The sequence below is a fragment of the Phaethon aethereus genome (genome assembly GCF_964289735.1).
Source record: "Phaethon aethereus genome assembly, chromosome: 1".
Taxonomy (NCBI): Eukaryota; Metazoa; Chordata; class Aves; order Phaethontiformes; family Phaethontidae; genus Phaethon; species Phaethon aethereus.
Window position 1 is genome coordinate 192,530,819 of NC_138575.1, and position 71,265 is coordinate 192,602,083.

A 71,265-nucleotide genomic window follows, 5' to 3' on the forward strand; every position below is an offset into this window, starting at 1 on the left:
AGTTATGCTAAAGGCCAGGGCACCTGTCGCAATCTTTTTTTTTTTTTTTTTTTAAAATGAAACCTGCTTTTTCTTCCCTGGACCACTTTGATTCTTTGTTTCGATTAACCGATTAATGATCAATAACACTATGTGAAAAGAATGATGTCCCCGACGCGATGCTGCGCCTGATGCCGGTAGCCGGGGGCAGTTACGGAGCGGCCGCCCGGGGAGGCAGACTGGCTCTCCACCACCCCCTGCTCTATCCCGCCCCTGTCTCGAGGCATAAGGTTTGTCTTCCTGTAATTTACGGCATATCAAGTAAAATTGTGGGTGGTGGCGGTATCACTGTCCCTATCTAATTCTTTCTGGAGCCTTGTCAAGTTTGTGGGCCGGATGATGATTATTCCCTTCAGATATGTACAGCTATTATTGTAATGGGCTTTTACTGAGCAAAGCCATGCTGTTAGTCTTTTCTTAGAAATTATTCTCTCCAGCCACTTGGCACAGAGAACAGTTTAAAAAGCTTTCTTTTTAAAGAAAGAGACATGTCTTCTCTCTCTTAGTTCAACCAGTCTAGCAATGTAATTGTTGAAATATCTCATTTGTGATTCCAAAAGACGTACCTGATCTTTGCTGTACCTGGTTCCTACATTTTACCTTTATGCTCTGCAGTTTTGTTCTCTCCTACCTTACGCCTGCTCCAGCGCCAGATTTCTCTCATAAAATTAGGTTGTAAACTTTAAGGAACAAGAACTTTCTTGCATGTTTGCATGACGGTGAGCACAGAAAGACTGACTTGCTGGTGCTCCTATGCAGTACAAAAGAGCAATTCTTGTGTTTTGAGAATGGTTCCCTTGAGCTAGATCTTCTCTTTTTAGATTCCCCCTAATCCTGTTTCTGAAGCAAAGTGTTGATTTTGCTGCTATCATTGTGCTTCCAACATGTTTTATGTGATTGTTACAAGACTCATAAACACTGGTCTAAAGCACATGGACATAAAATTGTGAAACTTTCCAAAAGGAACTCTTATTTTTGTTGACTTAACCAAAGCTGCAGAGAATGTAAACTTAAAAAATGATGAAGGAAAAAGTGGAAGGTGGAACCTTCTCCATCTGATTAGTCTGAATGACATAAAAGGCAGTTACAGATCTTTTATAAATCTAGTAAGATAACTAAATATATTACTAGACCTGAATCACAGGGCAGTTTGAGGGCCAAAATAGTTGTTTTCTACTGAGTCTCTTTCACGCTTGAAAGCAGTTGACAATAAGCGTTATGAATTGTGTAGCAGCAATAAATCTCCAATATCCATATGTGCTGAGGTCAGAGCTAGATTTTGTATAAAATACTTGTTATTTCGCTATCATGAGTCTTGATCTTAATGTAAGACAGGCACAGCAGCAGTTACTGCAGTGCGAAGGTAAATTGTGAACTGTCTTTGTTGTTCTGGCTCAGGAGCTGACATTTCAGGAGGGAAAATTTATTGTACAGTGAACTGTAGTTGTGCTTATTCAGACCCATTGATATAGTAACTGTTAAGTAAATGGGAGAAAAGTGTTGATTAATAGTGTAATTTTTTTTACTTATTAGTGGGATGTATTCGTCCTCGTATTTTATGAAGCAAAGTCAACACATCTGTAATGTTTTTAACTTTCAGGTGTTTTTGGAAAAAAGTGCCTGCACTTTGGAGCTGAAGAGGGACATGAGGAGTAAAAGGACCTGGGATCTCACCGGTCAGAATGAAACAGATGTTGAAAGATTTTTCAAATCTATTGTTAGTAGTGCTCTGTGACTATGGTGAGTATTAGAGCTGTCAAGGGAAAACTGTGAGGTGTGTTCCCAAGGTGGTTTTGGATTGGGCTGTTTCCAGGTGATCTGTTGAAATTAAATGCCACAAAGCCACCGCTGCTATGCATGGAATATAGTCTAGATCTTATTCAGGTGGAATATGCAACTTGCATAAACTGTCCCTTTAGATCAGAGTGGCAGATCAGCAGCAATTCCTGCTCTAAATTTGCACAGAGAAATAAACAAAGTAAATGAACAGATTTCCGTGGGCATCATCGAGGGACTGGCTGTGTCAGAAGCAGTAACGAACTCTGTTCTCTTGTAAGACTCGTATTTCATAATATCTAATGAACGTCATGGAAGCTAGACCTATTGCAGGTATCCATGCCAGGATGGATGGAGCTGCACCATACAACTACCTGTTTCTCTCCATTAAGTATAAAAGGAACCTATGGTGGTTGACTGAGATGTAAGCATCAGTACAGTATGTAAGCATAGTAGGCACATACAGGTGTAAGCATACAGTACAGGCAACCTCCTATGAATGAGTGAGCCCCCGTCCAATGGACCTAAGCTGCCACTTAGAGAATATTTGAGAACAACGGAAGTGTTTTTTCCTCTGACCATATAATAAGCCAAAGGATGGTATTCATACTCATTCAATTTTAATAATGTAAAATTAGACAGCTAGTCAGAGGCAATCAGTCTCGTTTGAGTAGTCCACGCACAAATCAGCATATATTGAAAGCAACTCCAACCATCTGCAATCTGAGATGTGTGGAATGAGAAAGCACCTCCTTCTCACCATCGGCTGCCAAAGAGAGAGGTTAGACATCTAAGTTCAAGTTAGACAACTGAAAGATATCTACAAACTGAGGGACATCCTATACATGGCATCTTATCTTTTCCAAGAATGTACTAAGTAGGAAGTAGATTTAGGGAATTAATTCCTTATTGCACAGTGAATTAGAAATTTTGTAAAGGGGACTCTTAATTCCTAAATAATACATATGTTTAAAAAAATTACATTCCTAATTTAAAAGCAGGTGTTGTTCTGACAGATTCAGTACATTGTCAAACCTTGCTAAAGGATTAAGCCACACACAGCTGAAATGTCTACAGCATGGAAAAAATGGAAAAAGGATTTGTTAGTCCCTGCTTATGGAATGAGCTTGTGGTAGCAGGTAGTTCATACACCAAATGACTGAAGATGTCTTACAAAGGAGAGAAATGGACAAAAAATGTATGCAGTTTGCTCTCCTTGTACAAGTGAGAAAAATCTGGTTATAGGTAATGACTGAATGCTAAGTATGCTCAGCTACTCATGCCTCTGTGCTTGCTACATCTCTGCTCTAGAACAAGGGATCACTAGAAGGTGTAAAGAACCTAGAATTGTCATCTTTTAGATGAACTTAATTCCACTAGAACGGGAGACACTTGTCTATGTCTTGTAGTACCATTTCTTCTTTTAATAAGATGAAGTTAAGTAGCCAAGTCAGGAACACTGCACTGAGTGGGGAACAAAGTGGAGGTAAGTATTAAATTCACTTAACCCAAGAAGTGAGTGGAATGATTGCAATATCCACTGGTTCTTGGTGAGCCAGTCCTGTAGGCATTCACAACTAGTTGACTCAGAGGTAAAAGCTATTATTCCTGAACTTTACAGAGCGTGGCACAGTAAGTAATTACAAGGTGCAATTAAAGAGCTAAATCTCTGCTGCAAACTTTAGGTGCATCATTTTTTGCCTTATTTCCAGTTAAAGGGTAGTCCATAATTCAGAAAATTATTTCCAAACAGTTCTGCATATATACATCTTTGAGTATCACATGTGTACATAGTTTTTAGATAACTATTCCACTCATATTTCTCTGTTTCAGTCCAAGACTGTTTTTTAAATGATCTAGTATGCTCTGGAAAATCACTGCAATGCTAAAAAAGGCCTAACACACAACAAAACAGTATTCTCATTTCTTATCAGTTTTTCTGATGTGTTTGTTTTTCTCAGCTCAGCGCTACTGGTGGCTGACAAACCAACAGCACAACCCAAGTTAGCTTAAACACAATTAAAAATAAATAAAATCAGAGTAGCACCCTCAAGTAATTCTTCTTGCTCTCAGTGAAAATAAAGATTTTCCTTTTGATCTTTCTAAGCGTGAGTTCTTGCAAAGACTCCTCTGGCAGGTTGTTGGTGCCACAGCCAGGCTCCATTCAGTGGGAGACCATTGTAATGACAACCAAAAATATACAAATGCATTGAAAGCTGCCCCTGACGGGCTGTCCAAACAACTGAGACCAAGTTTCGGCATGTGACACAAGTGTGCACAGTAGGCTGGAGGGCAGCTGAAGGAGCTTGCAGTGGAAGCTGGTTACTTCTGACTGGTGCCTTTTGGAGCGTTGTGAAAAACTGCTATGATGTGGGCTGTCCGAGAGTACAAAGTTCTTGTGTTATTAACCAAAGATGGGGGAAAGGATGCTGTGGACTGGGGTGCACCAGCCAGAGCTGTGCAATGCTCTAATGGCATCTTCCGGTAAGGCTTACCTTCCTCACCTCCCAAGTGATCTGCATTAGGGTTGATGGAGCTACATGGCAGTCCCCTGGCCTCTGTCCAGTCCTCCCACACACATACACAGTGATCTTAATTCTTCTTGTATGAGCCATTCCAAATAAAAAATAGTGCAAGAGTCAAGACAGTTGTAAAAGAGAGTAAGGACAGTAGAGCAGTAGGTACAAACATCAGTGCTTTTCATTACTATCACTTGAATGTTTTTGCTCTAAGTTTAAAGCTTGAAGCTGAAATTTTTCATGCTGGGTTATTGCCATGGTCTAATTTCTTTTTCCATTCTAATGTTTCAGCTAAGTTGAATCTAGCCAATTTCTTTGTAGAGAAATGCATCTTTTTGCCCATATTCAAAGAAACAGAATCCCAGCAGCTCGCAACCATTTCACTGGGGAAACTAACACAGCTGTGGGAACTTCATGTTTGTTAGAGTGCTCATGGTAGCCTGGGACGTGCTTTCTGCTGTCCTTATGAAGATTTGCTCAGTCTTGGTCCAGATCTAAGTCCTTGCAGATGAGTTAGTGATGAAGCTCTCTGAAGGGTTGAGTGTGCCCCAACTCCCACTGGCTCCTCTTGCCAGCCCCACGCAATACAGTGCGTGCTCCAGCCCAGGGCAGCAGAGTTCCCCCCCATTTGTAAATATTGGGCACTAGAGTTGCCTGTCCTTTGCTGTCTGCTGTCATGCTAGCAGTGAGCAAGGAATGTGGGTACTTGCTGGAGTTAATTGCAGGCCCAAAGAACAGGTAGAAGAGCTATAAGGCAAAGAGATGTGGACAGGACTGGTACTGTGGTAATGGAGTTAGGGTAGTACCCAAGAGCTATTGACAGTAGGTGACGGTAGAAACAGGACTGGAAAATATGGGCAGGCACAGATGACAGAACCAAAACATGAAGAGCAAGGAGAATGTGTTGCTGGGCAATTCATAGAGAGCCATTTTACAGAGGCATTCAGGATCTGTTTCCTACTCTCTTAGTGTCCAAGTTGAGATCAGGTTTGTTAGGGTCCCATGTTCTCACCACAGCTGGGATCAATGGGGTCTTGCTTTGGATGTCTGAAGGACCATCGTATTTAAAATCAGGTCATGGGTTTCTTAGGACATCCACAATTAGTTGATACTTAACAGTTTTCACCTTTGTGCCTGTGCCTTGGTTCCTAACACACTAAACAAGAATAGTAACATCCTCTCATCTTTCAGGGATATTGGAAGGATAAACTCATTAATATTTCTAATGTACTAATATACTATGATAAGAGCACAATAGAAGAATCCATGGGGGAAATTAATAATTCTATGTTATAAGGATGAATTTTGGATGGCGTGCAGTCAATAATACATGGGACCACCCATGGAAGAATGAGAAAAAAAGAGCCCTCTGGTAATGAGTACTATCCATCTGCCAATGAAGCAGTGTCTTGTGGCAAAAATAGTACTGAGTCATGCAAACTAAAGACTGAGTTATAGTACATATATGTAAGAGTTTATGCATGATTTATATGTATAAGTCTGTGCATGCCACCTTCATTCGGACTTTATGAATGTGGTTGGAGCTGGTTATTTTAAGAACATGTTATAGCTGGTGGAGAGTAATAGGCTCTTCTAGTGCATACTGCACCTCACCCTGATGTAAATGTCTATAGCTGGTCAGATTAATTTCTTCCTGAAAGTTTTCCCTGGTGACAAGAAAGTGAATCCAAGGTGACTAACTGAAATTGAAGCTTAGAGTGGTAGGCGTCTAATATTATGTGAGATGAGTCCTGCTATTCCTGACGGCTCAATGCTTGCCTTGGCAGTTGCAGTGTTTTTCCAGCAAAGCTTTCTTTGAGGTAATCTTAAGACATGTGTAACAGATTTAACAACTGAAAGTATTGTTAGTTGATACTACTTACAAAAAGATCGTTTCAACTGACGTTTTACACTTCCGTAGCACCTTCCATCCAAGACTTAGAAGCCTTTTCCCAGACAATTAATTAAAGATGTCTCACGGCACATTCTGTATCTGGAACAGATGTATGCAGTTCCCATTTTTCAGATAACCTTTCTGTGTCTGAAATCCTTACGTTTCAAGCAACGCAGAAAAGCTAGCTGAGCTGAGAACGGAAATGTGATCTTCCCAATCCATTGCTTTAGATATCATCTATCCCCACTAGTTAGAGCACGTCTCAGGATAATCTGGTAACTTGCACAAACATGGTCATGCAAGAAGTGCATTTAAAAAGACTGCGCCATTTATAATGAAATGATGTCATTTAGACATGTTGCACCACATCTGAGACAAGAAAAGTGCTGCAGTCACCATCACTGTTATTTTCAGCTCTTTCACTCAAGTGTCTGTGTGATGCAAATGAGCAAAATGAAAGATTCATCAGACAGAGCAAGAGAAGAGGCTTCAAAAAGCATCATGCAGACTCCCTATTTCATTTAATTTGATGGACATTTTTCATGTTTCTGAATGAAGAAACTACTGTCCTTTTTTTGCTAAATTATAGTTAAAGTAAGTGGAAAAACAGCTGGCCACTGTGAAGTGGACTTTAAGAATCTGTAAATGAAAGCAGTTGAGAAGTTTGAGAATCTATTCTGATAAATAAAGTTTTCTGTGAATCTTTTAACCTTCCTGAACATGTTACTGCAGTGGACTTTGAGCTTCTCCAAACCATGTCCCTGCACAAAGGAGAAGTGGGAGCTTTAATTGCTATAGCTAGGACCCTTTTTTTGTGTGGACTGATTCACTTTAAAAAATTTGAGAACCACTTCTTAAATATCCACTTTATAAAACTTTGTTTTCATCTATAAGGTAGATGAAAAGTCAGTTGTCTCTTTAGTTCTAAGTACTGTTGTGAAACTGTTTTCCTTTCAGTTCTTGGTGAAGTGGAATATCTCCTGTTGGAGCGCCCAGGTCATGTAGCCTTCAGCAACGACACAGTGTCTGTGGAGTATCAGTACTATCGTGATGGTAATGTGACAGCAGAGCGTCTGTCCATCCTATTGCTGGATGCCAGCACCAACGAGATAATTGCAAGAAAACAGCTTCCAGCAAATCAGTCCCAGGGGATGGTGGAGTTCGAGTGTTTCCATTTCACGAGTGCTGGGGACTTCTTGTTCAGAATGGTCTCTCCCAGCAACAATGGCAGTGCTGCCCAGTGGAGCAGAAGCAGCATGCCCACCCTCCATGTGGAATGGCCTGTATTTCACATTGATTTGAACAAGAGTTCAGGGGTGCTTGGGAGCTCCCTTCAGGTTGGACTTTTTACAAATGAGCAGTTGTGTGCCATGAATGAGACAGTGGTTTCACTGGATGTGGTATTCACTAGCACCCTTTATGAATTTGGAAGAGTAAGCTCTGATGAGACTCTGGGCATTAGAACTAGCAAAGGAATTCCGCTCTCTAGGTCCCAGTGGATAGAGTTTGATTGCCCACGTGTTGGTCAAGAAACATACGTTACTGTGCTACTGAAATCATTAGAGACACATTCCATCATTGCCTCTATAGGACCCATAGATCTCCTCCACAAATTTGGATACAGACTGGTGGTGGCACCAGAAGCAACATGCAAAACTTTGGTTCAGGTCTTTGTAGTATCTCCACCATGTACTTCTATCAGTGGAAAAATTGTCGTCTATAAAGAGGCTCTCAAGCATCCTAGTCAAAGAACAACTTGGCTGTATGAAAACACCCTTCACCCAGGAGACAACAGGACAGAATTTAACTGCACTTTGTTTGATGTGGGGAAGAACAAATACTGCTTTGACCTCTTCAATTTCTCAAACCGAAGCCACTTCCCAGCAAGAGTTAAGGAGTGTATGATGATCCAAAGGAATATAGGTTTGTACTGATGTTTGTCTTCTTTTAGCCAAAATGAGCAGTCTTCCCAGCCAACATGGGTAATGATAAATAGGTTTGATTGTGGTGTCCCCTGTTGAATAGTTACTTTTTAGGTCTCCTACACCAGACAAAATAGTTGTAATGTCATACATAGATGGGAACAAGGTAGAGTAAACTGTTATGTAGAGGCATACAGAAGGACATTTGGTAGGAAACGCCACTGTGGTAGCTTAAAACTGCACTAAGTTAACACTAAGTACCACCCAAAACCATGAGTGTATCTATGGAAGTATCTATGAATTGTATCTATGGTGTCAAGACCGGGTAAAACTGAAACTTGTCCCTCTTAGTGAGGTAAGCAGCTACTGCAGTAGATCTGGCCCATTGGAGACACTAAAAGTAGGATTAGTCTTGCCTACATTTAAGTGTCTAAAAGCAGAGGGTCCAACATTAAGTAGTTGTCTAGCTTTTTAGTCAAGAGAGACAGGCATCTCACAAGGGTGATTCATGGGTATAGAAGATACAAGGGCTGAATCCTCAGTTGGGTGTCTTTTTCTCTAGTCCATTTGCTGTAGGAGTTTAGAATCCTACCTGTTAGATACACAAATTTTGGTGACATAAATCAGGTTTTGGCCATAGCAAAAGACACTGTCACTTGGACAGCTTGCAAGTTTTTCAAGCAGCCTTTCAAGACATGTCTCTGCTGATGCTTAAAACAGACCAGGGTGAATTTTCTGACCCATGAGGCCACCTGGCAGATCACGGGTCACATTTGTATAGCTAAACTTTTCCTCCCAGAAAAGCTTAGAGTCATACGAACTGCCAACTAGGGACAGTCTGTCATCCATTATAGTCCTTTGTGCCATGACTGGGCACAGTCTAGGAGAGTGCTGGTTGGCAGAGGTCAAAACCATGTCCAGGAGTATGAATGATCATGATTAAGGAGTCATCACAATTAAGTATGATCACAAGACAGAGCTTGAACCCATTCCTTGTCCCTGTTAAGGAATATCTGTACAATCTATTTATATCTTATGCAGATGTAGCTTCAGAGGTGGCTGAGTCCAAACCAAGTCCACGGTTTGACAGAGTCTGCAAATCACAGTAGCATGGCAGAGGAAACAGATAAGCCAAATGTCCTTATCCCTCATTTGTAGAACCACAGTGAGGGATGGGTTGTATGTGCACGAGGGCATTAGGGTTGGGTTGGGTTGCCTACACCCTGGAATGGAAAAGTAAGTGTTCTCATTCAGAGAAGGCCTGTGTCCATATGTAATGAATTAGTCTTTCCCATGTAAACACTTCAAAGGGTTTGGGTTGAAATGTTTGAGATGTACACCATTTTCTACACCTTCCCACCCTGGTGTCCCTGAGAAGGAAATGCAGGAACTCGAGCCAAAAAAATGGTCATTGCGCTTCATGGGCAGGTCCCTGAGCAAGGTCATCAGGAGACCAGGAGTGTAGGACATGCTCCATAGCACACAGTCCAGACATAGCCTACCTTAATTAGGCTCCTAGTGTCATGTGGTCTTACTTTGTACTATTTAATAAATTCTAAAACTGTTAGCTCTTTAATTAACACTCTGTACAAAAAATGACCTCTATTTTCACCATATGCCAAACTTGGTACCTAGATCTTCTCTTCATCTTAACTTCCCATCTGCATGCTCTGTTGGCACTGTCTCTCTTCTTTTGGCATAAGAAAGTCTATCTAAAAATAAAAGCATATTACTTTCTTAATGGAGATAATTCTCAAGGAAAAAGGAAGAGAGAATTCTAATTCTTTCTCTGTGCTTGGGTGGTGTGTTACACTGATGCGATCTAGATAATTACCCTGACAGATGAATACCAAGCATATGACATAGATATGTTTCTGTGCCCAATATTTGACTATTTTAATTGATGAAATCCACCTTAAGCAATGACTCCCTGCAATCTGCTTTGTTTCCTTGGGTTCCCTGATAGCACCATCCTTAAAACTGCAGTCGAAAGAATCAGGCTATGCCTGTGAAGAACAGAGTTAAGTCAATAGCTGCCAAGTTAGAAGTGTCAAATCTACAATGAAAAGCGAAACCACACCGTGTAGCCGTAAATAAAATGTCAACCTGAAATTAATTAGACTGCAGCGCTGCAGCACATCTGACTTCATGCCTGTATCTGCGATACTTCAAAGCCCGCAGGCAGCGTTTGAAAGGAGCGGGGTGTTCTGGGAGGGGTGCATCAGCCTGAAGCCACGACAGGCAGAGTGAACCTGCACTGCCTGTGATGGCCATCTGCCTCCTGGCTATTTCGGAAAGCCCTCTCCAGGGCTCAGGAGTGTCTCTCACCCTGCTGCTGGCACTGTGCATAGATCCAGATCCCCAATAACTGTTCATGTAAAACATGCGGCTGCTGCACAACAGGAGAATCTCCACAAGTCAGTGATTTTCTGCTTTGGACTTCCTGAACTCACTCAGTTTAAGGCAAGGAGAAGTGACAAATCCTCTCGTCTGGGCTCCTGTGCAGCATGGGCCATCACTTTTCATCCAGTTGCCCTGGTTTTGAGTCCCACAACTAGACTTTGCATTTGACTGCCTCTGCATTTATCCTCCAGAGAGTTATCCAGTCTTTTGTTGAAGGCAAAACAGAGACCTTTCTGGTAATTTCTTTCAATACTCTGCTCTGATTTTTTTTTTTTTTTTAAGGGAAACTGTGTGTTTCATAACTAAAGCTCATATAGCTTCATCCTCTAGTGACTGGCACTTACTCTGCTGCTCTCTGCTAGAGGAGACAGCTGTTTCCTATCCACTGTCTTCCCCCCATGAAGGCGTTCGCACATCCAGATCATCTCGGTCCTTGCAGATAATCTCAGTGTTCTTTTTAATAAACTGAAAAGATTAAGTCTTTAGTTGGAAGGTATTTTCTTCAGGATTTGATTAATTTTCTGGCTCTTTTTGGCTCCATTTCTATTTAAACAGTCCTTTTATTTGATGACAGGGTTAGCAGCTTTGGGTGCTGTGTTCTGATGTCTTCCTCATCGATGCCCGTTGAACAGCTACTTACTGCTCCTCTGCTTTAATTTCCACTGATTGCATTAGCTAATTTTGCCATAACTTTTATCCTGTAAACTCCTCTTGAGGTGTTCTTGCATATGACCTTTCAATATGTAGCCTACCATCCTGCAGGTACAATTCGTATTCCTTCTTCCTACATTTTACATTTCCCTGATTTACAATCTACTTTGCCTGAGTTATCCTAACTTATCAAGTAGCCTGTGTTGCTCCATACAACTGCACTATCTACTTATGTCATCACAGGAGTGACATATTTTCTCAGTAATGGTTTTATATTTATTTTCGTGTCAAGTAGGCAAGCATTGTACAGTGCTGAGCCTTATGCTAATCCATTTGGAATCTCTCCAAATACATTCCCACTCGCTGATGGTTTTCTGTTGACAATAGCATATCAAATCTGTCACTCAGCCAGTTCTTGCTTCATTTAGCGTATGCTCTATTATTATGAAGCAGAGATATCATCTTGTAAAAGTTCAAAGCTCCTAAATCACTAAAATTATCTTCATCCAAACTACAGAGGATGAGATAAAAGATTATTTTGCCACACCCATTATCCATAGATTGAGCATCAGTTATACTCCTGACCCTTTGTCAGTCCTGCTCTTTAGTCCTCATCCCAGCCAGGTTTAGTCCAGCCTGTGGAACAGGATTCTGGATTGTGTCTGGAGTAGGAAGGACAATGCTCCCCGTGGCCCAGAGGGGGCCAGGACAGCAGCTCTTCCAGCCCAAGCCAGCAGCCTCTGAATGAGTGTTGCAAAAAACCTTGAGCTATCTAAGACTGTGAATATATCTATTAAAGGTGGGGAATACATCTATTAAATGTGAGCCAGCACTTGTTCAGCTTTCTGTAGACTCCAGCTGGAGGACCTGTGAAAAAATAAAAGCAAGATGTGAGTCACTTCATCCATCTCAGAGGGGTGTTAACTGTTTCACACAGGTGACTTAGAGAGAGTCATGCAGCGAATTTTTTCCCTGTGTTTGACAGGATTTTTGAATGTCTGAGGTAGGAAACTCTGTTAGATCATCTTACCCAGCAACAGATGCATTGTAGGCTCATTCTTTTCAACACTTTATCCTGTGCTTTGCTCATCCGGGATTTAAGTGTCCCCAGCAGTAAGACTTCTGCACTCCTTAGGAGAATGTTCCATGTCCTAGCCTGTATCCCACTTGAAACATTTGGGATGAGACTGATAAAATCAATCAGTAATGCTACAGCATAGAAATGGGTTTATTTTCTTCATATTTCTGGTATCAATTAACTTTCTTTTACTGTTCTTAGCTATGCTCTGGAGACTGGTTTCAACTGTGGTGTGACTCCCAATGAAGTCTATTGCACTTGCCGACAGCAGAGATGAATTTTGTTCATCTGACTTTTGCTAGCTATCAAAAAAAAGCTGTCAGGAGGTCAGCAGGGCATAAAAAGTGCAGCTGTTGCCAGCAAAGGGAAAGAGGAAGGTAGGGGAAGACCTTCTGAAGGGAAAAGTGGTCAGTGAGGGAGGAGAGGAGTTAAGTGGCGTATCTAGGGCTCAGGCAGGGGTATAAAACTTCCATCAAATTCTTGCTCCCTGAATAAGACTCTATGAACTAGACCTGGCTATTATCTGTAGGAAAACCTGGGAACCAATTAGCTCTATTGCCTGAATCTGTACCTGGCTTGCATTTATTTAGAAATAGGCAGATGCAGTGGATCCAGGTATGCCAGGGCTGGTTTGTGTGCTGTCTGTTTTTATTCTGTCAGTGAATGCTTCATCTCCACACCCCCAGGATTTTAGGTGTAAATCAGGTGTTACAGACTCACTGGGATAGCTCTTAGCTTCTGAAAAAAAATTTTTTAGGCTGTGCCTCCGCAATTCTTAAAGATGCCTGTTTGTGGGGAAAAGACTGTAATTTGCCCAGGCAGAGTCTATGCTTTCTTCCTTTGAAGGAATCCTCATCCTTTCGTTGTCCAAATTAGTAACCTGTTGGAGCATGCCACCATTTCAGTGCACCCAGGCTTCATTTCCATGGAAATAGAGAAACATGGAATGGGTGAGAAGGATGTTTTCCTAGGTCTTATCCAAACACCAATACAATGTGTGTACATCTGGTCTCAGGAACCTAAAACCTGCTCTCAACTTCCACAAATACCCTGCAATCCCCCCAGGCCAGCATAGGCGTTTACATGAGCCTGCAAATGATTAGTGATTTTGTCCCCTATCACTGGTCTTGTTGAAGTGCTTAGGACTATCACATGCATCAAGCTGGAAGGATGATGCTGAGCATCCCTCGCTGACTGCACCATCGGATAGCACTGCATGCTCAAAATCTTATGAACACAGAAATTTGTGGAGAGAGATTTCAGCAGAGCAACAATTAAGACAGTTAATTGCATTTATCTTCTATGTTGGCAGATCTACCAACTGTCAGCTATTTCAGACTAACTCATCACTTAGATGTCTTCACATTGATAATTGATTCCTCAATTGTATGTGAAAAAATTCACACTTATTAGAGCTAGTTTGCAGTGCATACCTTCTGGTTTTTCCTCTGGCGCTTTGGATCTGTTCGTCTTAAATGAAGCTTAATAATTTCATTTCCTTGGGGGAGAATAAACTATGCTTCATTTTTCTTTTACATGCTGGTAATTGCAGGAGGTTGCAGAGCAAGTTGCAGGAGTTTAAATCTCCCGTCTTTCATGGGAGCTGGAACATTTCCTGCTCTCCTGCTGCTTAGGGCACATATTCTTAGCCCCAAAGCTATGGATGCCATGTGTTTTTGCTAAGGAACTCTGTGCCCTCAGCTGAAGCCGAAGTCAGTGAAAAGTGCCCCGGAGCAAGAAGCACATCATAGATTTGATGTCAAAGTTAGGAAATTACTCATCCTAAATGTTCTTGTATGTTGAAGCCCACAGGCATCAATGTGGAGGCTGCTGAGCACCTTCCACTATCACCAGTGTTGGCACTGGAGGCAACCAGAACCTTTCTGGGTCTGGCTCTTTATCTGACTGTAATTAACAGAAGTTTAAATGAGCAGGGAATGTGGAAAGAGGGAAATGAGCTAGCTCATGCACTGGAACTTGCGTCAGGAACTCACCAAGCTGCGCACATAAAGTAGTCCATGAGGACATGGGTGCTTCTCCAGCCTACCTCCCTCTGCCAGTGATGAGGGACAGTGGTGGAGTCTTTAATGATACTGATATGAAGAAAAGTGTTGTGAGATCCCCAAATACTGTGATCCCATGAAGTCTTTTGGAGGAGGGATCAATAGGCCCTTGACTGACTGTTGATTATGGCCATTTTCTTGCTGCCCTCACTAATAGCTCTGCCCGCTAGCTGATGTGAATTTGCAGCTGTACTGGGTCTGTACCTTTGAGGGACTCCTTGTCCCAGTGAACTGCCTCAGTTTCCTCCTCCTTGGCATCTCTGACTCCCTTTCCTCCCGATGCCACACACCATCCGGTCTTGCTCCGTTTCGCACTTTACTGGGAACTGACACAGCTGCAAACTGGAGGAGTGCGAAAGCTCAGCCTGCCTCTGGGCTCCTCTCCCCTGCTCCAGCTCCAAAGACAGAGGGGTGAAAGCAGAGAGGTGCACAAAGAGCACAAAGTGAAAGACAGCCTAGGATCACGGATATCGCAATATTGTGGTAGAGTCAGTGGCAAATAGCCGGGGAGGTCACTTGGTGTTGTGTGGGCTTAAAACCGCAGCACCGCCGGGCTGCCTCGCCATGCCCGTCTCTACTCTGCATTAGGTGAGGCAGACGTACTCGAACATGCATGCACAGGGGTGTGCGTGCGTATGTGCCCACACACGCTTTGCAGCCTTGGCTGACAGCACAAGTGTAAGCTCAAAACCTCCGGGCCTCATCCCGCAGTGCAGGTGAGTGCCTGCACACCGGAGAGCAGCCCCGCTGGTTCTGTTACGCTGCTCGCATTAACGTCATTCACACTGGCGTGCTTACAGAAATTTGTAGGATAGGGCCCAAAGCAGTTAAAATTTCATGTTTATTAAAACACAGCTGTATTTATTTTTGTTCGAGATTTTTAAAAATAATAACACGCTGTGAACAATACAGCAACCGATATAACAAGCCATTTCCAGTCATGCAACACTGTCTACTCCTTTAACATCATAAATTGTTCACTGATCAGGAGCTCGGTGGCATGCTAGCAGCAAAGCAACAGTGTAAGAAAATGAAAGATCATGACCTGTGTTGGCAGTAGCAGCACCATAAATTATTTAAAAGAGCAAACTTTAGCAAATCTAATCTACATTTTGTGATTTAGCTGATATTCCACTTAATTTATGAGTAGTGAAATGGAGTAAGTGATCTGTGTTTTTTCTTTCTGGCGCATTTCAAAGCGAGGTCACTGAGTCAGCTGACCCATAGGAGCGTCCCCAGGGTATCTGTCCTTAAAGGTTTCACCTGGACTTGTGCATTGGTTTGGAATATAAAGTTATGGCCCTGTTTCAGTGTCACAGCTGTCAGATATGAGCAGCAACGGTCTCTTTTTCTTTCTGGGTTCTCACTGCTGTAAAGTGTGAGTGTTGAACACCGGATGAGGATGTTGTCTAAGCAAAAGAGCGATTTCATTACATATTAAAAAATGATAACATTTGAAGTAGCATTAGAAACGGAGTCTGCCTCTACTTAAAATAAATAAATGAACCTGGCAAAATTTCATCTTGAGTTAATTGCCTAACCATAAGCAATAAAACAATAGGGACCTGTAAGCTGTCAAATGAATGATGCAATAACATGTTTGTGTGCTGAGAAGATAATAAAGAGAAAAACCAATATTGCCGTTTCATTAGGCCTTGTAGGCTTATCCTCCTTTCACAATCATATAAATCAGAAGTAACTACACTTAAGTCAATGAAGTTATCCTGCTGTGAAAGCACTATTTGTCAGGCAGGAATTGGATTAATATATAAATTACAGACTCATTCCAAAGATTTGTGTATTAATTTCCATTTGCTGTTGTTCCAGGCAGGTCCTGCCAACCTCAGTTAACTGACTACTGTGTCACTGCCTGGCACTGGAGTGAAAAAGCAAAGAAAGGCAGTGGGAGCGTTGCCCCAGACTCTGATGGGAACACAAGCAGGTCCCTGGAAGCTTCTTGCTCTTTTGGTGTTGCCATTTGCATTGTTTGGTTATTTATTGCTCGTTTTCTTAAATAAGAGAAGACATACGCTTGCGCCTGTAAAGGTAAGGAGGCAGATGCATTCCTCATTGCTGTGAGCTTGTGTATTTGCAGAAACGTGGAGCCCATGGCAGCCCTGGAGCCCCTGCAGCGTCACTTGTGGGGACGGCGTCCGGGAGCGCTTCCGAGAGTGTCTCACCTCCTCGCCGGCAAAACCAGGCTGTACTGGATCACCGAGGGAGACTTCCTTGTGTTCGCTGGAGGAGTGTTTGTGTACGTAGCTCTGCTGTCCTCTTCCCTGCGGTCGCGTGTCTGCCCTGGCAAAAACAAAGGGCCTGTTATTAGGAGGGCTTTGTAAAGTGGAAGCATCCGATCTCTCCTTCAGTCATGTTGATTTTGGGGGGGTGTCACATTCCTGCGGTTGATGGAGTAGGGCAGGAGCCTACATGCGTTTGTGGGACAGCTGGAGATAGGGCTCCAAGGCTTATGATTTCTGCATGCTGTGAGTGCTATGGAAGGGCTTTAACGTCTCCAACATGGCCATGGGGTGGGGAAGGGCTGGAAGAGAGCAGTGAGACATACTCAGTACTGAAGGCCAAAGACTCTGGGCAATGAAATCCTATTAAAAAGTGGAGACCTGTTAAAAGAAGAATGTTTCCAGCTGGGGCCTGCAGTGTGGGGTTCCCATTCTGGGAGTTTTTTGAGGTGGCAGTGCCAGGTCTCCCCCTGCTCCAGCCTGCCACTGCTGTTGGCCAGCAACAGGGCAGGCTGGCTGGTGCTGGCATGCGGCCAGTGGGTGCAGATACAGGAGACCTGAGCCTCCTGCAAGGCAAGAGGGGGTTACAGCAGCCGTATGGCCGCCACTGAGGCTGGATGAGGCTGTGCCAGCACCATAATCAGGTGTTTGCAGCCAGTGTGAGGGGCAGGAGAAGTGGCCTCTTTTAACGGGGCGGTGGTGCTCAGGACATGCAAAACTTTTGCTTCTTGCAAACTCTCTCCTGAAAAAGAGGGTGCTGATGCCAAGAGGCTCTGGAAGTCCATCTGCTCAGAAAATGGCTGTTCTACAAGCTGCAATGCCTTTGTGTCCCACAGGTGCCACAGGTGGCAGGGATGGGGAAGGGAGGTGCACAGGGACTGTGCAGGCTCCTAGGCTCTCAGGCTGTAATTTAACAGATGTTTTAAGCTATTACAAAGTCAGCAATATCTTACCCCTTGCTTTAGCTGCTTCCATGCACTTCCTTGTGCTGGCAAAAGTGGAGTGTGGAGAACTGGAATGGAGCCAGCTAAAAAATGGACTGTTTGGGGATGTGGGGAAGTTGCTTATCCCAAGGCCCTTACAATGCTTGTGCCACTGAAAAGGGAAGGGCAGCAGAAGGAGGCAAATGTGTAGCTGGAACAGGAAGAGGGCAGGACTACATTTTTGGTGGAGGTGGTGGCTTGAACCAGCTTCAAGGTGTTTGTTGAATGAAGGCCTCAGAAATATACAGGCAGGACTGAAATGTATCATGGAGCACTGTAAGAAATGGGCTGGTATTGAACAAAAAGTCGGGTCAAGGGAAAAAAAAATTCAAATTATATTTCATCAAGCCAGGTATCGCATTTTGTCAGCGTTAGGGCAGCGCTTGGGATATTTTAATTATTTGTTGTTAAGGTGTCTGATGTTTTTAATGACGGGAAAGTGCTGGCCCTGCGGGTTTGCTTATTTCGTAAAGCTGGGAGTGTAAGCAGAGAGGAACAAGTCAGATGTTTAGGGGCCCAGCTTAGAGCTAATGCCCTGCTCTAGGACTAGTTATCTTCTCTTGGCAACTTCTCAGAGTTGCCAAACTCTTGTCAGACTGCTGCAGGCAGCAATGCCACCAGCAAAACGCAGTGAGGTAGTTGGTGTTCTTCTAAAACTGATGCTGAGCTCTGCTATTCTGTGTCCCTTGTTACCTGCTGGAGAGGTATATCTGTAAGCACAGTGTTTGGCTTGGCTCCTCGCCGGCCAGTTTCACCCCACTCCTCTGGAGCTCAGAGAGCAGTCCCGGAGCACAGAGCTCCCTGGAGAGGGGTCCGTGGATGTGGAGCATGTGCTGGATACGTGATTTGGGTGTGCACCTTGCTTTACATGCACAGAAATGCCTGTAAGACAGGCCTCTGGTACTTCCCAGAGGTGTCACTCTTTCCATGCAGGTGTGCAACTGTATAAGGCTTATGATGGTTTCCAGGGGGGTCAGCTGTCCTGTGCATACACAGTGCACATGGCCGTGGCCAACCATTCCGTCTGGTTGGAATTACTGTCTGACAGCACTCAGCAGGTCTGGAGAAGCCTCAGATTCCAGCAGGGTCTCTGGGTCAATAAAGAGCGTTTATATATAGAAAACCCAGATGTACAGGTCTGCATCTGCACCCATTGCCGTGGGATCATCTGGAGTAATTACCTTCCTTCTCTCACACATGGTTTCTAATCCTCCTGCTCCCACATCGGGCAGCTTGCTTTACAGAATCACCTATGTGATTTCATTTCATTGAATCTTAGGTTGCTCAAGAAGTGATTTGACATTGTGATCTTACAGTGTTCATCTGATGCTTGATCGCAGGCTAGGAGCGTCACCCTTCCCACCCTCTCCGACTGTCTGCAGCTTTCTGAAGCAGGAAAGCTTTTTGTCAGCATCACTATGTTTGCAATCATTAGTCCAGCAGATGGAGCAAATAGCTGAGTAAATGAAACCAGCACACAGTCTAGGGGCAGAGGTAGACGAGATGGAGAGAAGCAAACCTAAGTGACTTAGTCCTGTTTCGAACCTCGCTGTTTGCCCTTAGCTTTCTACTCCAAATGATACAGCACAGTGTGCATTACAGATAGAAAATGGAGTCTTTAAGAAAATAGCTATGAGACTGAGAGAAGGATGAGCAATGAATGAATTGCTGTGCTGCAGCAGTACTGGGCAAATGCTGGTCCTGCCTTCTCCCCTGAGGTCAGCGTGTTCACTCCCTGGCTCAGGCCCATGCTCCGGGCATGGGGGCATTGTGCTGAACGCAAGTCTTAGGGATCCTCCAAAAAAGATTCGGCAGGCAGTGGTCTTGTTCTTTATGCTGATGTCAAGCCCTCAGAGTGACATGGAGATCAAGGTTAATCCCATGGCAGGATTTTTCAAAGGTTTTGGGGGTGTCAGGTAGCCCTGGGTAAAAGAAATGGGTCTCCTCCCCACCCAGCACATCTGTTATCATACCAGCCTGAGACCTTCTGGTCTGTGTTCATCAGTGGATTTGTGCATCTTGCACACCTAATAGCTGTGCTACCAGATAGCTGTTGAATGAGTGTTTTTCTGGATTATGAGAAGTACATGGTGTCTGCTTCTCATTATTCTGCAGACACGTTTCCTATGGCTGGATAGTCACTGTGGTGCAGGCAGGAGCACCTGGCAAGTTTTACAGCAAACTGTCTATCATTCTGATGGAAAGCTTTGGGTTCTGGATAAAACTAGAAACTGGACCAGGGTTGTTAATTCGTTCAGTTTGAGCTCACAGCTTCATGGCCAGCTCTTGTCAACTTACAACTGAGCAGCCTTGTCCTCCAACAGCATTTTTATGGCCTTACGGAGCTGATGTTTAGGCAGAAGAAGTTGGGGAGTGCTCACACACTCTAAAATCAGCTGCTGGACCAATTAATCCAGTTTTGACCATGCTGTATTCTGCTCAGGGCTGCCCCTGAAATGCCAGAGACCTTGTCCAAAAAAAGAATTATTAATCTCTCATTGGTTCAGCCATCTGTAATGTGGTGCTATGGGCAGGTGAGAGGTTTAAATAGGGCTGTGGAAAGCTCCGAGATGTTCACATTACAGGGACCCATAAGGATCATCGAGTCCAACTCCCTGCTCCTCACAGGACTACCTAAAACTAAACCATATGACTAAGAGTGATGTGCAGACACTCCTTGAACTCTGACAGGCTTGGTGCTGCCACCACTTTCCTGGGGAGCCTGTTCCAGTGACTGGCCACCCTCTCAGCAAAGAAGGGTTTGCAGAGTATTCTTCCCTGGTGGAAAGCCCATCTCCAGTCTGCAACAGAAAAGAGTGTCAATACTAGAATACCAGGGGCACCAGAGCAGTGGCCTTCTCAGTTGGGAGCTTTCTGTGGAGAGGAAGGTTTCGTCCTCTGGGGCTGTAGCACCAGGCAGTGGTGGAAGAAGCACCCTCAAAGGAGTGCTTAGAAGAGTTACACTGCCCCTGATAACGTTGGCTCTCTGCTCTTCAAACTCACTGCAGTTCTCACACCCACTTAAGCTATCCTAAAAATAATTTTGAAGTGACACCTGAAGTACTAGCCTGGATTGGGTTATTTTTACCCCTTTTATGGCACTTTTCGCCAAAGGATCTTAATGTACTTCATTAACATGTATTTAGGAGTGCCTTATAGAAATGGCAGAACAGGCAAAAGTAATGATTGAATTTAAAAGGTCTGTGGGAGCCTTGGTTGAAAGTAGCAGATCTGTTCCTGCCAGTTTGACATCATCAGTAGAAAGTCATCTACAATAAGCACATTTTAATGGGAGACAACTTCCTGTACTGTATTAATTGGTTATTTTTAATTTGTAGTGAAGTACCCTTCCTAAAATACCAAAATGTTGATAACAGTGGAACTCTGACAGATGTGTGTGCTCTTTGTTACAGCTATCAAGCCTCCAACCCCACCTTCTGTCCAGCCAGGAGAGGACCAGAAAGCAAATAACATAGTCACCATCACAGGCATCTCCCTGTGCTTGTTCATCATCTTTGCCACCGTTCTCATCACCCTCTGGAGGAAGCTCTGCAGAGCTCAGAAGTGCAGTACCACTGTCCGCCGAAACTCTGTCCATTCCCCTGGCTTCCGGAAAAACTCCGACGAAGAGAATATTTGCCAAGGCAACAAGCAGCGGGACAGCTTCGCAGAAGGAGGGGATGTCCCTGTTAACATTCCTCTGACCTACAGGCGAAGCCTCCAATTTGCCCAAGAAGATGATGCCTCTGGAAGTGAGAACTTTCAGCCAAATGCCCAAAAAATAATCCCTCCGATTTTCAGCTACCGCCTCGCACAGCAGCAGCTGAAAGAGATGAAGAAGAAAGGCCTGACTGAGACCACCAAGGTGTACCATGTCTCCCAGAATCCCCTCACGGACACGGTTGTTGGTGCCACCTCGATGCTTCCCCTGAGCGGGGAAAACCAAGAGGAGGCAACAGCAAACAAATTTAGGATCAAATCTCCATTTCTGGACCAGCCAGCCAGTCAGCCCAACTTCCCAGGGGAAAGTTCTCACTCTAGGCTGGATTTTCCATTCTCACAGGCCAATCCTGCAATGAGCCCTACCCAAACCTTGATAAGAAGAGCTCATTTCAAGCACCAGGTTAACAGAGGGGACTTGGCTGAGAGGGGCTGTCACAGAAACCCGCAGTTTAGAAGAACAGCCAGTTTCCATGAAATGAAAAAGGCCAGGCCTTTCAGGGAGAGAAGCATGTCCACCCTCACCCCCCGACAGACTCCTCTCTACAACTCCAGGACCAGAATGTGGGACCAGGGTTTGGAGGACAGGGTGCGGCCAAAATCGAGAAACGCTAATCCAACTTGTGAAAAGCTGGATCAGCCCCATGGCACTGTGGCAGGGTGTGAACCGCAGGGCCATGGCACAAAGTGTCACCACAGGGCAGGTGCCTCGCTGAAGAAGCTGGACCTGATCACTGACCACCAGCCTGCCAGTCAGGAGAAGGCAGCTGATAAGCCTGAGCCCAGCCGAAGTAAGAGGGGCCCTTCACCTAACCCCAGAGGCACGTGGCGGAAGGAAACGGGCTCAGCGGCCAAAGATAATCCTCAGAGAGGCCTAAGTGTAAGCCCTGCCCAGCACCGAAGGGACAAGTGCCAGAGCTTCCCCTTGGACCCTGAGTTTGCCTTTTATGATAATACTACTTTTGGCTTAACAGAGGCAGAGCAGCAGATGATCGACCTCCCTGGGTATTTTGGCTCAAATGAAGAGGATGAAACAAGTACTTTAAGCATTGAGAAGCTGGTGATCTGAATGACTCATTGCAGCCCCGCAGGAGAGACGTGCGCAGGAGAGGATCTGCGGGGTCTGTTGGCTTCTGGTGGAAGGAGCAGCAGGAATCGCGTTCCCTCCGCACGGAGCAGGAGGGAATAATGCCCCAAGCCTGACCCGTGGGAACACATTCCTTTCTCATTACTGGAAAGTGCTTCCATATCATTATTTTTTTCTATGTATGTGTGTAAAATACACACAAAATACACTGGGAAAGCATGTGCTAGTGAAGGCGTGATGCAGGAATAGCCAATAGATTTTATTGCATAAAGCAGTCATGTTTCGTGCATCATACATAATGAATGCCACTGATCTAGCCTTTCTTACCTTGTGGACTGTGTACTGGTAGATCATGATGTCCTAAAGCATCCATTGTCCACTATCCTCAACCATCTGTCCTAATTAGTGAATCATTTCCCATTTAGGAAACACAAACCTCAAGTTGCGAGCAGTTTTCGTCGGTTTCTTAGTAGTCATTATTGAACTCTGTTAATTCGTTGTAATTGCTCAAGTAAGTCATATGGTGGTGTGTCTTTTAGCTGGTTGCATGGAAGTGCAAACAATTGATGCTTAATATTTGGAATGACTTTAAAACTGAGGGGGCATTTGTTGTCATTCAAGACAGTGATATTTTCTTTCTGCCAGTATTTATACCAGGAAAACACAGGAATTTACAAATATTTCCATTTACAAAATGAGTAGAAAAGGGCATGCCACTGGGAGGGCAAACAAAACTGGTGATCAAATTTTAGCTCTCAGAAATGTTACTGGAGCATTCAAGTACCTGTAAAAGGCAGTGAGAGAATTGTTGAATAGCCCATCTTTTCTATAATCATCTTTGCCTTTATTAAACATTTCCTTTTTTTTGTGTAAATAAATTGACAATAATGCTACTACAGCAAGTTCAAAATAAATTATAAACAAAACCAGTGAACAGCATGTTTATTTGATGAATACCTGTTTTGCAGACAGAAGGAAAAAGTAAAATGGCTTGGTAACATCTGGTGATTCCCAGAGAATCTGATGGTGAAGTACAGAAGTTACATTGTGGTTTTTGTAATGCTTTAAACCCAGAGATCACAAACTGGTGATTACACACTGCTGCAAGGATTCAGAGCTGGGTTGAAGCCCCAGTTAACAACAGAGACAGAGCTCGGGCCAGCGAGAATGACTCAGAGACTTTGCTTGCCATTTGTTAGGATAACCGTCTCTTCAGGGAGTTTGCAAAGACCAGGGGAGTGCTATTGAGCAACAAAAAGAAAAGAAGAGATGCTGCCCATGGAGGATGGAGTGAGAGAAGTTAGATTCAGGCAGAGAACTGTCAGTCTTAAAACAACTCTCCCCTAAGGAGCCCAACTCTACGTGTTCTTTAACCCACCTTGTGGGTGTGAAGGGGAAGTCAGCATGTGCTTAGTTCTCTGGCAGTAGGCTCCTATCTCTCTCAAAACTGGCTTTTTGAGGAGAAAGAGAGATTTCCCAATCCCACACTTTTTTTTCTCTCATCTCCAAACCAACAACTTTAAAGGGAGAGCAGCATTGCTGTGCATTAGCCAATTACCGATGCCACCCCACTCAAGTGTCCAAAGCATGCACAGCTAACTTGACAGAGCAGGAGGGCTTGCTGTGATGGCCTAGGAGGAGCAAGACTCTCAACGTTTGGCTGCCAAAGTCAAACCCCACCGTTTGAACGGCCTTTTTGATGGGTGAAGTTTTGCAGCTGCTGTTGGAGTGCCGGATCCGACTTGAGGGTGATGTGAGCTCCCTCTTTGCCAGGAGCTGCACCAGGACGCCGCGCTGTTGGCGGTCAGCCCTTCGGCCCAGCGCGGTGTTTGTACCGGCTATGTATTCCCATAAGCTGTCAGCTTGAAATGCTGTTTAAAGCATTTGAGAACATGTCCACACTTGAAGAGTGATCCAAAGCTAATCAAATGTAACAAGTCTTTAAATTGACTTAAATGATCTGGAAATTGGACCTCTAAAGCAACTGCTGCTCAGGATACTTACCACCCCTGTACTAAGGTAAACTCTGCAGCGTGAAGCACATTCACCCTGAAGCAGTAGTCTGTCAGGGTTGGAGCTCCGGTGCTACAGTAGCTGTTTACAGCTCTGGTGAGCCTATCAGCATGGCAGACCCTGGAGAAATGGGACATCGAAAGTACAGCACAGCAACATTCCGCAAGCATTCCCCTAACCTGCAGCGGCAGTGATTTGAGCTTGGTGGTAGCCCTCATATCAAGTAAGTATTCAGCTAGTGGCATTTTACCCTGTTTATTAAGATAAAGAGGGTTCTGAAACACCTCCTGGGGTTTGCTGTGGGAGTTGCAGGGTCCTGCACAAAGCTCTGTGAGCCCGGCATCTCCCAGGGTGTTCTTGGTGCCGCAGGAGGGCAGAGGAGGGGGAGCCTTGCTCTAAGGCAGAGGCTACTACCTGCAACCTTGTCTGAATGTTGGGCTGCGTTCAGAACAGCTACAGTAATGCATTAGATGGACTTAGGTAATTCTCTACTAAGACAGCAAGGCAGACCCCTTCCCTCCCAGCTTGTCAGATCTTTGCCCCTTTTCTCTCTCAGAGACAGAAAAAAGCACTGTAATGTATTGATGCTGGCTGAAGGAAGTCCAGCTATAATACCTGCCTCTCCATATTGACACAGGGTGAAAGAGGCTCCGTACTCTGGACTTTTACATCGCTCACTGCTCACTCACTGGGGAACTGGTCTGGATGGCAGTTGTCTGACTAAGCCCTGTTGACTTTATCTCCAGCTTGATACTCCATTATCAGATGGGTTATTGGCTGCTCAATGAACTGTCAAACCACTAGTGTTGTTCCTTTGGTGCCATGGTTGATTTCCAGCATGCAGAATTGAGTATCACCACTCTGTAATCCTTACCCTGCTTCCCTAGCCCTCTACTGAAGAATGGGCTTGAGCACCATCTGCCAGAAGGCATTAACAAGACCTTATTTCACTCACATTTCTCTGTGTCTTCTGCCTAGACAAAAATTGTCTTTGCTGCCCTCAGCACTGCATCAGCGGCCACTAGTTACACCGTGTGCGCAGTGACTTCTTATGTTCCCAACATGCAGTTACAACCTTGCACTAGGATCTTACCATTGTAAAATACAGAAGTAGTGATCAGAAAGGAAATAGTAGGCGCTGGTTGTTCACGCTCCTTTCTTCACAAGGGCAACCTCATTTCAGAGATGTAGGTGCAAGTTTGGTTCCACATGGGTCCCTGCCAGTGCTTGGGAAGAGGGCAGTGGCACAGTCTTGCCAGGGCACAGGCTTTAGGAGCACGGCCCCCTGGAGTGCTGGCCCAGTGCGTTCCAGTATTCACGTTTGCAATCACTGGGATGTCTAGGAAGAAGTGAGGACAGGATTTACCTCTTGACAAAGAAGAAGAACCAAACCAAATTTTACACCGAGTGTTCACGTGTCTCTGCATTGTCTCCAGGATAGCTTGAGCCGTGGAAATTAAATGTACCATGCAGATCTCCTAAACTACACATGACAGCAGGTGTAAAAGCACCAGAGCCAACACCAAAAGAATTAAATTTTTGTATTACAAGCTTTCTCAAGATTTTCATTCATATTTGTGTTCAAGTTCCTACTGCTGAAAACCAGATACAAAGTGTGAAGTCCTACAGAGATGGTTTTATTTCATGCTTTATGGATATATAATACAAATTACAATATGTATGGATCTAAAAGCAAATAAATGGAAAAGAACTACCAGTTAAAAAAATTATTGTAATTCAGAAAAAAATAGGCTTATTCTACAACATGGTAGTTAAATGATTTGCATCAAGCTGATATTACTGTTCATTTTCAACTGTTGTTATTTACAACTTGTGGAAAATAAATTTTTGGTATTCTATTTCCTTCAGTCATTTGTGTTGCTCTGTCGTTTCACTCTACTGAGACAAGACAAGCAGTGTGCCTTATGGTTCAATCACTTTCTGATTCCCCTTTGCTAACTCAAAGTCATCTGGTAAATTACACGAGAACGTACAAATGAATCATGACTGCATTTTATGAACTCCTAACAATATCTATGTTCATCTTAAATTTAGTCAAACAGCCTAATTTTAATCTGGGGCTTCAGTCTGGTCAGCAGCATTGTCTTTGTCTGCATTAATGTGTTGCGGTGTGCTATAGAAGCAGATCTGCAGCGGGAAGCTGTTGGCAATGAAACCCAGTGTCCACACTGTCCATATGGTTGGGGTTTACTCTGAAGTAGCCTTAGTCTGGATGCACGTTAGCAGTTGGAGCATGTCCATGCACTGGTTTGGTCTTACACACTCCAGGAGCATTCTACAACCATAAGGAGAGTTGCTTAAAAACATTCTCCTGATCCAGGACACAGCACTAAGGAAGGCACACCAGGTGAAGTCCAATTACCCATCACCTTGTTGTTTCCGTTCTTATGTTCTCGTAACTGAAGCACTGACAGGTAAAATCAAGATGAGAAAGATTTAGCCCTTGAAGAGTTCAGATAGCTAAAAGAACATGCTTGATCATTCAAGGTCCAGAGAGCTTTTCATAAACATTCTCCAATGAAGTCCTGAAAATTGCTGAAAAAGAAAACTGTGGTTATTCCATGACTGAGATCCGTATGTTTTGCATTACGTTGTTGGCTGGCTGTGCTCAAACAACCCGACGTTAGCTTCAGCTAGTAGAAACAGGTGTAACTCCAGTTACCACAGTGCAGGTTTGGCAACTGGCAGCAGCAGAGTGCTGGCTATTAACTTACGCAGTTCTTTTCAGCCTATAATTTTTTCTTTCCAAAGCCACAGGTTTCAGCTGCCCTGACTGTTCTCACCATCTCCACTCTCACTGTCAACAAAGAACGGAGCCCTGATTTTCATGGCTGAGTATTTTAGCGAGTACCACATCCCATGCCATGTAGACCAAACCATGCCATCATCATGGGATCCATTGTACCTTCCTGTTCTGTAGTATCGTCCATTGAGGTTTACGGCATGGCACCTTGTAACGATGTAGGAGAGGGAAAAAAGGAGATTAGGTTTAGCATGGGAAGACATTGCATCATCACAGTGAAGTATAATTTTCACAGAAGATATATTTAGAAATACCAGAGCAGGATTCACTGACAGGTTTAGACACCTAGATATATCTGTCTGTACTGAACTGATTATCTAAACTCCTGCAGTAGCCTATGGAGATCTGGTTAATGCACTTAGTGGAACCCAGAGAAGTATGTGGGTCATCCTAAAGTAGACACCTACACCAGTCAGGTAATTCAACCTGTTGACTCCTTCAAGTGTATTAACTAGGGACATGATTCAATTGCCCGAACAGAGGGGTGTAGTGCCATTTGGTAGGCTCTAGCTCAAGTGTAGGCACCTATGTATCGACACCTAAAAATGCAGATGTCTTTTAATCAAGTTGATTCCCACTATTGATGTACATTTTTGTAGCTCGACTGATTTCAATTTGTATGTGATGAGGGCCTGGTCAAAGAAGAGGCTCATTCTGCACTACAGCAGGGAAAAACTGAGCGCAGTTTGTCCATGCTCCCAGGGCTGGTGAACCTAAGTCCCTATCTGTTGATGTGTGGGGTATGTCCAACCAGCAAACGTACCATCAGGACTATTAAGGTGTGGCTCACCCCCTAGACATGCTCCACAATAGAGAAATGTCCTTTGTACGCACTTCACCTTGCAGTGAATTGCCTCAATTGTTTTCTTTCCTGGGATATAAACCAAAGCACTTCAAGGAATTCTAATTGGGCTCTTACCCTTCCAGGTCATTCTCCCCTGTGCATTTATTCTGACCCATTTACTTAAAATGAATGCAACTTACCTGTGGCCCAGTTTCTTAAAATGAATGCAACTTACCTGTTTTGCTTCATAATGAAAGCAGCAGATTGCTTTCCTTTGAGGATCCATAGGTGTGAACATTTTAGATTTGGCGGTGCGAGGCGGCAAACGCACACAGCAGCCTCCAGCTGCTGTAAGGCAGACAAGTCCTCTCGGCTGTACAGCCTCCCACACCCTATGCATCTGAGAGGAATCAGCTGTTTTCCATACCTGTTAAACCACCAACCACCCTTGTTCTCTAATGCACAGTTGCCTGCCAGGAATCGATCGTGATCCTTGTCAGATGTGGTGAACTGCATCCCTCTGTGAGAGGCTGACCACTGATCTTCAAAATTGCTCCCACCAGACAGAGCGTCGCCAGCGTTACCAGAATAGGTGCCAAACCATAACCTGTAATTGTCCTGGAAGAATATGTGAAACATGTCTTTGGTATCAGCCCTTTCTGCCCTTCCTCCCATTTTTGAGATCAAATTTGTTCTGGCCATTGTATCCACTGTCAAAGGCATGACTGTTGAAGCCAAGGGTGACTTTTGGCCCCATGCTGTAATGATCCTAGTGCAGATCAATACAGGATTTAAACTTCCAGAAGGGATTGCTAATTACTGCTGCTGCTACAAAGGGCTTCTGGCTTTACTGTCTTTCAATAACCATTTGATACACTATTCAACAAGCTGGAAGGCTCTTCCTAGCTCATAAAGAACAAATTGGCAGAAAACTGTGCCAAGTAGTTGCCTTCATAAACTGATGAGCTGTTCAGTTAGAAGAACTCCTTAGGAATTTTGCTCCTCCAAGAACTAGAAGCCATCTGATTTCTAGCTAAATGGTCTGATCCTCGTAGGAATACTTAGACGAATAGTTCCATTGTGCACAGCTAACAGATCTAAGAGATATCTGATATGAAATGGATGATTACTTTTGTGGTGTTGGCTTTTTCCTGTCATCATATTCCACTTTTGTTTATGAAAAATAGCAGTAGAGGTATTAAAATGAAGCTGTTCAAATTTTCATAAGAAAACTCTAATTGCAAACTGAACATAATGCGTACATTTCTGGAGTTGTGATGGAGTTGGAGCTAGGACTGGTCCATGCAATGTCCTTGGGTGTTCAGGAAACTTAGGCATGGTGTTCAGAAAGGCAAGCCTGCAAAGAACAGCACCTGCATGGAGCAGGATGCTCTCTAAAGCTAGAAAGCAAACATGAAAATACAGGGATGTGTCTGTCTTTGGACTTTCTGTGTCTGTAGCACTAAGTGTAGAGCCACTGGTACCTCTCTTCAAGATAGGAACTTACAAATGCTCTTTCAAAGCTTTGATTAGAGTTCACCGTTTTCTTTTAAAACAAAGTAAAGAGGGTTTGTTCTGGTGATTGTCTTTTATGTGGCAGTCTGAAACACTCTCCTAGGAAGTCGGAGAGCAGGGTTCAGTTTCCTTGCAGAGGTACAAACCCTTATCTCCACCCTCACAGAAGACTCTTTTAACCATGAGGCCAGAGGCAAACGCATGTGGGAACCCCTGTGCCCTGCAGCAGAGAGCTGCTCTCTGTGCAGCCACAGCGTTAGCAAAGGAGCAGGTACACATGATCCTGTCACCCAGTGGCTTGGGCACTGAGCGGTTGTCAGAAGAAGTCCCAGGCTTACATCCCTGCTCCCAGGGCTGTTTGTCAGTCAGCCAAACCAGGAATCAGGGAACCAGAGCAGGTAAGTTTTGCAGAGCTGTCATTACAGCCCTGATACTGAAGTCTGATGCTGCATATGCAGATGCCCTGCCCTCACAGATAAAACAAGCAAATCATCACTCTCTCAATTTCTTACCTGCTCATTTGCAAGCTGGAAATTTTCATAGACTGCATAACGTCTTTCCCCATGCCAGTCCATCAATTCAATCTTTAATGAGCTCTCTCCTAAGCACAAAGTGGTGTCCTGTTAGATGAACTCTCTCATGCAAATTGGAAAGAAATCTGCGGAGGGAAAATACTTGCACCTCTAGCGAGCAGGTCATAAATGTGGTCATTGCCCAGCCAGTATTCATCATTCTTTCCCTGGAATTTCCCAAATCCCAGCTTGTAATCATCCCATTTCCTGCAGTGAGATAAAATTATAAGTTTTCAGCACATGAAGGAATAAGTTTGTGACACTTGGCTATGGTAACAAGTAAAACTTCATCTGCAACTCTAGACACTGTTTTCTAGAAGTATCTGATTCATCACAAGCTGAGCTGAGATTTGTCACTCTGCCTTAGAAGTAAATACAACTCATAGCTTACTACTTCTCCTGCTAAACCTGTGCACACAGATATATGGGGATCAAACCTTCAAATTGCCAGATGCAGTGCTCGCAGGATGAGGTTGTCGGTTAGATGGAAAGGGAAAGCAGCAGCTGTCATATTGGTCTTCAGCAAAACATCTGATACTGTTCTTTAGCAAGTCATAGTTCAAATGCACTCCTGGCTGGAAATGAATGTTGCAGTCTAAAATATGCTGCAATCGTGGATGTATGATGTGGTATGGTGAAGAATCAGAAACTGAATAGAAGCTGCAAACAAAAGCTTCCAGATGAAGTTAAAAGGAAAATACCTGGCTTTTCTTTGTGCTCCTGTTCTATTTAAATATATTTTTGATTCATTGACCATTCTCACCTCTGCTTTTTTGCAGGATCACTGTCTGGATGTGGCAACTTGCTCTTCAAAGGTCTATACCTACTTTTCATCAACATTCTCTGGCTTCATCTAAGAGAAATCTCCTGCTGTTACTTTCTTCCCATCATTTCATTCTCTTAAAAACTCCTATTATTTATATATTGTCTTTGATATTCACATATAATCCCTGTGTATCATCATTTCCAGTTTTACTAACCCCGTGTTTATTCCCTTTCTCATATTGTTATTAGGGATATTAATTCTGCTTGACCTACATGCAGTCAATGATCCTCTTCAGGATGTTTTTCATTCACCTGTGCTGAGAGCTGAACTACCATGACTAGATAGCTACCACTCTCTAAGCAAGCCAGCTTAGATCCAGTTGAGGTAGCTTTGCAATGGACTGCACTCACTGTAAGAGACGCTAGACATGCCCCGAAATTGTGTGTGCTACGGTAGTGAATTGATCTGCGTGGGGACATTTATTCTTTGCTGTGCTACCAGAGCATCTCTCCTCCTGGAGATTTCCAGGTGAGAGTCACCTCTCTGGGATTTTGCATAGAGAAAGGGCAATCTGGACCAGTGGTTTGGCATCTTTTTGAATGATTTGAAAAAGGAAATAAATGTTACATCATGCTGAATATAATTCCTGATATGAGAAGAGATAGTATGTTCAACAGGTCTCAGTCTATGTGTTGGCAGCCCATTTGGAGCCTTCGACAGTCTCCAGTAATGGTAAAACAAATACGCACACACGTACACATTTACTCAAATGCAGAGAAGCCATGGAAAACGCATTATAGGTCCATTTTGAAAATGGCCTCCTGCTACCAATATGTACCACCAGATTGCCCTAAAAGAGTTATCACCACTATAGTCTTGCATACCCTGCTTCTCAAAGGTTTTGCCAGGCAGCAGTACAGTGGGTGGGAGATGGAGGCCTGACTGCAAGCCCTGTTGATGCAACCACGATGCGCCCACCTGTTGAAATTCTCCTTGCCATTACTACGCCGCTGAATGACAGTCCACCCTGCACCATCAGACATGTCACAGTATGCCAGGAAAGGCTCTTGGTCTGCTCTGGGCCTGATCCGGTAATAGCCGTTTTCGGTCTTCTTCCTATTATAAACCGCGGAGCAATCTAGGGAGAACGGTATTGGTTTGTTAAACGGAGTGGGGGGAAGGCAAAGGGGTATGTGCAGCCAAGAGAAGGGGTATGTGCAGCCAAGAGTCTCCAAGAGGTTTACGGGACAAGGACACTTGGCCAGCCTGTGTTTAGCTCTGCAAGCCCTGCAAAGCCAAAGCAAATGGTTCAGTAACGTAGTAGCAATGCTGGTTTGCAAACAGCTGGGCCTGACAAAGAGCAGCAAGGCTTGAGAGCCTTTACAGCCATGCCCTCTGAGGGAATTAATCCCAAATCTTTGGTGAGATACTGGATGGCTGCAGATCAGGCTGGGGCTATAGCACAGGAGCGATGCAGGACTGGGACTGGCTCTGTCAGGAAAGACATTTGCAGGAAAGGTAATTTCCATGTGGAAGGTAACCTCAGCTGTACCTCAGATTGGATCGGCGCCCAAAATGTCTAAAATAAGAGGCTAAGCTTCTGCGACCACCTCTGCCAGGACTGTATCAGGAGAGCGCCTTTCAGGACCTCAGTGCTTCACACTTTCGGTATAATGCCCATGAAGGTTAAAATCTTGGCCGCAGGCCATGATTCCAGCTATGACCATGTGCTCAAAGCACACATGCGTACTCAAGAAACAGAGTATGCATGCCTGCTACTGCACCACAGAAGGGATGGAGGAGCTGAGGAACAGGGAGGCTGAGCTCTTCCAAAGAGGTTTCAGTGCCCACAGTTGAGCCAGGCACTCTGGGCTCCCGTAAGTCACTCAGGGGAAATGGGCTCTTCAAGAGCAAGACCACTCTCTTCCTAAAGCAGATGTCTAAAGTAGGTCTGGTGGAAAACATCTAAGAGGTTCCTGTTCATCTCTGCACCAGAGTCCTAGGTGAGAAGTCCAGCTGCAGCTGTCTGCATTGTACCTGGGCAGTAGCTGCTTAAATCTGGGCCAGCTGACTCTGGCCCCAGGGGATATCTGCTGGTACCAGGGCCATCAGTCCGCCCTTCTCCTTCCCATGTATCTGACCGCATTTTGAAACACAATCCACTTTAAAAATTCTAAAACTTTTAGCAGAAATAAAATGTGACACATGGGACACTGCAGAGAGAAATAAACATTGTGGCAAGCTGAAATTTTCACACACACTACCGCAAACTGTACCTTGGTCATAGACTATCAAATTTCCACTGGTTGTGGGTAAAAGCATCTCATGCTGCGTGCTCCTGTTGCCTGAGAACAGCCTACTTTTTGTTCTATGGTAAGTGTTCTCCAGGATGTCCTTCAGTTGCAGTTCATATAAGTAAAGCAAGTCCTGAAGGTGTTTTAACCTTTGTCTTAGTTTATTGTTGTCTAGGAGGCAGATATCTTTTTCCTATGGAGAAAATAAGAAAAAAAAAAAAAAAGAAAAAAACCCCACGCTATAGTCAGTGGTAAGAACAGAGAGGCTGAGAAAGAAGGAGTATCTGTCTCCTCTTGACCCTAGCATGCCCCACTGCCTCTGTGGATCAAGATGATTTGTTGGTCACTTCCTAAGATACACGAATCTTGCACAGCATGGGCTGTTGAGTTGAACCCAGCGGAAAAGGGTTTTCTACAATGACCTTGCCACTGCTCAGAGCATCCCAGAATATGATCAGATATGCAGAAAATTACTTTGGACAAAAATCATTCATCCTGACTCCCATTTAATGAGCTCAAAGGGAGCATTTTCAGACTATGAAGCTGCTCAGGGTAGTAAGAGGGGGAAAACTTGGCTCTTGCACTGCAGCCAGGCCAAATCAGTGAGGTTCCAGAAACATCTTCTTGTAAAACTGGAAGATAAAAGAGCTGCTATTTGGCATAAAACAGCTGAAAGAAGAGAGCCTACAGTGGTATAACTTCAGAGCTGCATTAGCATAACCAAGACCAGAATCTGACCCACAGTGGCTGGGATAAACAATGTCAGCAACAATCTAGTCTATGGCTGGTGTTACTCCATTAAAAACATAACAAAACAGAGCAAAATTCTTCCAAGACAACCAAGCAAACCTGTGCAATAGGAATCATTGGCTATTTTCACTCTGAGCAAGCTGGCTTGAGTGATACCAGGTCAGGACCAATTCTAGGCATAAGCAAAACAAGCAGTTGCCCATCACAGCAGACTGACGAGCCTGCCCAAATGTGGCCTCCCAGCTGCTTCTGCTTTCTCCTAGGCCTGTTGCTTTTCCTTCACAGAGGAGGATTTCCAGGCTGGAAGCACACAGGGACCTGCTGCAGACATCCCTGAGCTTGCCAAACCCTCCTTTCCAAGCTCTGTACCTTGGGATGGCCCAAGAGAAATTTGCTCATCAGAAGAGTACAGATTGCCTCAGACTATACCTACCTCTCTTCCTCTTCCTGCTTTTTAAATCACAATGAATAAATGAAGGCAGTTTTCCCTGAGGGAATGGAGTGGAATATTTCTTCATTGGTCATAAAATTACTTGGTTGTTGTTGTTGTTGTTGTTTTTAATTCCTGGCAATAACAGTCCAGCCACCCAGAGAGCTGCACAGCCCCTAATGGCATGAAAACCCTATATTATCAGGACAACAGTGACCTTCCTTCAGCTGCAGGCAGATGCCTTTTTGCTCTGCTCTTGCAGATCTCCATCCCTCTTGTGGGGGACAACCTATCTCTACATGACTGGGAATGATAAATCATCAAGAGGTTGTACAGACACGAGCTAAAAGATACGCACCGAAAACCTGGGTGCAGGTGAGCCAAAGCTGACCAGGAGAAGGAGCAGCAGCAACCAGGGCATCATCACGCTCATTTCTTATCACCTGAAAAGAAGCATTGACAGGCTGCACTGGAGGTTTCTTTAGTTCCTCTCACAACTTAATCCCCCCCCCCGCCGTCACATTTAATTCCCCAGAAAATGCTGCAGGATTTGTTAAGAAGGTTGCTTGAAACTATAGGCAGGACAAAATCGGTGACGTTGATCCCTAGGATGCATGTTAGGGAGACGCTGAAGCACCAGTGCAGCGTGCTGACAGGAGCGATCCAGGCTTGAGTCCAAGCTTCTGCTTCCCTGGAGAAATGAATACCCGGCGTGACTCTCTGGCAGCCTCTGCCCCTTCTCTCGAGTGCCCACACAGAAGGGAAGTTTCTCAGCAATAACACCTCCTTGGAGCACTTCTTGCCAAACTGGTTGGCCAAAATCACACAGTCCTTATTCAGTCCAAGCTCCCCAAAGTTCCCCAGAACTCCTGATTGAGTGAGCGGAAGCATCGCCCTTCCTCATTCCATGGAGTGGTCTGTCAGGATGGGATTACCTTGGAGGCCGAGGGCAGAAGTCATACGGGGGATGGAGTGGGCACGGGATAGTTTTTGCTTGGATTTCAGTGGGAGAGATCTCTACTGCCGGCCTGCCCCAGCGCAGAGCCGTGGCTTCGGTTGGAGAGCCTCAGCTAGAAAAAATGCTAAGTGACCGCCACTGGGAACACGCAGCTGAATGCGAGCGAACAGTACAAATTGTTCACAGTGTGCTTGCCTGGTGCTTTAAAAATAAAAATCAGAAAGAATTAAAAAAATCTGGAAAATAGGCTAAAACTAACTCCCCCGCTTCACATCTGGAAATGCTGCAGAAACTTGGCTACCCAGCTGTACTCTCTCAGTGGCGTGCTTTGCTTCAGCTACAGCTCTATGAGCATCCCTGCAGCGGCTGACACTAGGGCTGCTTCCAGAGCCGGCAAAGCCGCCGTGACAGGGGAGCCGTCTGCCAAGCCGGGCAGGCCAGGGCCCAAAGCAAGCCCCGTGGAACTCACCCATAAAAGACGTCGCGCAGGTGGGTGCCCCAGCACGCGGCGTTTCTTCAGCTTACAGAGTGAAGAGTTTGGTAGTACGGCAGGGGATCCCCAGCCTGTGACCGCTGGCGCTGTTCATTCACACCGCCCCACAGCAGCCATGCCGGTGGCTGCAGCACCAGTGCCGGGTCAGAATCAGGCCCCATAGCATGTGGGTGGAGGCAGAAAGCTAACAGGAAGGATGGCTTTGAGCGATGGCTCCTGAAAACCAGACAGTGCAGACCAGAGGGAAAGCAAGCAACTTCGTCTATGCCTTTATCGACATGTATTAAATGCACATACCTGTAACTCACCTTTCCTTCAGACCTCTTCTTGATAAGATTATCTTCCTTAAAAGTCAACTGCAAAAGAAAGCAATCATAAGTCTGGCTGCATTTCTAGAGGTTGATGAGGTTTTCCTCTCCAGATGGCCCACATCAAGGGCGCAGACAAAGAACGTTTCACAGCACTAGGCAGTTCCACAGAAAAGACACTCACAATTCCTTGCCTGAAAGAGTTACCCAAAGACTGGTTTATCTGTTGTTACCCAATACTCATCCTTCTGCTTCCCAGTGAGGATAAATGACAGACAGATCAGCAGTGCTCTCCAAAGGAGAGGGGCTCTGCTGGTTGTGCACCATTACCCACCTTATTGACTAGGAAGCTCGACCAAGACTGACTTCTTTAAGTGTTTATGCGAATCACTCAGACATATGCTCCCTGTGGGAATTTTATCTCACTTTTAATACAGCCAGGCTCATTTCAGTAAGTCCTGCAAGGTGGAAATAACACAGCTTTTCCATTCAGCATTCCTTTTGCTTTTTAGTCTGGTTTACATGTAAAAGCACAGCACAGCTGTAACACCAAAGGAGCCGCAAATCTGAAGCAAGAAGCGAGCACAGGGGTATTAAGCAAGATTTGCTATTTGACTGAAATCTCAGGAGGTTTGCAGTTGTGTAACTCTCCTTTGAGCTGGATGATTAGATTTGCTAGTTAACACAAACAAGGACATTTGTGGGAGAGAGAAAAAAATAACCCAAACAAACAGATGGGTGCCTGCCTTTGCATTATGGCCAAGGAATTACAGATTATTTTAAAGAAAACAGCAGGAATATTCCATTTACAGAGCTGTGTTTGGAGAAGAAACTGTGAGGCCAAAAGACAAGGCATACAAGCCCATTGTAAACTTCTGTGTTACTCTCCAGGAAAGCAGAACTGTCCAGCTATCACCAAGTACAGCGATGCTGTTTATTTCTTAAAAACTGCATTCCTCTTCTGCTGCAAGAACCGCTGACCCATTTCACTGCCAAAGGATTATGTAAACAGTGCTTTTCTTCTCACTTGTTCTCTACTCCCAGTTTTAGGCTGGTTTTGGAAGCTACGAAATTAAATGAGTGAAACATCTCCTCTCCTCCTTAGTGGGTACTTGGCCCTTTCTTCCACCCCTTTGGTCAGCAGCTGCAGCTGATAGCAAGGTGCTCGGGTACCCCACATCTGAGCACAGGGGGGCTGCACGCCATCCCCTGGGGCTTTCATCCACAGCAGCATCTCTTTCTCAGTTGGAGCCAGCCAGCCAGCGCTTGAGACACTGTGCACCAATTTATGCTCTTGCCTAGATGGCTAATATCCTCCTCGACCCACGAGCACGTCCCAGTCCTGGGTGGGATGGGCTCTGGGCCAGGGACTGCGGTGGCAGTGTTAGAGTCATGGTGTGGGCAGCATGGTGATTCCCCGCGGCTGTCTGCAGGGCCGTACAGCCAGGGAGCATCAGGCCACACATCTCAAACTCCTGCTGGTCCCTGGGTAGGAGGAGGCGGTGGAGCTGCAGTGCCGGTTGGACTCACGCGTGTGTGTTATGTGACTGCAACTTTTCAGGAGTAGGACTTAAAGTCCAGCTCTCCTTCAGGGACTCCCCAAATGCCTCTCAGAACCAAGACACCTGGAGCACTCTCATGCTCTCTCAAGGACTCCACCAGTGTTAGCCTCACCAATGTCTGCATGTGAAAAACCCAGTCAGCTGGAACGTGTTTCTTGCATATCTACTTCACGATGAACTTACTTATTTTACCAGGCTAGATGAAGACTTAGGAATATCTGAAGCACAAGAAAGGGGTTGCCATGAGGTTGAGTTCACATGAGGTGGTTCTAGCAGGAGGGTGTGTTCATGTACTGCTCCACTGGCCCAGAGCTAAGTCATCATAAAGAACGTGGACATCGTGTGATCACTGAGATTGTTTCCTCACAGATGTTGAAGTCCCTAGGCAATGGGACTGTAAATGCTCTTTTTTTTTTTTTTCCTGGAATACACGTGCTTCACACATAGTCTGAAGTGCAAATTCCTGTTTAGTTACTTGGAAGGAGATCAAATTCCCTCTTCTTAAGATACTCAGTGATCTTGTCAGCAAATAATAACAGTTTCATTAACTAAAAACCTCCCCGCCCTGCTCTCCTCCACCCTCCTTCCAAGCACAAGTACGTAGGTGCTGAATAACAGTCATAAAAAACTATTATCACACATTAACAGCACAGCCAGCATAGCAAGAATGCAAACTGGTGGATAAACATGAATGGAGTGGCTCTGGGGCAGCTCTCGATATTGCTGCAGTCATGTGGTGCTGGCCTTCCCCGGTAAGACTGACTTGGGATGAAGACATGAAGATGACACCTGATGGACATTCTCCCCGCCAGGGCCCAACAGAACATCACTGCAACTGGAAGACTGTGGTGGCATCTCAAAACTCTCCCAAGACAAGTTCCTTGTTGTTTGTTATTAAAGGGGGAAAGGAAGAAATGAGGCAGACTGCTTCAGACTCCAAAGGAGGTGCACAGACCTGAGGTTTTCAGAGCAAGGGTCTGACAGCCTACCTGTGCCCTAGGAAAATTCAGAGTAGTCTAGAGCCAGCTCCAAGCAAACCAGTTCATTTGCACTGACTCCAGGTGCTTTATGCATTTGCCATTGTCTTTATATTTCTCTGTCACATCCACCTTCCATGAACATCCTGCTCGCTGGGAGAGACTGCGGACCAGGCTCCTTAGCAGGCACTGCAGGTGTGGAGGTACCAGGGGCCTGTAGGCTCTCGATGTGTGAGCTACTATACATCTGCTGTAGGAATCTGGGCTGCCAGGTTTTTTAAAACAAAGTTAATGCATGAGATCTGAAACAAATATTAATTTATTTTTTAAATCTAACAATAAAGGGTTTAATCAAAAGTAAGATAAATGTAAAAGATCAGGATGACATCAGCCACCATAGTTTCAATCTATGAAATAACCGAAACCAGCATATGCGCATTAAAAGTCTATGGTTTGTTCGCAAGGAGTAACCACAAAAATCTGTGTACAAAGAAGGAGTAATGGTGGCAGACCATGAAATATGCTAGATCTGAATGTTTTGATAATGTTCAAAGAGAAAAAACATAATTCAGTCTAACTAATAATTCTGCATGCAGCCTATGAGTATCTAATGGGTTGACACAACAAACATAATTAGTTTTTAAGTTCCTGAGGGCAAGCACAGGTCCAAGCGATCTCACTTACATCAGGAATAGCTGTACCAAAGGGAATTAGTCACAAGGCCAGAGGGAGTATGTGGATTATCTGCATGATCTTCTACCTACCTCAGGTCAGAGAACTCCCCTGACCTAATTCACTCCTGTTTGAACTAGAGCATCTCTTTGAGAAAAAGACATTTAGGTGTAAAATATTCAGTGCTGAAGAACCAGCCACAGACCTTAGCATGCTCTTCCACTGGTAAATTACCCACATTGTTAATTATTATTGGTTTTTTGCCCTGAGTCTGAATCTGCCAAGTCTCATCCTGCAGCCTTTTAATCTCATGATGCCTTACTCGGCAAAGGGGAAAAGCCTTCTGCTGCCAAATGTCTTTCCCCTGCTTAAGGCTAGGTCCAAGTACCTACAAGCTGTGTGCCTGTCCCTGGCTGGGTACCCAAATCACAGTTACCTACGTTGGCTGTGGGCATACGTGCTGGGGGAAAAGCCAGCAGGGTCATGGAGGGAGGGGTTGCACAGAGCAAGGCTGGGCACCACGGCACGAGGACATCCTGAGGGAAGAGCACTCAGCTGGCATGGGGCAGGGGAGATGGGCAAGAACAAGTTCTGCTCCTGGGGTGATTTCATTCAGTGTTGTTTAATGCAGAACACGTACACAGAAGTGACAAGAGCTGTGGGTGGTGTATGGCAGCGTGTGGTGGAGGTGGTCTCACTGGGCTTGTTGAGGAGGCTCCAGGTACTGCAATACTTCTTTGCCTAGATTCGGGATCCTGATCCACCCTAGGCAGGGACAAGCAGCAGAGATATGTGGTCAGGACAGTCCAGGGCACACACAAGAGCAGAACTGCAGGTTCTGGGGACATCTCTGCAGCCAACAGAGAGGTACACAATCAATTTAATTGCCTCTAGGGTTAGATAGCTGCTGAACAAGTACTTTTCTAGATCCAGATTTTGAGGCTTTAAGTCTGCTTACGTATCTTTTTGGGCACCTAACCCTTTTTCCAGATCCAACCCTGACTAACTGTAACTAAGTGAATCCTTATCTTTTCCTTCAGAAGACAGACAGCTTTGAGCTCCTCAACCCAGGAGTGATGAGGTGCACTTCATAGCCTTTTACTCACATCATGGCTCTTCCCTCTTTCTTCTGGAGTTCTGGTTACCAGGACTGGAGACCTAGGAGCACACAGGAGCCAAGTAGAGAGCTCAAGCAGTATTTCCAACCCAACATCTTTCCTGTTTGTGGATTCAAGGATTTTGTTATTTCTTTTGCCACAGAGCCACATGGCACAATCACCTGCAGCTGGCTACCCACTACTGCTGCCTCAGGACTTTTTGGAGTTACCTGTTTTCATAATACAGTCACTGAATCTCCAAGTCTGACCTGCCATGGTGTTACTCCCAGCAGTCAGAATGATTGTGATTTCCAACACATGAGAACTTAGTTAAGAAATGTTTACCAGCTTTTTGACATGTACACGCATACCCCACGCAAGTGGCATGTGCCTCTCAGTGACAGTCAGTAGGACTGTAAGTAGAACAAAGATTTCTTTTAAAGGTGTTGCATAGTCCGTCAGGTACCAAGGGCTGAAAAGAGTCATCCTGAGGTCCTTCATTCAGAGATTGACAGTGGATGTATGGAAACGCACATTGCTTAGTCATCTGCACTTACCAGATGTTAAAATGTACTCAGTGCTAGGCAGCTGTTCTTCTTCTGTCCAACCACTTTTCGAACCTCTGTGTCAGGTGCAAACCCCTCACTCTGGATTTTATCCAAGGCATGCTTTGAAACAAAACAACACAACACTGAACAGCGTAAGACAACACCCAATCCCTGCAGAACTTCTCTGGAAAGGACTTGCTTAAGGATGGTTCTTCTTTTAGTTATTTTACGATTAGTGTGCTGGGTTTTCACTCATGTGAACCAGATTGACTTTATATTCTTCTACATTTTTAATCAAATGTGATTTTCTAGCCAGACAGTTGTTTACAGAAGCAACAAAATGCTTTTGTCAGTAAAACTTGTAATCTTGTTTTACAAATATAAATTAGTTTGACAGGAATTATTTTCCCTAATCCCACGTTGATTGGCATTATTATTATTATTATTACTACTACTACTACCACCACCACCACCACCTCCTCTACTACTACTAAGTTTCTTTAATATTTTATTAGTTAAAGTCTCTATCTACTCTGCTCTCATTTTGTCTGGGAACAAAGCCAAGATGACAGACCTATCATCATAGAATCATAGAACCACAGAATCTTTAGGTTGGAAGGGGTGATTTAAGGTCATCTAGTCCAAACCCTCTGCAATCAGCAGGGACATCTTCAACTAGATTCAATTGCTCAGAGCCCCGTCCAACCTGATCTTGAACGTTGCCAGGGATGGGGCATCTACCACCTCTCTGGGAAACCTGTGCCAGTGGTTCACAACCCTCATGGTGAAAAATGTCTCCCTTATATCTAGTCTAAATCTACCCTCTTCCAGTTTAAAACTGGAGGGCAGGTTGTCCTATCACAACAGGCCCTGCTAAAAAGTCTGTCCCCATCTTTCTTATATGTCCCCTTTAAGTACTGGAAGGCTGCAATAAAGTGTCCCTGGAGCCTCGTCTTCTCCAGGCTGAACAACCACAACTCTGTCAGCTCGTCCTCAGAGGAGAGGTGTTGCAGCCCTCTGATCATTTTTGTGGCCCTGCTCTGGACTCACTCCAACGGGTCCATGTCTTTCCTGTGCTGAGGGCTCGAGAGATGGATGCAGGACTCCAGGTGGGGTCTCACCAGAGCAGAGCAGAGGGGCAGAATCCCCTCCGTCAACCTGCTGGCCATGCTTCTTTGGATGCAGCCCAGGATATGGTTGACCTTCTGGGCTGCAAGCGCACATTGCCAGCTCATGTCCAGCTTTTCATCCACCAGTACCCCCAAGTCCTTCTCAGCAAGGCTGCTCTCAATCCCTTCATCCCCCAGCCTGTACTGAGACCAGGGGTTACCCCGACCCAGGTGCAGAACCCTGCACTTGGCCTTGTTGAACCTCAGGAGGTTCACATGGGCCCATTCCTCGAGCTTGTCCAGGTCCCTCTGGATGGCATCCTGTCCCTCAGGCGTGTCAATCATACCACTCAGCTTGGTGTTGTCTGCAAACTTGCTGAGGATGCACTCGATCCCACTGTCTGTGTCATTAATGAAGATATTAAAGAGTACTGGTCTCAATACGGACCCCTGAGGGACACCACTTGTCCCTGATCTCCATGTGGACATTGAGCTGTTCACCACTACCTTTTGGATGTGACCATCCAACCAATTCCTCATCCACCCAACAGTCTACCCATCAACTCCATCTCTCTCCGATTTAGAGAGAAGGGTGTTGTGGGGGACCTTGTCAAAGGCCTTACAGAAGCCCAGATAGATGACATCAGTAGCTCTTCCCTTGTCCACTGATGTGGTCAGTCTATCATAGAAGGCCAATTCCCTCAGGACTCAGGGATGCATCTTGTCAGGTCCCATAGACTTGTGCGTGTTCAGGTTCCTCAGGTGGTCTCGAACCCAATCTTCTCTTACAGTGGGCGGGACTTTGCTCCTCCAGTCCCCGTCTTGCAGTCCATCCACTTGAGAGGTGTGGGAAGAGACACTGTCAGTGAAGACTGAGACAAAGAAGTCATTGAGTACCTCAGCCTTCTTCTCATCTGCTGTTAGCAGTCTGCAAGTCTTGCTCATCAAAGGGGGTATGCTTTCTTTGGCCTTCCTTTTCTCTGACATAGCTATAGAAGCCCTGCTTATTATTCTTTGCAACCCTTGCCAATTTCAGCTCCAGCACACCTTGGCCCTCCTGACCTCATCCCTACACAACTGGGCAGTGTCCCTGTACTCATCCCAGGATACCTGTCCCTGCTTCTACTGCCCGTGCATTTCCTTCTTGCTCTTTAGTTTGCCCAGCAAGTCTCCACTCAGCCATGCCGGTCTCTTGCCTTCCTTTGCTGATTTCTTACACCTGGGGATCAAGGTAATCTGATCTACCTGCTTTTAAAATTGACAGAGAATCAATTTTTTTCCCATTTATCTCCATATTTCTGCTATCCCAAGACTTAATAAAATTATTTTTCTTGGCCATCTCACTTAAGAGTATCACATATAAATGAGCCATACTTACCAATTTTAAAATCTGTCAAATTAAGAGATTCTGTTTACCACCCTCTCTGTTATTTTTGGAATGTAAAGTATGTCATCACCCCTCTGAGATATGCATCCTGCTCTCAACCCAGTATGTAACTGGATTATTTGCTGAACATTTCAATCTTTTCTGCATTTTGTTGACAGTTCTGCTATTTTACACTGATGAATAATCATCAAGGGATCAGATGGATCCTGGATTCTGCAGGGTTTTAAAATGTCAGTATCATGAGTTAACCAGCAAAATATAATTAATATTATTTACAAGCCTTGAATTTTAAAACCAGTATATTTTCAATGCTTCCTTTTTATTTTTAGCTATATGAATCTTGGATCTTGTTCTTACGCTTTTCTTCACCAGCTGAGAGACAGAAATTTGATTTTATTAATAAAAAAAAGTTATGTTTTTAGTTTAATCATCTGACTCCAGAAGTTAGGGTTTTAAGAAAATAGATCAACCACCAGGAAATTCATGATGACATATGAGAGCTGGCAAATCTTCTGCAGCATCACCAATGCTGTAAGATTAGCAACATTGAAAGGAGCAGTTACGGCATTATCACTGGCAATGTGGTGTCTACCTATTCAATGAAAAATGTGAAGAACTGTTCTTCCTTTTTATGTGCATCTGCAACTTCTAGCAAGCTGGTTTATTTACAGACCTGGCATTCAGTCTGCATGCCAAACTGGAAAACTCCTGTCTCCAGCCCCTCCTTTGACTGGTTGTTGCAGGTTTTCTGTGAAAACTCCATTTCAATACCCAAACTGCCTTCACACCTTGGTGATTTCAGAGCCCAGGACAGGGAAAAACGGACTTCTGTATTTCTACACTTTTCTCCAATATGGTCCTCCCCATGAAGGTGTTCCACAGGCATAGGCTCCTGCTGAGAGTAACTCACACGATACCCATATGGTCCACAGGATCAAGCCTGTGCTAAATAACCTGCACATGTAAACTTTTTTTCCAAACCTAAGAGTAAATTAATTTAATGTTTCTTCTCAACATCCTGCTTAGTTTCCATCCATGTTTAGCTGCTTCTTGAATACATAATTATGCAACTATAATTAAATAATAAAAAAAAAAAAGCTCATTACTTGCTACCACTGTCTGTACCAGATACTTACCCATATATTTATGATAGACTTGAAAGGGAAACTTTCTATTTAGTCTGCTGCCCAGAAATTCTCACTATTTTCAGCATTCATCTTACAGATTTTATTTCTTTTGGGCAAGGGGCATCGGGAAAGGCTCCTGTCATCGGTTAAGCACATCCACCCCTGACCAAGCTCCAGCAACCCCGTGAGCAGCCCCCAAAAGCTCGCTTTGAGCTCCCTCTGCTGCCGACCGTCCTGCAGAAGACCTTTCCAGCGCAGCCCTGGCCTTACCAGCAGCAGTATTCCACCGTAAGATGCTGATGCTCAGGGGTTGTTATTACTTGACTGTTGGTCAGCCATGAGGTAGGTGTGAAGCCTCTGCAGAGCACAGGGTCAAAAATCTGCCCAGCAGGCACCGATTCTGCAAAAACATAAGTGCTCAACGTTATGTGAAAAACCTAAGTGCTCGATGTTACGTGTCTTTGAGCTGGATGGAGACAGTCGCCGTGGCAGGTGGTGGAGGCCTGACTGGCCCGCACGGCCCGCGGCCTACCTGCACCAACCCTGCCCCGACCGCAGCCCCCAAAAGCCTGCGTCCCACGGGAAATGCGTTAAGTGGCATCAAAGCGTAGCAGCAGCGGCGAACTCCACAAAACCCGAATGGCCGAGGCTAGAGAGAAGGCACTCCTGGGGCAGGCTGGCTGGCGGCCTCCCGGCTCCTGCGGGCCTGTGCGGACGCGGGACGGCGCGACCCTGGGGGGACGGGCAGGCCCCGGCCCGGCTGCCGGCCTCGAGAGCTGCCTCGGGCCCCCGCGGGCCCGTTGCCCACGCTGCTGCCGACAGCGGTGCGACGGGCGGTGTCAGGAGCGGCGGCGGGGCCGTCGCCATGGCAGCGAGCGGTCCCGCCCGGCCCGGCCCCGGCCCAGGTGCAGCCGTGCGGTGCTGTCGGCCCATTTAGCCGCGGCCCGGCGGGGGAGCTGAGGCGTGTTCCTGCTCCGCGGCTCAGTCTTGCTTCGGCGGGTGAGTGGGGCTCTGCTAGCCCGGCTGGGGTGAGGGATAGGCGGGAGGGTCGGGAGAACAGCCCTCAGGAAGTTTAACGCAACTTTCTGCTGAGTCCGCGGAGAGCCGGGGGCGGGTGTCCAGGCTCGACTTTGAGCCCGGAGGTGGGCAACCGCGCTGAGGTGAGGGCTGTGTGGGGGCAGAGAGAGCTCCCGGGGCCACCGCGGGCTGTCCCCGCCGGCGCGGCGGAGCCGCAGGCTCCCCGTGGCGGCCACTGGGCCCGGGGCTCGGCCTGTGGGGCCTCCGTCGGGAAGGGGTACTGGCGGGTGGCAGTTGCCGGCCCCTCTCCGGGGGTGCTGCTGGCGGCACCGTACCTGCCGCTGTGGAAGCCGGTTCCCTCCCCGGGACCGTGAAGCTGTGCCTGAGCGGCGACTGCCGCCCGGTGAGGCAGATGTGAGGATGTGGAGATGCAGTGGGACCAAGTGCGGGACTCCCGTCTGAGCAGCTGGTGTGTGCCGGCAGCTCTTGGACAACCCCCCCCCCCCCCCCGCGAGGTGCCAGCTGAGGCTCTCCTGTGTTTCATGGCTTGAAGCAGGGGAAAGTGCGTCATCGTGAGGTAAAGATGCTGTTCTTAAGTTATTGTCACTGTGGCATATTAGGTGTAGTCAAAAATCCATCACATCGCTGAGTGCACTGACTCACTAGCTTTCTAGATAAAGATCGTGCTTTGTCAACTGTGTGTGGGGGGAAATAATAGAAAATGAAGCAGGAGCCTGTCTGCTGGTCATATGAGTGGGAGGCTGCTATAGGATGCTGGTATTCACTGTTTCTTGTACTGATCTCTCTTTAACTAGATGTGCTTCTTTTAAGACCAACAGAGCAACAACAGGCAAAATGACAACTGTGAGGTATGAACAAGGGGCAGAGCTGACAGAAGCATCCAGGTAAGTGAAATGAAAGGATCAGTGTATGGGTTTGGTACTGAAGTGTGCTGTGGGTGGTCCCCTGACCAGAGTTTCTTAGTAGTCTGAATATAATAAACAGAATAATGATGGAGTGCTTGAAGCTTATGTAGCATATAGTCTTTGTATTCCCCTGCCCATCCTTAGAATGCTGTTGTCTGAGAGGAGTGGTATCTTTGAGAGAAATATGCTGTTGTGATTGACTTCTTGCAAGTAGTTAAGAACTAAGAAGTACAGAGCACCCAGCCCTGGTATAAGCTCATGGCAGTAAAGCCTGATCTCTTCTTCTAGCGTCCAGAAACACTGTCAAGGTCTCTTGTAGAGCAAGATGTTCTTGCTCTGCTCTCTTTAAAAGCCTCAAGTCTGAAGTTCCCTTTAACTGTGAGCAGTCAGAAAAGCTTATGCTCTGCACGGAGAGCGTGTGTGGAGAGGAAATAGGTTCTTCTAGTATATCCTTATTTTCTTCCTTTCCACCCCAGTAGTCAAAGAGTAGATGTGGCAGAGAGCTTGTTCCAGCTTGGACAACAAGTAGATGTAGAGTGCTTAGCAAAACAAACTCCCTCTGAAGAAAGCGTTATCTAGAACTGAATTTTTGTGTGAGAGCACAGTGGAAACACTGTACTTGGACTTGGCTTCTGTTTTCTTTTTGTATTAAAGATTGGCTTCCTAACCCAAAACACTAATGTTGCTCATTCTTATTTTGGGCTTGTTTTAATCATGATAGAGGATAAGAAGGTGGCATTTGGTGCACATCATGTGTCTACAAGTACAAGCAAGTGACCTGCAGCAAAACTGCTGTAGCTGCAGGAACCTGCTTTAATGAGTGAAGCATTTCAGCTGTACATTAAGTGGAAGCTCTCAAGTGAATATGCCATAAGAATAGCTGGCAAGCAAAGCTGAATGGCCATACATCGCTAGAGCTTTGCTTCAGTTCTAGGAACAAAATGAGGATTCTAGTTTCTAAGGGTACTGGAGCTGGAAAATTAGTCTTAAATACCAAAATTGTTGGGGGGAATCATTCCACTACTCAGCCTGGTATTGAGTGCAGGTGGTGAACCATCAGTACTAGTTGCTGAAGCTGTAGGAAATGCATCATTAAACTTCTTGCTTAAAAGGGGGTTAGCCCACACTGTAGAAGCAGTGCTGGTGCCTGGGTCCATTGTGGAGGATGAAGAATACGTGGATCCTCCAAGTTGTTACACTAATGATTCAAATGTGCTAGATTGCCTCAAAACAGCATGGAAGCATCAATATTCTCTATATATAGTTGCTCCTGCCCAAGAAGCAGTGATGTCAGAGGCAGAGCCACAGCAAACACTGTGTTTTTGTGGAGAAGGCTGAATTAGGAACTCCTGGATTTGGATGTTTCACTTTATTTTTCTCTGAAGTAGTCATGTGGCCTTCAAAGCTTCTCAGGTGGCTGAACAAAAACTTGATCTAAAGAGACCCTTTTAAGGAAGTTACGGCAAGCAGCCACTACCCCAAAAAATGCTGTCCTAGCACTAGCTCAGCTGCTGCTGCTGTGGTCTTCCAGTTTCCGGTCTGGTATCCTGCTCTGCACAAAAACATCTCTGTGCTATGAGCTTTCCTGATGAAAACATTCATTCTCTGAACAAGTAGTTTACTGTAATAGCATTAATGTCATTTGGACTCTGAAGCAATTTTGCATATGCATGTTTCCAGCACTTCCAGAGTCTGGACTGGACTGTTAAGTCCTTAGTGGACTCTTGGTTGCCCTACTTCAAAGCCTTTTATCCTATTGCTGAAGACATCTGTTCCCTTCCTCCCCCAAAAGAGAAACTTGAGAGATAGATTGCTAACAGGATCTAGGTCAGTACAAGTCAAGGGGTTGTGCTATGCCAACATATGGGAAGTCTTTCTTCCCTTGGTATTATGCTGGTGTTCTGGCCCAGACTGCTGCTCAGCTGACAGTTAATATTCTTTTCTATGGAACAATGAATGGTAACAATATATAAAGTTGACATCTGTATCAGTATGTGACTTGTGTTATTCCTCTGCCAGCTCTCCAACAGCAGAAGAGCCAACAATAAAGATTGATGATGGTCGTGATGAGGATAATGAACCAGACAGCTGTTCCAAGTAAGCTAATGATATACTAAATGCCTTGGTTACCCCCAAAAGTGGAAACTGTTGAGCCAAAATAAGATGACAGATGGCTTTCTGAAGTAGAGATAAGCCCAGTAAATCACTTGATATTGACACTTGTTCTAGTACATAATAGAGACAAGTAAGTTCAGGAAGCTTCTTTATGCCTCTAGAGATGTAGCTAGTTCTTGGCTTGAGCTTTCAAGTCCATCATATTATGGAGAATGGGTAGTCAAAACTGCATGGACTAAAATTTTCCCAAGGGAATGAGTTTGGGAGAGCACAGAAGAACAAAAGTTGGTGAGAAAATGAGGTGAATGAGTATCTGGGGCAAATGATAAGCATCATGCCCTCATCAAGACTAAGCTCTCTGAACTTGCTAGTGGTTAATTCTGTTCTTGAAGTAGTTATTTTCTAACAGTATTTAGCTCTTGTCACCAGATTACTAACTCTTATAGCATACTTAGTCAAGTCAGTGACAAGTAAATAGACTTATTTCTCTGTTCCTGCAGCTAAAGAACAGTAAGACTAAGCCAGTTATCTCAGTTCTTCTGTGTGACAACATGTCTTTCTGGAACTCAGAAGTTGGCATTTACAAATGCATTTCAACAAAGGCTTTAAGCTAAGCATGTGCCATGTTCTCTTCAACTGATTTAAGATGTTGGTAGGCCAAATTGGAGTGGTCTGTACAGATTTCAGTCTTTAGTGCACCTAATAAAGGTACTTGTCCTTTATCTAGCCTTGTCTTAAATTGAGTTTTTGGGGTGATAAGGGTATGCAACAAGTGAAATGTAATGCTCAAGTTACCCTAGAGGAAACAAGTAACTTGGACAGGATCACTGGGGTGAAATATGTATTAGTAGGCTGACAAAGACTTCCTGTAACAGTGGAATCTCTAGTGGTGGTGGGGAGGGGAAGTGTAGTGATTGTAAATAACAGGAAAGATAGGGTAGATATGTGAACAATACAAAAGGAATCTACCAGTGCTTTTTGTCAGTATGTCAGAACTTTTGGTAGGTTCTACTGTTAGTGATATACTTGTAGAAGGTGTTTTCTTTGAAGTGTCTAAAAAAAAAAAGTGTCAGTGCTTACAGTAGTTAAGTAATCCCAAGACTGGCAATCAGTTTTTCAAAGTGTCAGAGCTTGGGGTTTGCAGATAATTTCTTCTACCTTGGTTCTTGGTGTAGCCTAAAGAGACTTTCAGCTAGTGAGATGGTTATACAAAAGCCTAGTTTTAAACCAGAAGGCTTAAAGCATACCAAAGAGGCAACAAATAATTTTCTGTAACTGAAAACTGGAGCTGGAAATAACTCTTACAACTGGAAGAATTTAACTTCAGTAACTCATTTTCTTAAAAGGCACTTGAGCCTTCAATCTGAAAGCCAAACCAATATATCCTTTTAAAGGTAGAGGGATTTGTCTTCCTTTATTCCAAGAGCACAGAAGTAGTAGGGGAGCTATTAACAAGTGCAGCTTTTTCCAGGCCTGGGAAAAAATACTCTGATACAATAAGCTAATATCTTGAACAAGATACCTTAAATGTTTATCTGTTAATCCTCCTCTTGATCAATAGCTATGCTATAAGACCACTTCTTAAAGCTTGTAACTGGGCATTAAGCCAGACTTCTAGTGTCACTGGAATTGTGGCACTGAATAGTGTTATGCATAAGTACCTACTGCTGTGCTTCTAGCGTCTGTAATGATGAATACTTTTTCTAACAAGTGGTCAAAGCATTGCTTTCAAGTACTGCTTTAACCTATATAATTTATGAATGCAACTGAATAATCTCTACTATACAGAACTAAAACTAGAAGAATGTGAACAAAAGAACGTAACAGTGCTCTTGTGGCTAATATCAGTAGCAAAATGTCACTTATCTTGATGGCAATTCTCTTCTCTTGCAGTGCAATTAGGAGAAAAATTTCCCCATTTGTGATGTCATTTGGATTCAGGTAAAAGCTCATGCTTGTAATTATATGGACAAGGTAGAAACAGTTCTTTCTGGTGTAAGAACTTGGAGAGTTCCTTGAACAACAGTGACTCCAGCCTGCTCTCTCTGGAAAGTACTGAGTCCCCTATCACCCCTGGAAAGAGTGACTTGAGAAAAGTACTTTGGGAAAAGTCTTAGATATGACTATATTCTCCAAGGAGAGCTGAAATTCAGAACTGTAAATTAAAGCTTGAATAAAAGCTCTTTAATGGCTTGCTTGAGGCTGTGTCAGCCTTTGAACAACCAGTTGGTCAGTCATATGCAATCTAGGTGCTGGAGCAAGGTAAGCCATTAAAGACAGTTATTTTTAAGGGACTACACTAAGTTGCAAGTGGGAGGGAAGGGAAGTAAGCTGAAAGACAGCACTGACACTTGTGTGCCTTAAAGTATTCAGGTTTGTACTATTTCAAGGTAGCTGTGGAATTATAGGTTAATAACTAGAGCTGAGTTGGAGGTAACTGTATAGTTCCACATGGATGATGTACTTTGTGCAGATCACTTAAAAAATGCAGTTGCAGGCCTCAACCTGTATGTAAGAGAACACACTCTTGCTGAAACAGCTTAAAACAAAAATGCAGGCTTGTGCTCTTCAGTCAATAAATGTCAGCAATTCATTCCTATCTCTCAAGTTGATGCGTATTTTTCTTTTTGCAGAGTATTTGGAGTTGTACTTATCATTGTGGACATTCTAGTCGTGATTGTGGATCTGTCTATCAGTGAGAAGAAGGGTGTTAGAGAGATTCTTGAAGGTGTTTCCCTGGCAATAGCGCTCTTCTTTCTCATTGATGTTCTCCTGAGGGTGTTTGTTGAAGGGTAAGACATGGGCAAAAATTAAGTCAGTGTGGCAAGACCTCAGGCTAGTAAGGAAGCAATACTTCAAGCTTGGACTATGAACATGGATGTCCTGTAAGCTAATTTTCTGGTCATAGACAATGGCCACATCTCTTCTTGGCTGTGTATGTTGGCTGTTGCCCTTCCATAACCTGTAAAGTGCTTTTTGTATTAGTGAGCACTTGGAAACTGCATCAGCTTTGCTGTGATGTATGTGTGTAGATCAGGTATAAGATTATTTTTCTTAGCAAGTGTTTAATGCTTAGCATTAAGAACTATTTTTGGGAGAGCTTGTCTCTAGCAGTAGCTCTGTATAGGTTAGTCTCTTCCTGAAGATGTTATTTCAATCTCTGCTACCCATTTGGGCATCTGTCTAAAACTTTTTTTTAGCTTCAAGAAGTATTTCCGGTCAAAACTGAATATTTTGGATGCATTCATAGTGGTGGGCACTCTGTTAATTGACATGACATACTCCTTCTCAGACCTTGCTGCAGCAGATCAGATACCAAGGTAAGAATGGTATGGCAACAGTTAAATGTGAGATCTCTTTCTTGATAGTCTTCTAAGAATTTTCTTGGGCACATCTAAGCTAGATGTGTGCATACTAGATCATGAATATGGCTGTGATAGTATTTCATGGTACAGGCTAATGAAAGAGACACCAAACTTTGGTCTGCAGTTATACTGTAGACTGTCCATGCCTTGAAGGCAGAGATGATCTGAACTTATCAGTTGGGGTAACTAAAATTGAGTAGTGAGGCCATCAAATCCTCTGACTCAAGCCCTTTTTTGGGAGAAGGTATGCAGCAGCCCTAGCAGGGAAGAGTCTAGAAAAGGTCAGAAAGAAGATTTGGATTATAATAACAAATGGAACAGACAACTGAGGGAGGATCTCCATGTAATGGATCTGGAAAGAGTTGCCACACTGTCTGTCTTCCACCTTGCTTCCCAAAAATCTCATAGTAATATGTTGGATTTTTCAGCCATGCTGTGGGGAGGGGAAACACACTGTTTATATGCATAAGTTAAGTCATATTTCCATCTGATTTCTGTAGCTTGATCAGATAACCTGAGAGGAATCAATTCCTGGTGGAGACAGAACTACAACCCTAAGATTAGTTTATCTGTGTTAGGTTTAAATTAGTGAAACTTTCTTGCATTAGCCAGTGAAAGAAGTTGAGCATTTAAAAAAAAAAATCACTCTCCCAATTCAACTGGCTACTGGGCACAAGGGGGAAACATTCTTCTAGAAGAAACCAACTCAAAGTCTAGTTACTGAAGAATCAGAGTTGGATAAACCTCTGGAAGTACTAGTCATATCTTCAATTGTCAGCTAAACTCAGGTTTCAAAAAGTAGAACTGTTGAAGGAATAACTTTTGCATCCTCAATCATAAAAGGCTGTTTCCTTCTAGGTCTCTTTAAACATTAATCTGAGTTGAATTATTACTTCCAGTCTCTGGCCACATCTTTCTAAAGCAGCTTTCATCTTATGGCAGCATCCAGTTAAAGGTAGAGAAATAGCACTGACAGGGCAATCTACACTGCTATCTTTACTAGGCTATGTTAGTAGTAGGCCTGATCCTGCACTGACCCATCCTGTTGTAAATCAGTGTGTGCAAATTCCTTGTGTTTTGACTTCTGAGAGTTGATGGGGATTTAGAATAGGATTTTGGGTCGCATGAAAAGGAGTTTACACTGATGTGCTCAGAAGATACTCAGATGGGGCCTACCATCTCACCCATACAATTCTTGAGGCCCTCTGAAAGACTTCTCTTGTTAAGGGCTCTTCAGTCCTGTTCTGACCAAAATATTACTACCTGGCACTGGATTATACCTCAGACTGGGCCAAATCTTGAGATAAGATGTTTTCTCACCTAACACTTCAGTAGTGTCCACCTAATCCAGCTAATTCCCAGTAGCCTACCTAGGGTTTATCACTCTTCTTTCCTCAAAGCCCTTTCTCAAGAAGTAAACAGCAGTCTTAAAGCACCTGATACGTCTCAGAATATTTGGAATCTGAGCAGCTTTTATGTGGATGAACCTGTAAATGATAACTGAAATTTCAGTGCCAGTCCATAGAGGTAACATGCCCTAATGGAGGGCTATGGTCTTGATTTCTAATCTGGTCTAGCTGGGTGTGCATTTGGATGAGTTACCTGTTTCCTTGAAGTCTGACCTATAAAAGGACTTTGAGGAATGAGAGCTGGGTATTGGTCTGGGAGATAATGCTTAACTGGCTAACTTTGTAAAGGGCACAATGCAGACTGCTTTTATCTTGAAGAGTGGTGTCTCACTTGTGGCTCAGGCTGAGGAGAGAGGCCATGGAGTCTTCAGTCCAGTATTGGTCCAGCCCCTTGGCTGCTAGCTTCAAAGGAGCTCTGTTTTGAAAACAGCAGGGTGATCCTGGACTTGGAAGCAGCTGGGGGAAAAACGAAGTTTTTTCCAGGTGTCTAGGACAACCTTGCCTTGCTTACTTTTAAGCTCTATATCAGTAGAGAGCAGACTGCCTTCAAGTTTGTCCCCCTTACTGTAGGTATTCACCAGGATTCTTACCTAAATGTATCAGGACCTGAACTATGTGCATGTGCTCCTTAAAAGTATATGCTCACATACCTCCTTAAGGAATGAATGTTGGTTTGCCTTGGTCCCTAAGGGTATGCAAAAGCAGCTGCCCCTGTTCAATTGTTTCAGTAGAACCACTCACATAAGTATCTTGCCTGCTTCAAAGTTCAGCAGTTCAAAGTTCCTCAAACCAAATCTTCTGCTCAAGTTGCTGAATGATTAAACACAGGATTTACACTGATATGTTCTCAGACTTCTTAATCTAGGCATGATGGATATAGCCTGTGTAGCTTCTCTTTTCAGCTATTTTTCAGGTGGCTACTTACACTTAAATGTATACCTGAGAACAAGCTTCAAAGAACAATAATTTAGGGATAATAACATAGGCAGTTGCTTGCTGGGCAGAGGTGCCTCAAAGTGTTGGAGCAAGTAGGGAGTTTCCTAGTTCTGTTAACTGTTCAGAACATGTACTTCAAAAAAACCCTTTCAACAATAAACTATGGTATTCTTCAAGCATAGTATTCTTTCTCCAAAATCAGCCTGAGAAGTCCTAGTTCAGTATATGAAACAAAGGTTTAAAATGTCTCTGAAACAGCTTTTAAATGAAACTTAAATGCGAAGCTTAGAGCCAATTGTGTTCATTTTCTTTCATGGTGAATCTGACGCTCGTCTAGAATGGTTACTCTCTTCCGAGTTCTGAGAATTGTCATCTTAATAAGAATATTTCGCCTGGCTTCACAAAAGAAGCAACTTGAAGTGGTGACCAGGAGAATGGTAAGTTGGCCTCTTAATGTATCTAGGCTACTATTACTGTTTCCACCTCATCTCTTTCTCCAGACAGCCATCAATGGTGAGTAGCGAGACTGCCCACAGCCTATGGGTCTGCAGCTGATAGTATTGCCTAGGCAGCACATCCATTCAGTGTCTCTGACAGGGTACGAGAGCTTTGCCTCCAATTTCAGTATAGCTTATTCTTGAAGTTGCTGCTTACTTGAGCAATATTACCTGGAACGCCAGCATATCAACACCACCATGTGTCTCAATTGATGATTTCTTGTTTGTGTGGTACATAGATTCTTTCTCTCACATGGGGGAGGATAGGAATTTTGATGCTTTTTCTGCTTATTCCAGATGAAAACAAAACCAAGCTGTTGGTTGAGGCATTTACAATGGATAGGACTGCTGCTTATTTTCATCGGGGCACTAAAGTGGTACTTGAAGCTTCAAGTATGTCCTCTTGCTGGTGAATAAGCAGTCTTGGTTATGCTGCCCTTAACTTTCTTCTTCCTTCCCTCATCCCCCAAACATTCAAATACCAATAAGATTCATGCTGCAATCTGCAGAGAATCTGCAGTGTTCTTTCCACTAGAATAAACCAGGACAGATACTGAAGAGTAAAAATTCTGTATGGAGCTTCTACCTAAAAGCTAATGCAATAGACATTACTTTTGGCTAATGCCGTGAACTTTGCTATAGCAAAATGAGGCTCTGCCACTCATGACAATGTCAGAGTCTAGATGGCTAGTTTTTCCTACTAACAGGCAACACTTGTTGATCTCTGGCATTCCTTTGGAAGACTAACTCTACTCTTCTTTGGCAGGTCTCTGAAAACAAAAGGCGTTATATGAAAGATGGCTTTGATCTGGATCTCACTTACATTACTGGTTTGTAGAAACAAATGACACTTAGCAGCATGTTACATCCTGCTAAGACTAGTTATTCAGTTAAGTGCTTGACATGAAATACAGACAATGTTTTAGGCTAAGAAAATTCAAGTATGAAGTCAAACAGGCTTATTCCTTTTCTGTGGGATACTTGAAATAATGGATTCCTGAATCTGACAATTCTCAAGGATTAGCCTTCTGGGAGAAAGGTTGTACATGCTGTATGTAATGACAGAAATTCTTCTGAGACCGAGGGAACCAGAGCTGAGAAACCACTGACTTAAAATATTTTTTTGCTTCTGATTCTGTGGAGAGTGATACTTAATGGTAGCTGATGCTTTGGGAAGTATTATTGTCTTGCCTTAGCTATGCTAAATGTAGAACAAAGCCTCTCAGAAATGGGTAGGTTCTTCTTGTAGTTAGGGTAGGAATAAGCTGTTTTGTAATGATGTTGCTCTCAATCATGTAGTTTTTACATGTGAGGAGGCTTCCCACTGTTAGTTCTAATTGTCTTTTCCACAGATCGCATTATTGCAATGTCATTTCCATCTTCTGGGAAGCAGTCTTTCTACAGAAACCCTATAGAGGTAAAAATCTCATCTGCCAAGTTCACTATTTCTGAATATTGTTTCATTTCTAGGTTCCTGCTAATTTGCCTGTGGACTAGAGTATAAGCCAGTCCTAGTCCTGCTGGCTTGGGTGGTTAGAATGACTAAGTGATGGCCTCCACCAGGCTGTACTGCTTGTGTTGCAGTTTCTCAGCTAAGCCTAGTAGGGTGTATCTCACAGTGTGGACCCACTGGTGCTCTGATGCCCCTGTTCCTTGGGAATGCATCAGAGAACCAAGTCAGCTCTGTTCTAGGCTAGTAATAGTAAGTGGTAAGAACTATCTATTCATCTAAAAGATATTTAAAAGGTCTGTGTAATTCCCTTTTCAGAGCTATGCCACCCCATATTGTAGAAACATAAATTTATATGGCAAGAAAAATAGCTGCAGTAGTACTTTTATTCCAGACAAGAACCTGAGCTGTTGGGCTGGGAAGGCCTGCTGTCCAAGGGTTGTTTGTGAATGCAGTTGCTGACCCCACTTTGGGGGTGGGGGTTGAGGTGGCAGTGGAAATGAGGAGTGCTAACTACTTTGAACTCTTATCTTGTTATTGCTTTAGGAAGTTGCAAGGTTTTTGGACACCAAACATGCAGACCACTATAAAGTCTACAATCTCTGCAGTAAGTATGTTTAGCTGCTGACTATACTGAAGAGATATTTTTCTGTTTAGCAGTATTTCAAGGTATGCTGCTGGCAATAGCAGATATCCAAGAATGTATAGTCTGTCAAAAGTACCTAGCTGTCTCTGACCACCTTCTATCCTGTATATGGCTATTGTCTTTGAGCATCTAATATTGTACCAGAGCTTGCAAAGGAGATACTGGATGTCTTGCAGGTTAGACCTCCTTGCTCATGCTGATCAATTGTTCCAATGTTCCAAAAATATTACTAAAAAGTGGAAAATTAAACCTGGGCTAAGATAGAGTATTTTCTAATGAAGGCTTAGAAGACCAGGGTGGGCGAGTAGTTAAAAAGCTCTTCTGTTTAGATGTGGTTAAAAAGAATGAAAAACACTTCAGGAACAAGTATCCTGTAGTTCTGCTTCATAGTAGAGTATCAGAGCTGGAAGCAAGGTATGATACAGAAGCATTGATACTTGAAGTCCTGAGAAAGTAAAACTATCCTATGGCCAGCAGAGGGATAGATGAGGGCTCACAGATGAGGAGTGTGGTGGTAGCAGCTCTTTACCACTTTGTCTGTAGGTGGTTCTTGCTGTGATTGACCCTGACAATACATCAGAACACTTAACTTTCAGATCCCTAAATAATCTCTACGGAAAGGAATGGCCATTTGAGCCTGGAGATGAATTTTCCCTTAAGTGAGCAGTGTGAAACTAGAAGCTAAGCAAGCATGGTTTTAGCCAAATTGGCTCAGTTTTTTGCTTTGATCTATTTATATTACTGTGCTTTAAATACTAGTATATGCTCAGACCAGCAGTCATGTGTTACAAGCCGCTTTCTTTGTTGCAATCCTGTTCCCCTTCCTGGCATAACTTCAGATCTTTCCTTGTAGGTGAGAAAGGCTATGACCCCAAGTACTTCCACTACAGGGTGGAAAGAATCTTTATTGATGACCATAATGTTCCAGCGCTACAGTAAGTCTTGTCAATAAATACATACATCATGATAGTTCTGTGCAGGTGTTTACTTTGATCCATTAACTTTCCTCTTATCTAGGGACATGCTGAAATTCACTGCCAGTGTTCGTGAATGGATGAGTCAAGACGAAAAGAACGTCATAGTAATTCACTGTAAAGGAGGCAAAGGTAGGACTTCTCATGTAAACTGTATATGCTAGAAATTACACTTTATTTTTATCATGGCTGCTTTGACATAAGTATGACCTTAAACCATAGCATGAGATGGGTTTAGAATGTAACTTGACAAATTCTGCAAACACTGACTAGCAACAGTGTAGTGCTGTGTGTTTAGTATTACACAGCCCCATTTCTAGGTAGCCCATATTGGTTCTTAATCTAAGCTGGCATCTGATCTCTTAATGTTCTTCAATAACTTCCTGCTGTCCTGGCTGCTGGGACAGCAGTCTTCCAGGAGAGGCTGGGGATAGGGAGCTACCGAAACTGCTACTATCAAAAGTGTTAAGCTGCTGCTTTGGCTCCCTAGCAGCCAGTCAGCCACACTGACTGTCCTGCATTGCAATATACCTCAGGCTTTTTAATTTTTTGAGGGTTGGGGAATTATAGAATTGTTTGGACTGGAAAAGACCTTTAAGATCATCAAGTCCTACTGTTAACCTAGCACTACCATGTCCCTAAGTGCCACATCCACATGCCTTTTAAACACCTCCAGGGATGGTAACTTGACCACTTCCCTGGGCAGCCTGTTCCCGTGCTTGACAACCCTTTCAATGAAGAAATTTTTCCTAATATGCAATCTAAACCTCCCTTGGTGCAAACTGAGGCTGTTTCCTCTTGTCCTATTGCTTCTTACTTGGGAAAAGAGACTGACACTCACCTCACTACAGCCTTCTTTCGGGTAGTTGTAGAAAGCGATAATGTCTCCCCTCAGCCTCCTCTTCTCCAGGCTAAACAACCCCAGTTCCATCAGCGGCTCGTCATAAGACTTGTGCTCTAGACCCCTCGCCAGCTCTGCCCTTCTTTGGACATGCTCAAGCACCTCAGTGTCTGTTTTGTAGTGAGGGGCCCAAAACTGAACACAGTATTTGACGTGTGGTCTCACCAGTGCTGAGTATAGGGGCACAATCGCTTCCCTAGTCCTGCTGGCCACACTTTCTGATACAAACTGGAATGCTGTTGGCCACCTGGGCACACTGCTGCCTCATACACTGGCTGTCAACCAACACCCCCAGGTCCTTTTCTGCTGGATAGCTTTCCAGCCACTCTTCCCCAAGCCTGTAGTGTTGCATAGGGTTGTTGTGACTCAAATGCAGGACCTGGCACTTGGCCTTGTTGAACCTCATACAGTTGGCCTTGGCCCATTGATCTAGCCTGTACAGATCCCTCTGTAAAGCCTTCCCTCAAGCAGATCAACATTCCCACCCAACTTGGCATCATCTGCAAACTTACTGAGGGTGCACTTGATCCCTTCATCCCGATCAGTGATAAAGATATTAAACAGAACTGTCCCTGATACTGAGCCCTGGGGAACACTGCTTGTGACTGGCTGCCAATTGGATTCAACTTCACTCACCGCCACTCTTTGGGCCTGGCCATCCAGCCAGTTTTTCAACCCAGCAAAGTGTATGACTCTGAGCCATGAGCAGCCAGTTTCTCCAGGAGAATGCTGGGGGCAATGGTGTCAAAGGCTTTACTAAAGTCCAGGTAGACAACAGGCACAGCCTTTCCCTCATCCACTGAGTGGGTCACCTTGTCCTAGGAGATCAGGTTAGTCAAGCAGAACCTGCCTTTCATAAACCCATGCTGACTGGACCTGATCACCTGCTTGTACTGTATGTGCTGCATGATGGTACTCAAGACCATCTGCTCTATAACCTTCTACCCCTAGAATGTTCTAGGTACTGCTGGATCTTAAATCAAGATACACATAATATTATGTGATAGAGTACTATGTAGTCTTATGGGAACAGGTGAGTCAAAGCTACTGCATATAAGCTGACTGGCGGGTGCTATCTGCAACCTGTAGTAGTGGGAGCTGTTGAAGTGCAGAGATAACTCTGCAAATAAATAAAATTTCCCTGCGTGCATCTGCCACATCTTTAGCCATCTGCTGTTACTACTGCAAATACTTGGCTTAACCCAGGTGGTTACTTAACATACAGAAGCCTTCCCCCAATTAGAACTGTAGCTTGAAAGGTTTTGCAAAACTGAACACTGAAACTACCTGCAGGCCAAAACCAGCTTGAATAACAAGTGTAGGAAGGGGTGACTTGACCTCTGAGACTTTAAATTCAAAACTGAGACTATACTGGAATCTTTGTGCTAGCAGTCTTGATGGTTTCTTAGTAGGGTGGGTGGGGAAAAAATTAGGGCAGAAGAGCAACTCTGGAGACTTAGAGTATTGGCAAGGAGTAGTCCACAGCCTCATTTAGTAGGGTGTACTTCACTCTATTCCCTGCTGAAAGGTGTATGCAGATACTGGTAAGCTTCCTAAGTGTCTTTAGTAATACTACAAAAAGATGTGAGGACTGCTTTCAAGGAACAAGTTAAACTGCAATATCTTGTCTTTAATTCTTCCCAGAAATACAGGCACTTGACTACTGTCACTTTTGAAGTAGAAGAGATAATAGAACATAACTTCATCATTGCAAAAATAATTCCAAATGTATTTGAAGTCCTGTAGTTCAACCTCTCTCTTACTTCTAATACAGGCAGGACTGGAACAATGGTCTGTACCTGGCTCATAGACAGTGACCAGTTTGAGAGTGCAAAGGTAAAAAGCTGGTGTTTATTTTTTGATTCTTTTAGTACTCAAAATGCCCCTTGGAATCTATTTACTTGAAATGCATTAATACTCTGCAGAAAGTCTATACTGGAAAAAGGATATGGGGAACACTGTTTTAAAAAGTTCTTGCAGATCTTGCTACTATTTGAATTCCTTTCTAATGAAGACTATTCTTAATCAGGAAGGACTGGGAAAGTAGAATTTAACAGGATACCAACTTTGCCCTCTTTTTGGAGGCATAATAGACCTAAGATCTTGAGCAACAACTTTAAACAGTAGGTGGCTTCTGAGCGTGCTCTGCTAAAGATAGTGCCACTGTTCTTAAGTGGTCTCAAGTAATTTTTCTTCCTCAACCTTCTTTCAAATAGTGTGAGGCATCAAGAATTGTCTTGTCTTGACTGGCAGCGTTACAGTAAGAAGCTGTTCTGGGGAAAGGGAGAAAGATCAGCAAGTCCCAGCCAGGACAGATGCATGTGCTGCTTTAGTATCCTAGGTCTGGTATATCAATCTGGAGACGCACGTTGCAGAAGCAAGATAGACTGTGTATCCATTTAATCACTTGGTTTAAATCTGAGCTTGGTTTGTGAAGATCTGAACTAAGGTTCAGCATTGTCTGCCACAGACAACTTGAGAAATACAGACGGTTCTAAAGCAATTGCTTAAAAAACATATTGCTCTCCTCCTTCACTCTTTCATGCCTGACAGACTTAATGTATCTGACTTCCTAATTAGTACTTTCTCATTCTAGTTAAAAACCTCCTTTATAAGGTACCAGAACAACTATTGCATGTTTTCACTTTCATTCCTGTAGTGGAATTGACTAGTGTAATTCTAGTTCACTATCCACTTCTCAGGAAGAGGAATGGTGGTGGGATGAATATCTTAACCCTTGAAATTATTTTCCTATGTAGGAAAGTTTGGACTACTTTGGGGAGAGAAGAACTGATAGAAGCACAAGTACCAAGTTTCAAGGAGTTGAAACTCCATCCCAGGTAAGCCTGAGCTGGTCCAGTACCAGTAGCCAAACTGACACTAGCCTTGTGAGCGCCCCACCTCCCCTGCCTTGTTTCAGAGATGTAGGTTCCTACTACATGCTTAGCTCCTGACCTTTCTGTACTCTTCCTTTAAGGATTGGAAGACTATCAACTGGTAGGGTTGCACTGCATCTTCCCCCCTGCCTTTGTCCAGGGAAATTCCTTATGCCTTTCTTTGCATAATATCAAATCTGAAGTAGGGTACCTAAAACAATAAAATTGTTGAGATTAGGAGAGCTTTCAGTCAAACCCCACTGTTCAAGCAGGTTGCCTAGGGCTGTGTCCAGTCAGGTCTAGAGTATCTCCACAGGTGGAGACTCCACAACCTCTCTGGGCACCCTGGCAGGAGCATGACCTTTTAAGACAATTGAGCTGTTCATCAAAGCCTGATAAGTTGAAGCCTGCAGCCTGGCCTGGGCAGGGGCTATGCCACCGATGTGGCTGGGTGGAGGAATGCATCCTCTAGAGACTGAATTCACAAGTCACAATTAAACAAGTTATTGCCTCAGACCACAGCCTGGGGCTTTGCTCATCTTGATTCACTGTACTGCGCAATTCAGAGGTGTGAGGTGAAGCTGGTGACACTTTAGTTGCTGGTATAAAATAGAATGGAAGTACAGCTGTCCTTCAGAACGTGCTTCTGTAAAATGGAAGTATCTTGTACACTTAAACATTCTGCCTATTGAAAGGCTGCAATATAAAAGTTCCTCACTTTTTGCTGAACTAAAAAGTACAGAATTCCTCTTAAAACATGAAGTTTAAATACTGCTTAAAAATGTAGATGTTGAATTTGTCTAGAGGATTGTTTGAACTGGGGAGGGGTAGGAGAACAAATGGCTACTTGCTTCTTAGCTTTCGACTTAGAGCTAAGAACTAAGCTAAGTAGAAGATCTATTTAATCCTACTTCTGCATAGAATTAGTCTGTGTGGGGTACAGAAACTGCATAATATGTCTGGGTTTTTGCATTACAGAGTAGGTATGTTGGGTATTATGAGATCCTGAAAAACAAGTATAACTCGAAACTCCCACCAGAGAGACAACTCAAAATAAAAAACCTCAAAATCTTCTCTATACATGGTAAGAACTCTTGAATTTGGGCCTTCCTCTATCTGGTAATGGTTTCCTATTACAAGCAGCTGATCTCTGTTTCTCTTGCTAAGCCCATGATAGGAATGTGGACTTACTGGGTTTGAGAATTCAAATGGCTCAGCTGCACTCCAAAATACTCTTCATCGTATTTTAATTGCCCCATATGTTTTGTCACTTTCTGGGTGTCTGGTCAAATGATGTCTCACATACAACCTGCTCCACTTTGTGAGGGGAATCACTTCTCAAGTGAGATCAATTCCACATGTGGAACTAGATACACTAGATACACACTTGTTTCTGTACACATGTACTGGTAGTCTTGATAAAAGGCTGGAAGTTCAGCACTGCTTGTTCTAGAGGACTTCAAACTGCTGTTCTGGTTCAGTCAGTGGAATTAGGCTCTACATTAGCCTATTCCTGCTCCACTAGTAGGATTCAATGCTACCTCAAAATACAACTTTCAACCACTGAATCTTGAGCTACCTTTCAGGATTTGAGCTTTCTAAAGTCTATTGCAAGGCATTCTGGAAAGGCACTTTTGTTTTCATGACCACTTATGTTTCCAGCTTATGTATGTGCTCTGGTATAATGCAACTCTTTCTTCCTAGGAGTTGGGAAAGGCAATGGAACTGATATGAAGGTGCAGATAATAGTGAAGAAGCAAGTTGTACTAGAATGTGTATGTGCCAGTCAAGGAAACTGCAAGGTGAGAGTATTATGAAATCATGTCAGTTGAGTCTGTCCTGGTTTCAGCTGGGATAGAGTTAGTTTTCTTCATAGAAGCTAGTATGAGGCTGTTTTGGATTTGGGATGAAAATAATGTTGATAATGTACTGATGTTTTCAGTTGTTGCTAAGCAGTCAAGGACTTTCCAGCTTCTCATGCTGAAATCTGACTTCTACAGGAAGATACTTTTGACCTATAAGTTGAATACTGGACATAAAACCATCTAACTAAACAGATGCTGTAAATTCTGAAAGAATGAAAAAGCTATGCTTTGCTAAATCATAGGAAAAGTAATGGTAAGATAGTGAAAGATTTCCCTAGAAGTCACTTAAATGCAGTATCTCACTCTGACCCGAGTAGCTTAAATTGTTGCCTATTTTTCTAGTGCTGCTGTTTTATTTGTATAACACAAATGAGTAGCTAGGTATTGTCATTAATTGGTCCCTTGTATCTCTGCAGTAACTTTCATAAAATTAATACTTTATTCTGTTATCCAGCTCTTCTTTGATTCAGAAAGTGACTCTGTAGTCATTGGCTTGGAAGACAGCCCTGTTATAAGTGGTGATGTGAAAGTCCGATTTGAATCACGTTCTGTAAGTATAACAGTGAAGACCTGCAGACTGCAGCTGGGTCCTGGCTGGCTATGTTTTAGTGGGGCAGAATCTGTGTTCCTCCCCAGTGACTCCTGCTATGTTGGGTGGCCCCACTGTGCAGTGACTGATGCAGTAAATGTTGCTACCTCAGCCTGTGTAGGCAGGGGAGGCATCTGGCTGTTCATATGGTACAACCAAGACATCGTAGTTGAGTACTTGCTGCTTCTAACATGGGTTTCTTACTTCATTGTGTTGAGTGACCTAGTCCTGAAATAACTTCAGTTGAAATAGTGATCTGGGTGTGATATTGGGCTCTTCAAATGTACTGACTCTGGCACTGTGTAACTTTGTAAACTGAACTACTGAGGAGAGGTGGATACTCTTGCTCTGCAAAAAGAGTCCTATTGCCTAATGGAGTCCTTAAACAAGGTCTTTCCTTCTAGGATGTCCCAAAAGGCTATGATGACTGCCCATTCTTTTTCTGGTTCAACACTTCCTTTATTGAAAATAACAGGTAAGTGATCGTAGTGACTGCCTTCAGATCCTAACCTCTGTCTGAACAGAGGTGAAAGTTCATAAACATAGTACTGAAAGTGAGATGACTGGCTGATCAAGCCTCTTGGCTTCTGAGGGTATTGGTCTCTGACTGTCAGCTGTAACTTGCGAGCAGGCAGTTGACACACACTTGCTTGTGCTGTTCCAAGTGTTTTAAACATATGTGACCTCTTTATCTTTATAAACCATTGGACTCTTTCCTCGGCTCTCTAAGTATTGTTAATGAACTTTAATTCAAAAAGGTAATGCTAACTATTCAAACCAAAGGCAATTCTGCCATCCTCTATAGCATGGCTGCCTGAGAAGCTGGAACTCATTCATCAGCTTCGCAGGCAAACATTAAGACTAGAGTTAGAGGTACTGATGTTTGGCATCCCAAATAAAGCCTCTTTTACTGCTGCTTAGAAATTACTGTGTTCTTGTTGAGATTAGAACTCCTGGGGACCTCCAGCCAGTGAAAGTTCTTGTCTGTGTCTCTAGGAGAGTTACATAGAAATGCAGAGACAGGAGATCCTTCTCTTGTCTACCAAACTTGACAGATTTAGACAGAAGAAAAGTGAACTTGACATATGAGAGAGAATTACTGTTTTTGCCATGACTGGAATAGGAAAGAAACAATTTTTAATTGATCCCGTCAGAGCATGAGGAGAAGTAGCCATGGGTATGTTCATAACTCTAAACTTAACATGCTGAGCCTGCAATGCACCTTGTAGTCTGGGTGCAGGCATCTAGTTAGACCAAACCAGTGCCAGGAGAAATGTATGCCTGCTGTCTGACAGCCCTGCAACAGTGCTGCCTCAAAAGTTTCACCCAACTGCTTTGTTTCCTCCAAGACTAGGGAGGATGCCCCACCAGACCTTCTTTTAAACACAGTTTAATAGAGATTATCTATTTCCTTTTCTGCCCAGAGAATTCTGGTAGACCTGAGGTCTGTTCAGGAGTGAAACAGCTGTTAAGGGAGTGTTCCCATCTCTGTATCTCTAATTCAGGCACAGCTGATGTGCAAGTACTATTAGGTGATAACTAGACATCAATTTGATAAGCATGAGAAGTGGAGAACATGCCTGATGAGCTTGACTGAGTACTGAATCAAATCCTTGCCATTAGGAAGGTCAGTTATTAAATTCCTGCCACTTGTATGCCATCAGGAGGCCTTGAGCTGAATGTAATGCTAATTTTACTCTAACAATCTTGCATTGTGGGGCTTGGGGCAGCAGAAAAAAAGAACCCCAAAAAACCAAACCACAACCCACAAACCCATCAGATTGGCTGTATGTTTCTCAGACTAGTTCAGATCCAAAGCCCTGTGCAGGTCTGGGGCTATGTTTAGTATTCCAGGGCTGAGCTTGAACTTCTCTTGGCTGGCTGAAAGGAAAAGCATGTCTTAGGCTATAAGAGATGCTACTCAATTTTGTCTTTCAGACTCTACCTTCCCAGGAATGAGCTGGATAACCCTCACAAGTCTAAAACATGGAAAGTCTATAGTGAGACATTTGCTGTGGAGGTGAACTTTATTGAACCATAAGGGAAACATTGTAAAATTAATTTATCTTCCTGGAGAATGACTTGCTCCTTCAGTATAAAGTGAAGCAGTCTCATTTTGATGTACTTAATGTATTTTTGTGTAGATACAACTTCTCAAATAAACTTAAATGAAGTTCTGTTGTGCAGAGCAATAATACTCTGAAGAGTTATTTAGTGTTGGCTGATTGTCATGTCATGTTAATGAGCTATTGGATCCTTTGGAGCTTAGATGTCTCTACATCCAGGTAATCCCTACTTTACTAATCCAAGACAATTGTCTGTCTAAGCAAGAGCATTAACCTGATGGTGGGTGGAGACCAGTAGTTTGCAGGAGGCTGCTGGAAAAATCTGATATGCCTTCCCTCAGGATCAGGGTTTGACACAAGTCAGTAGAATATGAGAATTTGGAGGGAGGAAATATTAGTCTACCTGTGCCAGATTACCACTTCTTAAGTCTTGGTATTGAACCACTCTTCATCAGAAATCCAGTGATGTAGGGTTTTGAGCAACACCTGGCCTGGGAGATGACTGTGGGGGTTGTAGACTGCACTGCTGCCTCTGCTGTACCTTCACAGAAAGGACTGAGATGGTCATATGTGCTAACCCTTCTGTAAGACTGGCTCTCATCAGCTCATAAGCATGCTACCTGCCTGGGGTCAGTTAGCTGGGCTTGCCTTAATACCTGCAGGTGGTGGGTTTGATCTGTGTACTTGCTCCTCTGAGCTAATACTGCAAATGCTCACTGACCCCTCTTAAGCTATACTGAGGCCTGTAATGCACAAACTTCCAGGATGCTTATCCTGCTTCCAGCTGTTCTCAGAAGTGAAGCTCTTCTGTGGAGACTGTTTGTGTCTTCCTTGATGTGAAATGTGTTGAGGTTAGCAGCTTAGTTCTGTTGTTTCCTTAGACCTTTTATTAGGAACGAAGAGTGGAAGGGGAGTGACATAGCTTTCCATAGCTAATACATAGTTAATGGAGTAAGCAGAGAGGTTGCATACCTTCCCTGGGCTAATGGGAATTATGAAGAGTAGTGGTATATTATGAAGTACATGTGGACTCAACTTTTGCTATTGCCATGTAATTACCTGGTATTTAGGAGCTGGACTGTTGGAAATTCCCACAGTGTTGGAAGTTGCTTCCATCAGTGCTATACTTCAAGTGTGGGAGGCTGAAACCTGTGCTGAATGACCAACAGTGTTCCACCGTCTGCAGTTCTAGGTGCAGGATAGAGTGAGCCTGGGTCACTTAAATACAGGTAGTCCAAGCTCCTGTGCAAAACAGGCCCAGCTAGGGCTGGCTCACACAACTTCAATGTATCTCCACGGATAGCGTTTTCACAAAAGACTTAATCTTATAACTACTTTTCCCTCCTGATTGGAATTTCCCATGTTCTAAGTTGTAGCTGTTGCATCTTGTCCTACCCCTGAATGTCTCTGAGAAGAGCCTGGCTCTATTGTCTCCCATTGCTGAGGTTGCTGTAGATAACAGTAAGCTGTCCTCAGCTTTTGGTTATGGGTGAACAAACTGTTTTTTCTGCTACCTATCCTCACTACCTTCTGCTTGACTTGCTCAAGTGTGTCACTGCCTTGTACTGGGGAACAAAACTGGATGTTGTATTCCATGTCTGATCTGACAGCTGGGAGAGCTATGAGCAGAGGCCTAGGCCTGTATGACTTGCTGGCTCCAGAGCCTGCCATTGCAGCCACGGTGTGCTGGCTCATGTGCCACTTCTGCAAGGCAGTTCCCCAAACTGTGGTGCTGCTTCAGAAGCTGCACATACATATTATTGTATGTAAACTACCCCTCAAGGTTAAGGGGTGCTGGTGAAGTTAATGTAGCCCCTGCATCTCTGGCTTGAGAAATGGAAGAAATACCCACTTACATGGGAGTGACACCAAGGCTGCATCAGTAGAGGGCGATGGAGCAAGAAGGCAGCTAAGGCCTCTGTCTGCACTGAATGTACCAGCAGCTGGAAGAGGATGTCATTTTATTGTGGCTAGAAGTTGTTGATGACTAAGTTCCTTTTGGCTTAGCTTGGGCAATTGGATACTGTTGTCCTAGGATGCCCTTTCTAACAGCTTGCAGGGCTGTTAAGGTGAACTTTCTTCCTGCTTTATGGAGTAAGCTAATATCCTCATGTAGCAGCAGCAGTGAAGGCTGTAACAGCAAGGGTCAGGTTTTTATAGCTGAAGCATGCAGTTAAGTATAAACTATTGTAGAAGCAGGAATGAGTTACAAAATAGCTGTATGAGGGAAGATACTACACTTGAGAGATCCAAGCACTGCAGCACTGACCTTGTCTGTCTTTAGGGTAGTTGACACTCATCCCTTACATATATGGAATTTAGGTGACTTGGGCTGGCCTCCTGGCATTCTTCTGGCAGGCAACTTTACCATGATACATGCTAAAGGGTATCAACAGTCTATAAAGTTGGAAGTTGAGTTGAACCTTAATATTAGAACTGACTTTGGTACTGACAAAGCAACAGCCCAAGGGCTAAACTGGCTAAACTATAGGCTTTATTTTCCACAGTAGATTATGTAAAATCTGCAGTTGTTTCACAGCACCTTGTTACAGCTGGCACTTTCCCTTCAGTTTGAGGGCTTTATACATTCAGTTATTGTGAAAAGCCTTTTCCTTTAATTCTGGAGGGGTGGTAACACTGACTTCAACCTCTCTTTGCTCCTCAGCTAGACAAGCTTAAGTCTCATTGCATAAACAAGAGTCAGGTACTCAGTTAATCAAATGAAACTTTATTCCCATGAATTCCTATAACAACATTATGAAGTTCTTTGCTGAACAACAGATACATGTGTACAGCTTAAGCAGCTGTGAATGGAAAAATTACTGCTTACATCAATTTCAAAAGGTAAACTCTCAAAATGCATGTCTTTCAGGCACCAGCTTCTTGCTGCAAGTTCAGTTCTAAATATCCTGCTTCTCTTGAAGCATCAACTTTAATATTAAAAACTTCAACCATGAGCTTTAAAAAATGAAAGCAAAGACAAATCTAAGAAATAGATTGAAGTATTCTACTGCTCTGGAGTCAGTACTCACCTTTTTGTAACTATTAAAAACATGTACAAATACACTATTTCTCTTGGCTAGGCAACTTTGCAAAGAAGGGGAAGTCTAACAACTCTTTAAGCCTTACCCTCCTACCTGAATTATTTAAACATTTGGTATAAATTCCTTTTAAAGTACTGATGCACAGTTTACTGCCCTAGTGTACTGATCAATCAAGATAGATTGGTGCAATAGAGGCTGAAGATTCTTCAGCCATGCCCTGCTTTAATTGCCTTTTCTCATGGGTGTGTGAAAGGGAGATGAACAGTTCTTGCTGCATGGGATGTAAGAAGAGTTTGTGGGACTGCAGCAGCCACTTTTCAGCAAAGATGCTGCAACAATGCAGTGAAGTAGCCAGTTTCAGTGCACAGTCCTGACTATACTGTAAGAGGCAGTAGGTACTGAGATGCTTTCATCTACACCGAAAGCTTTTTCCTGGATCCAAAAGGGAAGCTGTAACATGCAAAAATGGGCTGTTCCAGCTGTGACTGTTGTCAGTCACTGCCAAACTGTGGTTGCTGTGACAAGCTGCTAATCTCATTGTAGTTCTGATGATCTCAGTGGGTTAGAGCTGTGTCTCTGCCCTCCACAAGGGTGGGCTATCACTTACAGCACACAGACAACATCCCTCTGTACAACTCCAGGCCTGAATCATGAATGGTTCTGCTCTGAGACCTGCTTTGCCTTCTCCCAGGACAGGCAGCAGCTGTTTCTTACAAAGCAGAGCAGGCTTGTATAAAACATACCCTACTTCAAGAATGAAAGTGGCATCTAGAAATAGGTGTTATTGCATCATTTTGGGTAACAGTGATAAACTGCATGTTTAATCAAATAATGTGACTTAAGCAGGCATGCCCTCAGGCTGAAGGTGATACAAACTACCCAGTCATATGAGCTTTTTCCACTCAGCTGAACAGACACAGCAAGTGGCACAATTCCAGCCCAAGTAAGCATGTGCTACACCATGGAGACCATGGTATCAGTTGTCTTTAAGAACTCAGTTCTGGCTTTCTGCTCCTCTTCAGCTTCCTCTCCTTCAAGCACATGGACTCATTTGTGTCAAGGTGACCCAAACAGGAGCCTGCACAAAGTTACAATTCTGTGCTCAGAGCTAGCAGGTATTCCCAGCAGTCTCCCTTAAGTGCTTAATTCAGGGGTGCTTAGCATACTCCAGCACTTCTTGAAAGGCTTTAGGAAATAACAGGAGCAGTATGTTTTTATCTCAAAGGCAGGCCCATCTCAGGCTTTAAGTCATACAAGTACAAGGTAGGGGGTGAACACTTCCTACTTTTATAGCCCATTCAGTGGGACAGAGTACACAAGTCAGCTGCCATGACCTGGGAAAGTCACAGCACAGAAGGGAGCTGACAAAGGGCAGGGGTCTACCTGAGGGCTATGTGTCAGTCAGTCAGCCATACTCAACAAGATTAGACAGGACTGCTGTCACTTTGAGTCAAGACACTTGCCAACAACAACTAGGAAAGTTCACCACCACAGTACAGATTTTAAAACAGTGCTTTGTCTTAAGTGTCACAGCCTACTCCTGCATGTTACATTAAACACAGCAGGTCAATATAAGTCTTTTTTTAGCACCATTACAGGTCAGGAAAATACATTTATGACATGCAATGTACCTAGTGCAGAATCTGCAAGATAGGAGATAGTTCTGCTGGTCCAATTCAAGCAGCATGTACACATCTCTATAAAATCACCTGAATTTAAAAGACTACAAACCCTAAACTGGAGTGGAGTTCCAAAAATTAGGTCACTGATTTGGCCCTGCTCAGACCATGATGTGATCTACAACCTTTTGTCCTCCATCTGCTAGAAGGTATCAGTAAGAATCTATTTGTTTCATCATAAGTTTCCGGCTGTACTCATAGGCAAGGAACAGTGCCCCATTGGCCAGGAATGCACGGATCATAGTTGGCTTTAGTCCAGAATACAAGGCAAGCACACCTGGAAATGAAATCAGAGCTGGTTAGCAATTTATTAAAATACCTACCTGCATCAACCAGTGTGCTTTTACCTTCA

The 71,265-nt window shown here is 44.0% G+C and overlaps 4 protein-coding genes across 4 annotated transcripts in view; 2 read left to right on the forward strand and 2 right to left on the reverse strand.

Moving 5' to 3' along the window:
* Positions 1–1,721: 1,721 nt before the first annotated feature.
* On the forward strand, positions 1,722–22,354 carry THSD1 (thrombospondin type 1 domain containing 1; the record flags this gene model as incomplete). Its single annotated transcript, XM_081999788.1, has 4 exons — positions 1,722–1,779; positions 7,186–8,151; positions 16,441–16,599; positions 20,979–22,354. The coding sequence occupies 4 exons, from the start codon at positions 1,722–1,724 to the stop codon at positions 22,352–22,354; spliced, it is 2,559 nt and encodes an 852-aa protein (XP_081855914.1).
* A 4,738-nt stretch (positions 22,355–27,092) lies between these two features.
* Positions 27,093–34,753, reverse strand: LOC309408368 (fibrinogen-like protein 1; the record flags this gene model as incomplete). Its single annotated transcript, XM_082004179.1, has 7 exons — positions 27,093–27,356; positions 28,421–28,611; positions 30,021–30,109; positions 30,190–30,287; positions 31,825–31,984; positions 33,123–33,333; positions 34,679–34,753. The coding sequence occupies 7 exons, from the start codon at positions 34,751–34,753 to the stop codon at positions 27,167–27,169; spliced, it is 1,014 nt and encodes a 337-aa protein (XP_081860305.1). The 3' UTR covers positions 27,093–27,166.
* Positions 34,754–46,424: 11,671 nt separating this feature from the next.
* On the forward strand, positions 46,425–66,165 carry LOC309402968 (phosphatidylinositol 3,4,5-trisphosphate 3-phosphatase TPTE2-like; the record flags this gene model as incomplete). The annotated part of the gene is made up of 18 exons (XM_081996943.1): positions 46,425–46,480; positions 48,521–48,598; positions 50,510–50,557; positions 51,250–51,408; positions 51,817–51,936; positions 54,664–54,763; positions 55,590–55,653; positions 56,176–56,240; positions 56,820–56,880; positions 57,773–57,854; positions 57,937–58,025; positions 60,569–60,630; positions 61,554–61,634; positions 62,649–62,754; positions 63,375–63,472; positions 63,990–64,085; positions 64,529–64,599; positions 66,063–66,165. The coding sequence occupies exons 1-18, from the start codon at positions 46,431–46,433 to the stop codon at positions 66,163–66,165; spliced, it is 1,533 nt and encodes a 510-aa protein (XP_081853069.1). The 5' UTR covers positions 46,425–46,430.
* Positions 66,166–71,065: 4,900 nt separating this feature from the next.
* Positions 71,066–71,265, reverse strand: part of SLC25A15 (solute carrier family 25 member 15) — a gene marked incomplete at both ends in the record, with an annotated part of 12,307 nt that continues 12,107 nt past the window's right edge. Inside the window, one exon of the mRNA XM_081998139.1 lies at positions 71,066–71,190. Coding sequence (XP_081854265.1) covers positions 71,066–71,190 — 125 coding nt within the window. The remainder of the gene's footprint in view (positions 71,191–71,265) is intronic.